Source organism: Peromyscus maniculatus, chromosome 1 (genome assembly GCF_049852395.1).
Source record: "Peromyscus maniculatus bairdii isolate BWxNUB_F1_BW_parent chromosome 1, HU_Pman_BW_mat_3.1, whole genome shotgun sequence".
NCBI lineage: Eukaryota > Metazoa > Chordata > Mammalia > Rodentia > Cricetidae > Peromyscus > Peromyscus maniculatus.
In genome coordinates this window covers 167,736,840-167,808,273 of record NC_134852.1, presented here as the reverse complement: position 1 = coordinate 167,808,273, position 71,434 = coordinate 167,736,840, and the positions used below count along the sequence as shown (strand labels likewise).

At 44.8% G+C, this 71,434-nt stretch overlaps 1 protein-coding gene, 1 non-coding gene and 1 pseudogene across 2 annotated transcripts; 1 reads left to right on the top strand and 2 right to left on the bottom strand.

The window, feature by feature from the left end:
• Window positions 1-20,961: 20,961 nt before the first annotated feature.
• Window positions 20,962-47,155, top strand: Psat1 (phosphoserine aminotransferase 1). The gene is made up of 9 exons (XM_006970135.3): window positions 20,962-21,113; window positions 25,023-25,083; window positions 25,866-25,935; window positions 28,388-28,593; window positions 29,592-29,764; window positions 33,198-33,367; window positions 41,635-41,763; window positions 45,131-45,268; window positions 46,095-47,155. Exons 1-9 carry the CDS (start codon window positions 21,054-21,056, stop codon window positions 46,198-46,200), a joined length of 1,113 nt encoding a protein of 370 aa, XP_006970197.1. The 5' UTR covers window positions 20,962-21,053; the 3' UTR covers window positions 46,201-47,155.
• LOC121826976 (U7 small nuclear RNA) lies at window positions 30,717-30,780 on the bottom strand. The gene has a single exon (XR_006069127.1). It is a non-coding gene; the product is annotated as a U7 small nuclear RNA (small nuclear RNA).
• A 9,834-nt stretch (window positions 47,156-56,989) lies between the features above and the next one.
• Window positions 56,990-62,445, bottom strand: LOC102907165 (zinc finger protein 131-like; annotated as a pseudogene).
• Window positions 62,446-71,434: the final 8,989 nt, after the last annotated feature.

The following is a 71,434-nucleotide window of genomic DNA, read 5'->3' as shown; positions in this document are numbered from 1 at the left end:
AGCACAAGCGTAAAAATGTTCCGGAACATGCTGAACCGACGGTACCATAATCAATCATATCATTCGCCTTGCGTTCATGTGGTTCAAGCCCGTTCACATCTATCTAATGTATACTCTTGTCTGTGTGCCCAGAAAACAGCAACAAAATATACAGGGCTTTCTCTGGCCAAAGGCAGCAGTGTTGAGAGGGTGGGAATGAAAGGTGACTTGACATTTGACTCTGCTTACTTCAGGGTTTGATTAAAAAAAAGCATGTTTTTATGTCTGACAAGTAAATTTATAATTTCCCCTCACAGAAAATTTGCAAAATGCAAATGTATAATCCGTTATTCTTTATTCCCATGTCCATCCTTTATGTTTCTCCTAGTTCCTTATCTACGTGAACGGAAATGAGTTTAGAACTTTAAGAACAGCCAGGTAGTGATGGCGCACACCTTTAATCCCAGCACTCAAGAGGCAGAGGCAGGGGGAATCACTGAGTTCAAGGCCAGTCTGGTCTACAGAGCAAGTTCCAGAACAGCCAGGACTACAGAGAAACCTCATCATAAAAAACAAACAAAACAACAACAAAAAAGCCCTTTAAGAACTTTGGGTCCACAGTGTTGATGTGTTTTCTTAAACTGTAGCCCACAGTAAAAAGTAAGGCTTTCTGCAGAATGGAAGGTAGCGAAGGCCAGGGCTGCAGCTCGGTCTAGTGCTTGCCTATGCATAAACCCCGCGTTTGATCCTGCTGCACCTCCCTGTGCGCACACGAATGGAAAATTCCATCAAGCAAGGCTGGGCATCCAGTGACTCACACAGACACGGGCTGTTCCAGCTCGTGTTTTTGGAGGAAATCTGTTCACGGCTTAGTGTTTCACGATCCACCGCAGGTCATACTCCGCTGTTTGAAAAGAGTTTCCCACATCTACTCTATGGACCCCGACAAAGCTGTTTCTCGTGCACAGGTTTGTTCCATTTTGTGGGCAAAAGGCGGTGCTGTGCTGCTGTCTTACCTCCAGAGCCGAGCTCTGTCCCTCCCAGCAGGTCATCTGCATTAAATTCTCTTGAAAAAATTCTTTTATGGACTAAAAGCTTTCAGAGTGACACATGTCTGAAAACTTTCAAATCCTGTTTGGGCAGAATGAAGAATAAGAATACTGTGACAGGAAGCGCTCACTGGGCATGCCCCACAGCCCAGCAGGCACTCAATGTACCTGGGACAGAAAGTCTCCAACGAGGGCCCATTTCTCAGTACAGAGTGTCAATTTAAACCAGTGTGAATTTACAAAAAAAGAAACTTTAGAAATAGATAAGAACACTCTCCCCCCGGATGACATAATCATTAACTTGGTTCAGGGAGGCCTTCGGAGAGGGATTGTTTGTTCAGTGTTTTAGAAAGATAGTCCTCACAATCTCTGACTTTCAAGGGAGGCCTTTAGCTCTTCAAAAAACAGACACCCTCCATAGCAGCTTAGTGACGGATAGGTCATCCTAGCTGGGGATCTTAAAAGATAAAATCTGAGTAAGGCCTGAAAATATTAAAATCACTTTGCCTACCAGTCAGCTCTGATTCCTCTGCCAAAGTTGTATGTTCCCAAGTCTCCCAGAGATGGGCTGCGTCACTGAACAGCATACAGAAGACACCTTCACAGTGTATGTCATGTCTCACTCACCTACGAGATAGAAGTGTTCTCTTTCTCTTTTGAAGAAAATGAAGGAGAACAGGGCTTTTAGGAGGCTTCAGGGAAGTAATGGAGGCAGAAGCAGGATTTCTTCTCCCCTCGTTTCTTCCCAGTGTGGCCTTTTGCACTCTGTCTTCGACAGTGTTTATTCTGCAGTGATGCACAACAGAGCTGTGGTCTGAGGCCAAGGCTGTGAGTGACACCCTAGCCAGCCTCAGCTGCTGCTTCTGATCAAGGGGCTAGAACAGCTGACCCAGAGAATCTATGGTTTAGTGGAGGGACACTTGGACTCTCTTTCTCTTTGTAGGACTTTTTAGGACTAACATTTAGACCTTTGATTTTATGTACAACTAGAACTTCAGGTCTAAGACCCTCCTCTGCCCATGATTTTTCTATGCCTCCCAAGTGACTGTTTTTGAAAAAAAAAAAAATGACCCAGTTAGTTCCTTCCACAAATCTGAGGTGAATCATTTCAAAAGATCATGATTTGCTGCCTTTTTATTCCCATGTCTGGTCAGCTTGAGAGCCATGATTTTTCTATAAAATAAAAATATTTTTCTCTAAGTTCTCCCTATGCCCCCCATGTAAGTAAGCCAGATCAAACCAAATTGAAAAAGTGTAACAACAGGTTTCCTTGAGCAAAGCAACTCCTGGGCAGGTTCACCAGTCCCAGAGATGAAGACCAGCATGCTGTGGAATTATCCTCTTGAACATTGTAAAGATTTGTTACTCAAATTGGTTTAATAAAACACTGATTGGCCAGTATCCAGGCAGGAAGTATAGACCGGGTGGCCAAACTAAGAATGATGGGAAGAAGAAGGACAGAGTCAAGAGTCACCATCCAGATGTAGAAGGAGCAGAAGATGAATGTGCCATGCTAATAAAGGTATCGCCACATGGCAGAGCATAAATAAGGAGTATGGGTTAACTTAAAATGTAAGAGCTAGTTGGTTATAAGCCTGAGCTATTGGCTGAGCATTTATAAATAATATTAAGCCTCCAAGTCAATTATTTGGAAAGCAGCAGCCAGGTATTTGGGAACAGGAGGGTGGGAGAGAAATATCCGATTACATATGGTGCCCAAATGTTTGGCAAGAATTTCCACATAAAACCTGAAAAAGCTTTAAAAAGGATTCTAAATACACAAACACAGAGTCAAATTCAGCTTCTTGGCAACTGCTTGTTTTGGGGTAGGCTCTGTTTGCTAGCAGCAAGCAGAGGAGTGACTCCTTTAAGAGACAGCTTCCTGACTCAGTGCTATAGGCAAAAACCATTCGGCTCTTTTAAGAGATCCTGCTACCAAACACTTAAATGGGGTTTATGAGCAGTAGGTAGCAGCATATACTCAGAAACTTCCAAGAGTTGGGGTGGTAAACATGGCTCCAGCTGGTACCTCCACCATGAAGCTAGGCACTCAGGGAATAAAGGAGTGGGGTGGAGCGAGCCACCAAAGCCACTGCTTTGGCTCTAGCCACACAGCTTAACAGTTTAAAGATTTATGGTCAAAAAAAGATAGAGCTCTGCAGTAAGACAGATTCAGACCAAAAACAAACAAACAATAAACAAAAAACAAAAACACCTCTAAAGGGGTTACAGTATGTTTAAATATATATAAGATTGGGAGAGAAAAGAAAAAGGGTAGAAAAAGTCCTTAAAAAAGGAATAGAGTGGCCGGGCGGTGGTGGCGCACGCCTATAATCCCAGCACTCGGGAGGCAGAGCCAGGCGGATCTCTGTGAGTTCGAGGCCAGCCTGGGCTACCAAGTGAGCTCCAGGAAGGGCGCAAAGCTACACAGAGAAACCCTGTCTCGAAAAACCAAAAAAAAAAAAAAAAAAAAAAAAAAAAAAAAAAAAAGGAATAGAGTAATAAAAAATATAATAAGTCACATAAAGGTGGAAAATACACAGTGAGTCTGGGTTATGTATGTTATTGTATTGTCTTTAAAATTTTTGGCTAAGAGACCTTCAATTATGAAAACTGATATATTAAACCAACTTATATATTTAAAATTTATCTTGACTTCAAATTTTAAGTCAAAAGATATGTTACTATTGGGGAGAGATTATGCTTTTGTTTCCACAGGAAATGAGAGGCTGTGGATTCGTTCTAGGTTAAGAAAGATCAGGTTTGATTGAGGAACACCCCCTGAAAAATCTCTGATGGGAACAAATGGCCCAGATGATCCAACATTTCAGAGTATCTTTGTTGCAATTTCCTCTGAATTCTGTATCCAGAAAGGCTTCAAGGCTGCTGGCTGAGATCATCCAGCCTCACAGAATTCTCCAGTCAGGACTTGACCTTAATCCTGAATTTTCTCAGGGTCTCCCAAAGATTACCAGCACTCGCAATCAGCAGGAAGTAGTCTAGAAACCTATGCCCACATTTTCCCCAAAATGGGTTGTGGATATTTATTATCATTTTAGGGGGGTTGGTTACAAGTTGTTATGGATAATGGTCAGGAAAAAAAGTTCAACAAAGGAGATTAGATTAAGGGATCCCATTGTAAAAAGAAAAGTGGGGAATAGAAATTATAGGACAAAAGGGTAGATTATTGGATCTACTTTAATTAAAAAAACTATTAATCTTACATTGGTATGGATTTTGGTTTATTGATACAAATTTAAAGTTAATTTTGTTGTACTGTATGTGTATTCCTGCTCTTGTTTAGGGTATTATGTTTATATAGCTCATTAAAAATGTAATAAATAATTAAGAAATTCAGATTAATAGTCATCTATAACAGCAAACTTATAGTCATGTTAGTTAGGTTTTCAAGGTCATACAGAAATATATTTCAGATAGATATGCAATCTTCAAACACTTCAAAGACTTACAGAATATGGCATTTTAAATGTTTTAAGACTTAGATTTTTCTCAACCGTGGGACACGTCTGTTCCTGGCAGCACCAATTAATGATGGGTATTGAAGAAACTCCATATGGACTTTGCTTTCTTTATGGTAATAGCTAGCCATATGGGCAAAGAAACTGCCCTTGCCTCAATTGTTGACAGTTACTGTCCAACTGAACCAGCAGGATGCAAGAAAGGCGACTACCAAACTTGGCCAAGACAAGGTAGGACAGTTCTTCAAAATTCCCTGCTTCACAGGAAAGTCTGTCAAACATTCTAGGACTGTAGACCAGAGTTGGATGCCCTGTAGCATGAATCTTAAAGAATCTTATTAATAAAATCAAACCTGAGCCAGGTATTGGGGTGAATGTTGGAAGATCAGAGAGACAGAACAAGCCACAGCTATCTCACCTTGCCAATTCCTCAGCTAATCCTGTTTCCTCAGACTGGATGCATCTGAGTCCTCATGCAGAATGAATCTCAGCTGAACTGCTGCTCCAAAGCCTGAAAGCTTAACCAGCCAAATGCTTAACCAGGCCAAATGCTTCTAGTTTCTGGTCCTCATGCCTTATATATCTTTCTGCTTTCTGCCCCACTCCCTGGGATTAAAGGTTGGCTTTCTGGGATTAGAGGCGTGAGTCACCATGCTTGGCTGTATCCTTGAACACATGAATTTCTGCCTCTGGAATGCTAGGATTAAAGGTGTGTGCTACCACTGCCTAACCTCTATGTTTAATATTGTGGCTGTTCTGTCTATGACGTCAGATAAGTTTATTAGAGTGCACAATAGATCGGGGAACACAATACCACCTGCTACATCTGGCACCCAATGTTCGTGGTATGAATTCATGAAAAAGTTGCTTGCCTGTGGCCTTGTGGGCCTCAGCTCAGGCCCGAGCTACACTCAGCCATTTGTGGTGGCACATGCTGGTTGGATTTGCTGAAGGAGGCAGAGGCAGGAGGATCCTGAGTTTGAGGGCAGCCTAGGAGGCTTGTTAAGGAGAAGCTTTGGCTAGGGCCCAGGCACAAACGGTGGCAGCGCGACCATGGAGGTAGTAACTGCTGCTCTGAGTTCCTGGCTTCTTCTCATCATGTTGATGACTGCAGTGATGCTGCTACCTGGGAAGAAAGGTTTACTGCTGCTTGTTCAGAGAAGAAGTGCCTGGACCATCGTGTTACAAGAAAACATCAACAAAGGTCAGATTGGAAAAGTTTGGCAAGACAAATGGTGGGGAGAAATTGCTGTGAAGATTTCCTCTTCTAGGGAAGAACATTTATGGTTCAGAGAGACAGACATTTATCAGATTGTGTTTGCTCCAAACCACTGAGGAGGCACAAGAAAAAAAAATCTGCAGGGAACCATGACCATGCCTAACAGCAACTTTGAAACCTTCAAAAGGAAGACAGGACCCCACAAAGATGATTCCACATGGACTATTGTAAAGCCATTAAGCTGATTAACACCACCAAAAGATTGACTTTGGACTACAAACTACTCAGGACAATTTTGAGATGGCTAGCTGAGATGATCCAGCCTGGCAGACTACTTGAACAAGGACTTGAAACAAGCCCTGCATTTTCTCATTATGCAGTGACTGGACAAATGATACAGGACTTGACAATTAACCCCAAAATTTTCTTTTCAGGATTCCCTAAAGATGTCTTCACCCCCAGAAAGCAGAAAGTAATTTTAAGAAAACAACACCCACATTCCCAAGAGGTGGGATGGGAGGTTTTTGGTTGTTTAATAAGTTATGGATATTGTAATTGTTTATGATGGTTGGTTACAGGTTGTTAATTGTTAATGGTCAGGAAAAAAGCTGAACAAGGAGATTAGATTCAGAGTTTTTGTTTAAAAAAAGATAAAGAAATGATAGGACAAATGGGTAGAACATTGAATCTACACTAAAAAGAAAAAGGGAAAGATATAAAAATGACAAAAGGTAGATTACTGAATCTATTATGAAAAGAAAATACTTTTAAAAAGGAACTACTTGTTTTAAATAGGATAAGTAATAAAAAAATTTTGTCTGAGTTTATCAAATGTTACCAAAGTGGACATTGTTAATGTATATAATGGAGTTTTTTGTCTGAATCTGTCAAATGTTAATGGACTAGACATTGTTAATGTAATTTTTTACTGTATATATTGTATATACTTATTGGATAGCTTTTCTTGTATTAGTTATAAGCTTTTTTTAATTTTAGAAAAAAGAGAAGAAATGTGGTGTTATTGTGTTCCCCAAAATATTGTGTACCCTAATAAACTTATTTGAGGTCAGAGAACAGAAAAGCCACTAGATACTTAGGATAGGCAGTGATAGAACACGCCTTTAATCCTAGCATTCCAGAGGCAGAAATCCATCTGTTCAAGGATACAGCCAAGCATGGTGACTCACGCCTTTAATCCCAGAAAGCCAACCTTTAATTCTAGGGAGCGATAGTAGAAAGTAGAAAGGTATATAAGGCGTGAGGACCAGAAACTAGAAGCATTTGGCCTGGTTAAGCATTTGGCTGGTTAAGCTTTCAGGCTTTGGAGCAGCAGTTCAGCTGAGATTCATTCTGCATGAGGACTCAGATGCATCCAGTCTGAGGAAACAAGACCAGCTGAGGAATTGGCAAGGTGAGGTAGCTGTGGCTTGTTCTGTCTCTCTGATCTTCCAGCATTCACCCCAATACCTGGCTTAGGTTTGATTTTATTAATAAGACTCCTTAAGATTCATGCTACAATGCCCCAATGTTGCAGAGGAACTTTGGGTGACTGTCCAGGAAGCCTGATGTCCCTGTCATTAGGTAACATTCCACCCTTCTGGGGTCTTTGATGGAGTTGAAGACTAGATAGTCATAGTTATAACTTTTCTTAGTTAGGATAAAAGGCTAAATTAGACATAAAACTTTGGACTCACCAAGATAGGATGGATAATTAAATGTTTTCTCTGATTTTTGTCAAATACAAATAGACTGGATATTGTAACTGTAATTCTTACTTGATATCTGTTTTTGTTGTATATAATCTTACTATGTTAAAGTTAAAACCTTCCAGCCGGGCGTTGGTGGCGCACGCCTTTAATCCCAGCACTCGGGAGGCAGAGCCAGGCGGATCTCTGTGAGTTCGAGGCCAGCCTGGGCTACCAAGTGAGCTCCAGGAAAGGCGCAAAGCTACACAGAGAAACCCTGTCTCGAAAAACCAAAAAAAAAAAAAAAAAAAAAAAAAAAAACCTTCCTTTTTAATTAGACAAAAAGGGGGAAATGCTGTGGAATAATCCTCTTGTACACTGTGAAGATTTGTCACTCGACTTGGTTTACTAAAACACTGATTGGCCAGTAGCCAAGCAGGAAGTATAGGTCAGGAGACTAAACTAAGAATGATAAGAAGGAGAAGGGTGGAGTCACCAGTCAGACACAGAGGGAAGAGCAGGAGATGAATGTGCCTTGCTAATAAAGGTACCACCACATGGCAGAGCATAAATAAGGAGTATGGGTTAACTTAAAATGTAAGAGCTAGTTGGTAATAAGCCTGAGCTATTGGCTGCACATTTATAAGTAATATTAAGCCCCTGAGTCAATTATTTGGACAGTGACTGCCAGGTATTTGGGAACAGGCCCTGATTACACCAGAGAAGTTGCACCCACAAATGGAAGCAGGGAGACGTTATAGGTTGTAGGCAAGGAATGATGATGTGTCTGACACAAGCTGGGTTTGTACCCAAGAATGGCCAAAAGCTGAGCATTTTAGGTGGGGACCTAGACAGCTGCAACTTCAGGGGAGGAAGCTGCAGTAGCTGCCAAGAGTGCGGAACGGGGCTTTCTAGTACCTTCCCTTTGTTCAGGGTCTCTCTGAGTGGGCAGGGTTTGGAGAGGGAGACAGGAATGGGGCTTTCCAGATCATGCAGGGGTGAGCTGGAGGTTCCAACTGAACACATATCTAAAGTCTTAGCTATGTGGGAAGCTGAGGCAGGATGGCCCAGTAATTCAAGGCCAGCCTGACAACATACTGAGACCATCTCACTATGGGGAAATGGCTCAGTGGGTAAGATTGCTTGTGGTGCAAGCAAGAGGACTTGAGTTCTGATTCCCAGGACTCACATAAAAACTGGGCAGGCTAGGCATGGTGGTGCATGCCTTCAATCCCAAGTACTTGGGAGGCAGAGGCAGGTGGATCTCTGTGAGTTCAAAGCCAACCTGTTCAACAGAGTGAGTTCCAGGATAGATAGGGCCACATAGCAAGACCCTGTCTCAAAAAAAAAAAAAAAAAAAAAAAAAAAAAAAAAAAAAAAAGACCCAACTCCCGCTCCCTGCAAAACTCCCCCCAAACCCAGAACAATTAACAACAACAAAACAAAAAACCTTTTTTTTTTTTTTTTTTTTTAAGTTGGGCATGGCTGCACATGCCTGCATTAGGGGATGGGGGCAAGTGAATCCTGGAAGTTCTCTGGTCAGCCAACCTAGTTTGTATGTCAGTGAGAGATCCTACCTCTAGGCAAGAAGAAGAAAAAACTCATTGTCCTCCTCTGACATTCACATGGGCATACATACCTGCACAGTCATGTGTGTATACACCCACACATACACCATACATCACATACACACACACAAATAATAAATAAAATGAATCAATTAATTAAAAGATGTAGTGGGTAGCCATTCCAGCTTTGATCTGGAAGTTCCTACCCCCATTGAGGCTTTGGTAACTGTCACGCCTACAAGGAGGGGCCAAGGGAGGACCTTGAAGACCTGAGATCCAGATGCGCTGGCTCTCTTGGTTCCTAGACCCTGGACGCTGGAGGTAGACCAAGCAGAGTTCTCCAGAGAACACTGCCAGACTGCACCACGCCTTTCACAGACTCTGTAAACTATCCATTCACTTGTAAGTTACCCCACAAAATAAACCTCCCTTTTAACTATGTGGAGTGGTCTTAATAATTTCACCAATAAAAAGATTCTTCTCCAGCTCACCATCCCATCTCCCCTGTCTCTCTAAGAGAGAAATCTTGTGCCTCTGGACTAGGTGGGAGACTATCAGCCTTGCTGGTGCTTGGCCTTCTGAATTATGTATGCAGTGGTTCTGCGGGCTTAGGCCTCATGTCGAGAGACACCCAGGCAACAGAGGACCTGCTTCATTTCTTCAGACACTTCACAATCTCATGTGGAAGGAAGACGGATGCTCACTAGAGCTGGCTAAAGTCTTACCTCTAGATAGATAGAGAGACGCCTCTGAGAGGGGCTTACTCTGGTTTTGAGAGGCCAGCAGCTTAGAAGAGAGCCAACCAGCAGGAGGACAGGCTCTAGCCAGAAGGAAACAACAGACTACTGACTGCTGCACAGCATTGGGTTGCTTCCAGCCACACCCACAAACGAGAACTCCAGACAGATGTCACACTCTGCCACCACTGCCAAGTGAGGCCTTTTGATGGGCAGGAAATTGCTTTAGACTTTAATTTCCTATATTATTATTTTTATTTGTATGGGTATTTTGCCTGCATGTAAATCTGTGCACAACATGTTTGCCCAGTACCTGCAGAAGCCTAAAGAGAGTATTGGATCCCTTGGAACTGGTATTAGATGTGGTTGTGAGGGGGCTAGGAATCGAACCTGGGCCCTCTGCAAGAACAGCCAGTGTTCTTAACTATCTCTCCAGATCCTAGATTTTACTCTCTTCACCTGAACCTCCAAGCTAAAGGGCATTTTAAAATAATTCCTGGAGAATGTAATAATGTGTGGCTTTTGCTCAAATAAGGGCAATGTGATATTGCTGGCATGTATTAGTTGGAGAAAATTTATGCCTTCATCTGAGTGGGTTGCATAATCTCTGGGGAGCCTGATGGACTGTCCTACTCAGGAAACTTTAGGGTGGAACACTGATCTGGGGGGAGAACTTTTAAATTAGAGCATGAATAGCCTCGAGTAAATTCAACTCATGCTCTCTTCAGACCCGCCTCAGAGCCCGCACAATCTGGTCACTGACCTCATGAGGATGCCTGAAGGGATGGGCGTGGGGAGCAGCCTCTCAGAGGACTCTCTCCTGCAGTCAGTACCTTTTCCAGTCAGGACAGCTGCACTATGCTGTTCAGAGCCTGTTCTTCAGATGCCAGCATAAGTCTGTAGGTGAGAGCCTGCTTCCTCAGAGATTTGGGGAGCTAAGTTTCCCTGCTTCTTTGCCGTCTCCTGTCTCCCTCCACTGCCACAGTGGAGTGATTCATTCAGTCTGGTGGTGGGAGAGGCAAAGGCCTTAAGCTCAGGGCCTCTCCACGTCCAGATCTTACCTGTCTCCGGGCAGCCTATAGTCTACCTGACTTTTGCCTTTTTTTCTCTAGCAAATTCACTAGTGTTTTTCCTGCCTCTGTTGCAAGGCAGGGTGTGGCAGGTCTGCCATTACCACCTAAGTCAACTCCATTTGTTGGGGAAGAAAGGGAAGACTATTTTGGATGTGGTTTGCAGTTTAGCTGATAGTCTACCTCCAAAGTGCTGAAGGATCTGGAATCCTGCTGAAATATAGGGCGACTCCAGACAACAATGTACTGTGTCCTCCAGTCAAAACTAATTCAAATATAAAAAATAAGTAAGGATAGGAAGAGCAGAGGCTAATATTCCATTTCTATAGGTGCTTATTATACTTCTGATAATAAATTTCATTTGTTTTCGAAACCTTGGAGGGAATAGAGTCGGTTTAATCAGTATTGTAAAAACCCAACACAGGTGATCTTCCTTAAATATTGAGGAACCCAGCAAGGAGCTTCAGGATTCCACCTCTCTACTGTTGCTTTGTCATAAGGGGATGGATGGACTTACACAGTTCCAGTTAAAAATCCCGAGGAAATGGCCTCACGTCCACCAAAACTTAGCTCCCATCAAAAGCAGCAAATCAAGCTGGCTCAGTAATGCAGGCCTGTAGTCCCAGCCTCTTAGGAAACTAAGGCAGGAGGAGAGCAAGTGGGAAGCTTGCCTGGGGTATGCAGTGAATTCAAAGCCAGCCTTGGTAACTCGGTGAGTCCTTGTCTCCAAGTACAGAGATTAAAAAGAGGCCTGGGGACGTAGTTCAGCAGTAGGGCACTTGTTTTGATAAGTTAGAAAGAGAACCATCATATGATCTATCCTACACCTCTGGATATCCAAAAGAATTTAAATCGAGGCCTTGGCGTGTTGGCACTCTCCTTTCTCTGTGTCCTGACCTGTGGAGGTGCAAGCACGCGGTCTCACATTCCCGCTACCATGGCCTTCTTTACCAGGATAGACTGCACCTCCAAACCTGGCAGCTACCTGGGAAGAGAGAGGCCACATGAGCTGTGGAGAGGGGCCAGGCTGTGTCTCAAGCTGCTAGTGTCACTAACACAGTGGCATGTGCATATCTGTAATCTAAGTACAAGAGTTTCAGAGGTTCCAAGTTATCCTTGGCTAATTAGTGAATCTGAGGCCTCTCAGATCACATTCGACCTTATTTCAAAAAGAAAAAAAAAAAACATATCCTCAAGATGCTAGTGTTTCAGGCATGCTATATGTAATAGTTAATAGAAGTTTGCTCCAAGATTCCAGAAAGCCACAAAGGCCAGGAAACATAACGCAGACATGGATTCCTTGCAAGGAGCCCCTGAGAGACCATTACTGCATGCAGCTGTGAAGGCGAAGCCTGAACTGCAGCAGAGATCCCAAGAACGTGGAACATGGAGCCTCTTCAAGGAAAGATCCAGGCGTTGAATGGCGCTGGCCAGTGAGAGGACTTCGTGGGCTGCAGACAACAGAAGTGGAGGGCTGGGGATGCCAGATCTTTTGGGAGGACAGATGATGCCGAGAGCCTCAGGCGCTGGACTCAGAACTGTGTAATCTGGTGTTTGCTCAGCTGAGCAGCGTTGCTTTGGTCCTGCCTTTCCTTGCCGTGCTCCCACGCCGCTGTGCTCCCACGCCGCCGTGCTCCCACGCCGCCGTGCTCCCACGCTGCCGTGCTCCCACGCCTCCGTGCTCCCACGCCGCTGTGCTCCCATTCTTCAGTGCACCCATGCCGCTGTGCTCCCATGCTGCCGTGCTCCCACGCCGCTGTGCTGCCATGCTGCCGTGCTCCCACGCCGCTGTGCTGCCATGCTGCCGTGCTCCCACGCCGCTGTGCTGCCATGCTGCCGTGCTCCCATGCCACCGTGCTCCCACGCCGCCGTACTCCCACGCCGCCGTGCTCCCACGCCGCTGTGCTCCCACGCCGCCGTGCTCCCACGCCGCTGTGCTCCCACGCCGCTATGCTCCCACGCCGCTATGCTCCCATTCTTCAGTGCACCCATGCCGCTGTGCTCCCACGCCGCTGTGCTCCCATGCTGCCGTGCTCCCACGCCTCCGTGCTCCCACGCCTCCGTGCTCCCACGCCTCCGTGCTCCCACGCCGCCGTGCTCCCACGCCGCCGTGCTCCCACGCCGCCGTGCTCCCACCCACGCCGCCGTGCTCCCACGCCGCTGTGCTCCCACGCTGCCGTGCTCCCATGCTGCTGTGCTCCCATGCCGCCGTGCTCCCACCCTTCTGTGCTCCCATGCCGCTGTGCTCCCACGCCGCTGTGCTCCCATGCCGCAGTGCTCCCATGCCGCAGTGCTCCCACGCTACTGTGCTCCCACGCCGCAGTGCTCCCATGCTCCCACTTTGGAACAAGCTTGCTCTTTGCTGTTGTATTTTGGAAATCTATAGCTTTTTTTTCTTACAGATTTATTTCTTTTCATTTTGAGTATGGGTGCTATGCCTACACGCAAGTCTGTGCACCACATGCATGCAGTGCCCCTGAAGACACAGGATCCTTTGGAACTGGAGTTACAGACAGTTGTTAGCCATGTGAGTGCTGGCAAACAGAACCATTTCTATGGTTTTCCTACAAAAGGAGAGGTGAGGTGTTCATTCTTTTTGTGTTTTACAAGCCAGAAAAATAAAACTAATAAACCTCAGATGTTCAATCGGAGGTGACAGAGTGGAAAGTGCAGAGATGCTTTTGAGAACTGATTTTTAAAACTTTTGTCTATTTAGCGTGTGTAGATGGTGACGGCTGGGTGCCACCGTGCTCACGTGGAGGTTGGAGAGCAACTTGCGTGAGCTGGTTCTCTCCTTCCACGTGCGGGTTCTAGAGACGGTGCTTAGGTTGCCAGGCTTTTGGGGCAAAGGCCTGTACCCTCTGGGACACCTCACCACCCCACTAATTACTTATTTCTATTTGAGACAGTGTCTCGTAGTTCCAGCAGGCCTGGCCTTGAATTTCTGGTCTTCCTCCATCTCCCAAGTGCTGGGATTAGAGGTGTGCACCAGCCCTCGTGGCAAAGATGCATTGTTTAAAGCACTCGAATAGATAGGAAGGTTCCTGCATGATTTGTGTTTTCCAGTAATGTATTGTACTCCAAATTCAGCCGTGCAAGGTTATATGCAATTTCGAGCCATAAATATTTAAAATAACGCCTTTTTGCTTGTGTAACATCACCTCACACCTCGGCTCAGTAAAACATGTTAAGTGCTGGTTTTCTGTGGGGACCTGTAACTCAGTTTAGGTAGCCTCTTCACATGGATAATGAATTTAAATGTCTGGGAGATGGTGCAAATCACTGAAAGTCCTCCGGATTCGGAGATGAGGTCTTGGCCAGAGCTGTGTAAAGGAGGAGGAAAAGCAAGGTGTGCACACGGTCTACGCCTTCCAGGCCTCAGGCTCCCTCCTGCAGACAGCACACCTCTTCCCCACCTCGTTCTGACACTGTGGTTCAGTGAGTGCTGCCTGCCCTGTCACTCTGCACTGCTGGGTGTGGAGTGGGCGCGTGGCCCGAAGGCACTGGAGTCCTTCCAAGATGACTTTCAATCCAGAAACAGGGACGCAGAGTCCCTGCTTAACGACATGGGTGGTGCAATCACTAGCACTGGTTGGCCCTCGGGGCAGCTGCCAGAGTGAGTGACTGAAACGCCATGAAGACAGAAATAAGAAGGACGGCGTTTATGGCTGTTTAGCTAGTCCCTAATGGGCAGCCTGACCTTAGTCCCGCTAGACTGAGGTTTGGTATTGCGACGGTCATTTTTCTTTTACTTAAGCTTGTTGGAGTTGTATTTCTATTACTTTCCATTAAAAGAATCTAGGAGTGCACCTCAAGACACCGAGCACAGGCCAGCCAGCGTGCTCAATGAATAAAGAAATGTAGAATAATAAGAAAATGAAGAGGGCGCTGGGTGGTGGTGGTGGTGGCGGTGGCGGCGGCGGCGGCGGCGGCGGCGGCGGCGCATGCCCTTAATCCCAGCACTCGGGAGGCAGAGGCAGGCAGATCTTTGTGAGTTCGAGGCCAGCCTGGACTACAGAGTGAGTTCCAGGACAGGCTCCAATGCTACACAGAGAAACCCTGTCTCAAAAAAACCAAAAAAGAAAATAAAGAGGATTAAGAAAGTGTCTGCCTCACCCCGTCTTTTGAAGGACAAGCATTTTATGTGCAGCAGGGAGGAGTTCTGAAAGTAGGTTTCCCAAGAAAATGGGTTGCTTGCCATACCCTTAGGGAGGTTAGCCGTCATCAGCAATTGCAGAAAGACTGGAGACCAGGACAATGCCAACATCCAACTTGGTGATAATCAGATGAACAGAAATGGGAATCAACATGGCATGTAAAGATGTCACAGACCTACAGAGAAACCTTAGCAAAGGCTGTGGAAGGCCCAGCAGATCAAATCCATGGCTGTTGAGACAGCAGCACTTTGTAGGGGACAGAGGGAGGCTTCAGGAACCCTCCGTTACAACCTGGATCCTGTTGGGAAGGATACACTGAGAGAATAGCCATGGCCAGGCAGACCATCGCCATATGCTGGTTCAACAGCTTCCACTGTTCATGCCCTTCATTTCCCAGCTCTTGTCTGATCATGCAGGTTCAGCTCTGTGTGCTGCTGAGCTGGCGTCCTTCCTGGGAGAAATGAAACAGCTTTACTAACAGCCTTAAACTACTTTTGAAAACAAGGCAGTGTGCATAGCAAGAGACTGTTTTTGCTAGAGCAGCAATACGGTGATTTGTTGTCCTCTTCTTGGTCCGATGACTGAGAGGCTGTGGAGCCTAGCCACATCCTCAGTTTGGGAATTAGGGTGTAGCTCTAATGGTGGCAGGGAGCTTGCCAAGCAAGCATGCATTCCTGGTTTAATCCTCAGCACTGGAACCAAACCCAAACAGAACAAAATGCACTTAATTTGAGTCCGCCTGTCCCCTCTGTGAAATGGGAAAACAGGTACCAGTAACAAGAGATATACTGCCAGGCTTGTCTAAGAGCTAGTTCCAGGGAAGCCAAAGCTACACAAAGAAATCCTGTCTCAACAAACAAACAAACAAACAAACAAGGAGCTAAAACCAAATCAAATGCATCATGGGAAAGGACTGTGCAATTAGGAAAAACAAATATATGACCAAATCTATCAATCAAAGCAGAGCACCACACAAACTGTACCTCTTTTTTTTTTTTTTTTTTTTTTTTGGTTTTTTCGAGACAGGGTTTCTCTGTGTAGCTTTGCGCCTTTCCTGGAACTCACTTGGTAGACCAGGCTGGCCTCGAACTCACAGAGATCCGCCTGCCTCTGCCTCCCGAGTGCTGGGATTAAAGGCGTGCGCCACCAACGCCCGGCTAACAAACTGTACCTCTTTTTAACTAGACCCTCATTTTCTTAAATCCCATAGAGTCCTTGAGTGCACTTTCTCCTATGATCTGCTGTTAGTTCTGACATGTCCCTCTGAAATCTGCACTGTCTCTTCTCTGAATAAAGTTATCTCAATTCTTTTCAATTCTGTTTGAGCCCTTATTTTCACTTTTTTAGCTAACAGACCAACTCAGACTGTTGGGAGCCTAGGAGATCCCCCCACTATCCTGGGGGGCCTGCCAGTCTACTGTCTTTGTAAAGGAAAATGAAAGCAAAGAGACATCCATTTCTTGATTGCATCGTTCTGAAAATGACAAACTTAGACATCTCATTGGCGGATTCCCCACCACATGGCTGCTTGGATACAAGGGGAACTGCAGCGTACCAGACAGTTCTGGCAGCCACTTCCTGATGATGACTCTATTCTATGCATGAAGAGTACAGATGTGTGATGGTCATTATGAATTCTGCCACAGATGGGCATGTGTGGTGGAATATTTAACCAGGCAAAGATGATGTAAGGATGTGTGCTTACTTACGAAAAGATGTGTTGCTGTTTCACCTTGCCTGCCTAAGGTTTATTAGATTGGTCTAATAAAAAGCTGAATGGAGCCGGGCAGTGGTGGCACACGCCTTTAATCCCAGCACTTGGGAGGCAGAGGCAGGTGGATCTCTGTGAGTTCGAGGCCAGCCTGGCCTACAAAGTGAGTTCCAGGAAAGGTGCAAAACTACACAGAGAAACCCCGTCTTGAAAAACCAAACCAAACCAAACAAAACCAAACCAAACAAAACCAAAAAAACAAAACAAAACAAAAAAAACCTGAATGATTGGAAATGTGGGGATGGGAGGTGGGTTGGGTGGGGGAAGGCTCGGGGCCGAGAAGAGGAGGGGATCTGTGGTTGGTATGCAAAGTGAATAGAAAGTTTTTTAATAACAAAAAGGAAAAAGAAAGTCTGAATGGTCAATAGCTAGGCCGGAGGAGGCTAGGTGAGGATGGTGGGCAGCAAGAATAATTAGGAGAATTCTAGGCTCGAGAAGAATGAGAGAGAAGAGAGGAGAGGATGAGGAGAAAGAGAGGGATGTGCCTAGGGCTAGAAGCCAGGCAGCCAGCCAGACACAGCAGGAAAGTAATATATACAGAAAGAAAAAAGGTAAAAAGCCCTGAGGCAAAATGTAAATGAAGAGAAACAGATTAAGTTATAAGAGCTAGTGAGAAATAAGCTAAGCTAAGGCCGATCATTCAAAACCATTAAGTGTCTGTGTGAGTCCAGCTCCTACCTTTTGAAGGGTTCTTAGGTGGAGCAGAGAGGAATGAGGAAATATCAGATAGAGAGAAACACAGGATAGCTTCGGGAGGGCCTGGATCAATACCCAACAGCTTTGTCCTTTATTGAAAAGGGCTTTTTATAATATGCCAAGGGGAGAGGCAAAAGACCTCCCCCTTGTAAGATCAAAGCACACTGTACCAGCCAAGTGTAGACCCTTCCAAACACCTGGTAACCATGCCACTGGTCAAACCATCCATTATGTAGCTCTGCTGGGGAAAGCATGCTCAGATTCTCTGACCCCTGAGTAAGAACTAGATAGCCTCTGTGGGCTCCTACATGTGTCGTGACTTGAGAGCTGGTTGGTGACCTAAAAGTAAGAGCCTGGTACAGGCTTATATTCTCAGTGTACCACAGTCCTTTTCTCATTCTTATTTCTGTGTAGTTCCTAGAGGCATGTATTTGTGGCTCTATGCCTCTACCCTAAGGGCGGTGGCTAGATCTTAAGGAAGTGTAGAAGGGGCCAGATTTTATTTACAACAATAAAGATATCCACGTTGTACAGGAAAATGTTTAAATTTTAAAATATGTATGTATTGGGAGACTGATGGAGATTTTCCTGGGTTTGAAGGAAGATGCACAGATCAGTGGCGGTCCAAAGCAGAGTGTATGTGTGATCAGCTTCCGTGAAATATGGTCCTGGAAACTAGGCCTCCAGGGAGGAATGGCTATATGGCATGTCTTAGCATATGGAATGTTAACCATCTGTGTTCCTTATGGGGCCCAGGAGTAGTCAGAAACTAAGAGACGAACAGGCAAATAAACCTGGACAGTAGAGATAACAGCCATATCCCCTTGGGACCGAGGGCAAATTGAATGTGTGGTCACTTTCCCCTGTGAGTGGGCAGGGAGACAAACCCAGCATTGCACCAGCAGCCTGAAGAGTCCCTTCTCCCTTAGTGACCTCTGCTCACATAAAGCCAGATCATTGACTGTGCAGCAGAAAACAATTCCAGGGCAAGTCAGAGTGAAGCGGTTAGTGAGTTTATTAAATATTTACACAGAGACACATCTGAGGAGGATAATGACATCTGAAGACAGATGTCACACTTAGGTGTCTTTGCAATGGCTGAATATATGATCCTGTGGTTTTAAATTACATGCCCACAGGCTGTCATTTACAAGAGTTTAAAGATTAAGCAAGGTTTAAAACTTTTAGTAAAAATTAAGTAAATATATGAACTGGTTTAGTTATTTCTCTTAAAGAATTTCCTTTTGATAATGGAATTGTAAAGTGCTTTTATGAGGTGTGTGGCTGAGATTTAGGGATGAGAGGTCACAAACATTCTGTTTTCACACATTTATTTACTTATTTTGTAGGGAGGCACACACATGCCATGGCTCAGGTCATCAGGCTTGGTGGCAAGCCCCTTTGCCCACTGAGCCCTCTCAGTGGCCCTGCTGACAAACATTCTGTCCCTAAGCAAGCTGGTGCTGAGAGCTGAACCTAGGGCTTCTCGAGCTGTCACTGGGCTGTATCTCCAGCCCGAGTTGTTTGTTTTTAACACCTTTATTGGGGGTGTCTTCAGGAGAACACGCATTCTCTCTGTTGTCAATTTTGGCTTTGTCAGTTGTATTGAATTTTTAAAAATTATTATTTTTTAAAATTTTATGCATATGGATGTTTTGTTTGCATGAAGGTCAGAAGTGGGTGTCAGGTCTTCTGGGACTGGAGTTAGAGATGGTTATGAGTTACCATGTGGTTGCTGGGAATTGAACCGAGGTCCACTGGAAGAGCAGTCGCGACCACTGAGCCATCTCTCCAGCTCTGTATTGAGTTTCTTGATCCTCATAGTGTTAGGGACTTTTAATTTTTCCTGTTCTTCTATCTTGTCTCATCCCTATTTTCTCTCTGGGACTTGTGTTTAGAGCTCTAAGAAGACTGAAGGCAAACACTGCTCTAACAGATTAATTGCAGCAGCATGTGTGTGTGTGTGTGTGTGTGTGTGTGTGTGTGTGTGTGTGTGTGTGTGTGTTTGTTGTCTAAAACCACTCTATTATATAAAACAGTGGGTATATTGCAAATCTTATCTGAGTTTAAGGGCTAGAATTGAAACTATTCAGCTATGTAATTTTCTTTTTGCTTTTGTTTGTTTGTTTCAAGACAGGGTTTCTCTGTGTAGCCTTGGCTGTTCTGGAACTTGCTCTGTAGATGAGGCTGGCCTTGAACTCAAGATCAGCCTGCCTCTACCTATGGAGCGCTAAGACACCATGCCCGGTTCCAGTTATGCAATTTTTCTAATTTAAGGTTCTGAAGAAGGCAGTGATATCTCTCTATTCAGCTTTTCCTAAAACTTTTGCTTTACTGTACCCAAAGTAGTGTTTCTGTTCTCGGCGACATCCCTTCTACAGGCTACAGAAAGCAAACAAGAGCCTAAATTCTCAAAGGATGGATTGCAAGCCTGTCAAATTGAGGTCGTAGATGCTGTGGTCGGTGCTAACGCTCAGTAGGCACTTTTGCCTACTCCTGGCATCCAATGCACTCAAGAACTTGGGAAAATGTTTTTATAGTAAAGGAATCTGGGTTAAACTGCAAAGTAGAAAAAAAATAAATTCGCTTTAAAAATGTTCTGAACTTCAAAGGAACTGCCCTTATATAGAAGGGACTTTCTTGTTCCAGAATCTCATGTGAGCCTCCAGAGCAACTCTTTTGAAAAGAGAACTTGTGTGGAGAAGTATAAACAGATTTGGCCATGTGCCCAGCTCGGCTCAGGGCCACGTTCCTCTGATCCGGACTGCATTCAGCTTGCTTATAATGCTCCTGTTAATACCTCCTCACAGCTAGAGGAGCTCCAGTGAGAGAGAGCCAAGGTTCAGGTTCACGAAAGAAATAATGAGAGAGAACGGAGAGTCAGCAACTTGAAAGAGGCTGTCCTGGATGAGGGTGGGGGTAGCTGCGGGAGGGGAGGCGTTCCTCCAAAGTTCTTAGCCACCTCTGTCCTTTCGTGGTGCAGTGAGTTAGAGGCCATGTGCAAGCACAAAGGCTTTCTGTTTTATTATTTTTGAGACTGGGTCCCTCTGTGTAACCAAACCCTGGCTGGCCTCCAAGTAGCTATCCTCCTGCCTCAGCCTCCGAAGTCCTGTGATTATCCGGTGCACCGGTCACAATCCCATGGTTCACCCTGCACGCTCTTCTTTGAGTGCCCTGTCTACACTGGAGTGTCTGTGTGCGTCTTAGAAAAGTCTGGTGAACTAATGGGGACTGGCCTCGGGAGCAAGTGCAGCAGAGCGCGGCCCAGCGCGGGATGGGCCAGGAAGAATGGGCTTGCGCACCATCTCGCAGTTGGCCGGAGGCCAGGGCCGGGGACTCTGGGCGCAAAGGCAGTAGGCGCCCCGCCACGCGGGCGGCTGGTGCAATCCCCTGCTCTCTTGCGTTGACAGCCAAGGCGGGTTGAAATTCTAAACTACAGGAGGAGCAATTGATCGTAGGCTGTGAGCGCGGCCAATGGGGATGCGAGCTTCTGGGTAAAAGCCAATCAGTACGTGGCCTGACACAGTGGACCAATGGGGCGCCGCCGCTGCGGGCGGGAGCCCGCCCCGCCCCAGCATCCGGAGACGCGGGCAGTTCGCGTGGTCTCTGCTCCTGCCACTTCCCCCGCTGTCGCCTCAGCACCATGGACGCCGCCAAGCAAGTGGTTAACTTTGGGCCCGGGCCTGCCAAGCTGCCGCACTCGGTAAGATGGCCGGGGTTCTGTCGGAGCGCGGGCATCGGGATGCAGGGCGTCGGGATGCGGCTGTCAAGAGACAGACATCGGTGTGCGGGGCTTCGGGATGCCGCCATCGAGATGCAGCTGCTGAGGCCGAAGTGCGCCCCTGTGCAGAGGCCGGCGTGGACTCGGCGGGCCCCTGCAGCCTCAGGCTGGGCCTCCCGGCGGCGTAGCCGCGCCGGCTCAGGCGTGCACGGGCGCGCGTGGGAGTGTGAATGAATGGGAGGTGGCGGGCGGCCCGGGGCGAGCATGTCTGTCTCCGGGGTGGCAAGGCTAAGCTCGGGCGCGCTGGGAACACAGTCCTCAGAATTCGGAAATGGAAAGTTGCCAGCTTCTCCCTCCTCACCCATACCGAACCCACTCAGCCCCTAAGCCTTTCTCCTGGAAACTTGCTGCTCCCTTCCGTGCACCCGGGCTTCTGACACTGAAAGGCTTTGGTCTGTTTGGCCAAGTTCCATTCGCTTGATCCGGGTGCCATCCCGTCCCGCGCGGGTTCCTCTCGCACCCCAGCTGTGCGGAATGAGATGCCTCTCATGGCTTGGAGCCCATGAACCAGCTGCCGAAACTGCTATCTGATAACCGGTTGCCACAACGCTCGGGCATGGCCAAGGATTGTACAATTATCTATTGTTGAACCCTGGCGATCTCCCTGGGACACCGCGGCCTCTGTGGGGTAGGAACAGGATCATGCTGTGTGAGACGGGGAAGGACGCCTTACTTTTGTGGGGACAACTGCACAAGCTGAGAACAGGGCTTATTCTGCGGTCATTGCAGTTCATCTTGCGTGGTGTTCTTTGCTAGAACCGTGGGAACTTCTGCAGGCACCTTCTCCCCTACTTTTGGAGTGAACTGTTTTGTTTTTTTGTTTTCTGGCCGAGTATGGTAAGGCAATGTCTCAGTACAAGCTAGCCCAGAATTTACCTTGTACTGCAGGCCGGTGGTCTTCCTGCCTCCACTTCCCAAGATAGGGTATGTTAGTTACGGTTACTATTGCTGTGATCAAACATCATGACCAAAAGCAAATTGTGGAGGAAAAGGTTTATTTCACTCACAGTTCCATATAACCGTTCATTATTAAAAGCAGTGAGGATCTCTGAGTTCAAGGCCAGCCTGGTCTACAGAGTGAGTTCTAGGACAGCCAGGGCTACACAGAGAAACCCTGTCTCGAAAAACAAAACTAAAACCAAAAAAGCAGTGAGGACAGGAACTGATGCAGGGGCCATGGAGGGGTGCTGCTTATTGGCTTGCCTTTTTTTTTATAGAACCCAGGACCACCAGCCCAGAGATGGCCCCACCCACAATGGGCTGGACCCTCCCTCCTCAATCACTGATTAAGAAAATGCTCTACAAGTTTGCCTACAGCCTGATCTTATAGAGGAAGTTTTTCAACTGAGGCTCCCTCTTTTCATTAACTCTTCTGGCTTGTGTCAGGTTGACATAAAACTAGCCAGCACATAGGGATTACAGGTGTGTGCTAGTAACTTCAATTTAGGAATCTTGATTTAGTTGAATTATAAAGATTAGAGAAGCTTTCAGAATTTTTTTTTGACTGTCACCCATAAAGAAAAATGAAATGTATAAAAATTCTATATGTGAGGCTGGAGAGATGGCTCAGCAGTCTAGCTTTTGGCTAGAAGTCTTTTTCAAAAAAGTGATTTTGGCTATAAAATAAAAAGTTCTATTTTTTTTTAAAATTATGTGTATACATGTGTGTCTGTGTGTGGGTATGTTCCTATGAGTTCAGGTGCCTGAGGAGGCCAGAAGAGTTAAAAGGTGGTTGTAAGTCAGCTGATTCGGGAACTGGAGATCAAACTCCAGGCTCCTGGAAGAGCAGTTTGTGCTCTTAACAGCTGAGCCATCTCTCCAGTTCTGGCTATAAACTTACAGATGTGTTTTTCAAGGAATGCACTTAGAAAAACACAGGGGGAAAAAAACCAGGGCTGGAGAGATGGCTCAGCAGTTAAGAGTGGAGGGACCTGACTTGGGTTCCTGGCACCCACTTGGCTGGTTCACAACCTCTTGTAACTCCAGCTTCCAAGTATTGGATGCCTTCTGGCTTCTGAGGGTAGACACACAAATAAATGAACAATAATGTAAATCTAGATCAATAAAAATCAGTGTAAGGATGATTTCAGGTGGTTAGTAAAGGGATCTGGTAGAGAGCTCCTGCTTCTCATTTGCAAAGGCAAATGTTTGCTTTGCCTTTTTGATCCTCCTGTTTGATCCAGGCACACACACAAATCAAGATTCTGTTGCAGGCCAGTGTTGCTTTTACTATGTGAATGTATTCACTAAACTTTACTCAATGTTTTTGATTGGTGTGATAGCTTTCTATCTATCTATCTATCATCTATCTATCTATCTATCTATCTATCTATCTATCTATTATCTGGCACAGTACAGTATTTCAACATATAATTTAATGATGTCTTGGTGTCTTTTGTTTTCTTTAAGCCAGATTGCCAGGTGGGGTTTAGACCTTCTTCAGTCTTCCACTAGTTAGGATTACAGAACTCCTAACAAGACCAATTCTTAGCTAGTATCTCTTTTTGTTTGTTTGAGACAAGGTCCCATTATAGAGCCCTGGCTGACCTGTAACTAATAATTTAGACCAGGCTGGCTTTGAACTCACAGAGATCTGCTTATTACCTCTGCTTTCCAAGTGCTGGGATTAAAGGCGTGTACCACCAGGGTCTCTATAGAGTTTTGGCTATCCTGGAACTCACTCTGTAGACCAGGTTGGCCTCAAACTTACAGAGATCCTCCTGCTTCTGCCTCTTGAGTGCTGAAATTAAAGGCGTGCATGAGCATGCCTGCTGAGCCTTTCTTTATTATGGCCATACTTTATTTACCTGCAAGGACCTATCTCGTCTCAGTAACAGTCAACATATGGACAATCTTATTTAAGCAAACTGAGATTCTCTCTCTCATAGTTTAATACTGATTTTTAATTTTCTGTTTTAGATCAGAAGAACATATATCTTATTTTCTGTTTCTCCCTCCATCCCCCCTTCCACCCCTTCTTCCTTTCCTTCCCCTCTCCTGATTTCCTTTCTTTTAGTGCTGGGATCGAATCAAGGGCCTCCATCGTACCCAACACGTATTATACCACTGAGCTGCATCCCTGGCTTCTGTTTCCCATTTCCTTATAGGGGAATTGATACTGCTTATCTGATTTAATGAGACATTTTTGTGAATGATGAGTTTCCCCATTAATGTCACATCAGTAAATCCCCATGGCCCTTCAAAGGCTGCCTTATCAGAATGGAATAATAGTAAGCAAAATCAAGATGTAGCCCACAACTGAGAGAAAATCTTCCTTTCAGCCTGGGCTGGATACATTTTCTCTTTCTGCCACCTTCTCCCTCTTCCCTTCCTCCACTTCCCCCCAGCTTTACTGCAGATTAATCCCAGGGCTTCCTATGTGCTAGGCAACTGCTCTGTCATTGAACTTGATGTAGTATAGCATGGCCCCAGCTCCTAGAGTTTAATTCATAGCATCTTCTTGCCCATGCCACCTATCAGAATCTACACTTTAGCCAGCACCCCCCTCCCCATGAGAAACTGACCTGCCTGTATGATTTGGACATAACTAGGTTTTGTTCCTGTTGGTTCCTGAACTGAGAACTTTACATGTTTAATAAATGAGCTTTAAGAGAGAGGTGAACGAGATTTGTAGGGGACACAGTCTCTTGAATCGATCATGTTGCCCAATTTCAGGCCCAGCCTGTGGAAGTTGTACTGGTGAGGCTCTGAGAAGCCCAGCTTCTGTTCCCATGCACTGCCAAGCCCCTTCCCTCAGCTTCTCAGAGCCTCACCGGTATATGTGAAGAAGGGAAGCTGTGCACAGCATGTTGAATTCTTTTCTTTTTCTAGGTGTTGTTAGAGATACAGAAACAGCTACTGGACTACAAAGGACTTGGCATCAGTGTGCTTGGTAAGATTTACTTTTGGATTCTGTTACTATCCCAGTTTAAGAAGGAACAGAAATGCCTCCAGCCCAGGCTTTACTCTGAGCGGTCTTCCTATAGACTGTTATAGGTACATTTAACTTCAGTGTCCTGGGTGCATGTTGCTGGAGTCAAGACTGAACACAGCCCAAGTGCTGGTGAGAAGTTTAGACAAAGCTCACTGCTTCCTAATTGGTTTTTACTGATCACCAGCTGTGGGATTAGCCGATATTATACATTTGCATAAGGGTGCCATCAAGGGTCTGTAATGTTGCTTCACCTTCAGTGTAAAGTTTTTATTATACTTAAATAAGAACTTATAGAAATTAAAAAGTTCACAAGCCTCTGAAAATCTTGCTCATTAATAATTTCTTTATTAGACTTTTGCTCCTGTGTTGTTTAGGAAGAGGACGTCCAAGCTCTTAAGTTTTATGTTTATATTATTTATTTATTTTTCTTGCATGTTCCACAGGTGGCACTGTGTGAAGGGACTTCAGGGTTAGCTGTCTGTGTCTCTAGTTTGGGAGAAAGAGAATGAGCAGGGTCCGATAAGAACCCAATGATCAGTTAATGTGGCACTTGAAAAATCACTGCACTGTGACTACAAGACCGATATGTTCACAGTTTCAATATTAGGGTGAATTGTCCTTTACATTAAGTGTGCATGTGTCCACCATCTGAACTCGGGGCTTTCTTATGAATTATTTTTTCGTAAATTTCACAAGCATTCTGTTCAGTATTATACTCTGTTGTTTCTTTGCTTCCACAGAAATGAGTCACAGGTCATCAGATTTTGCCAAGATTATTAACAACACGGAGAATCTTGTGAGGGAATTGCTGTAAGTTTTTACAAGTATTTTTTAAAAAAATACTGATTTTATTTTATGTGTATGTATGTCTGAGTGTATGTGTGTGCATCTCTTGGGAGCCTGCAGAGGTCAGACTAAGAGTTAGAGCCCCTGGAACTGTAAATATAGATGGCTGTGAGCCACCATGTGGCTGCTGGGAACCGAACCTGGGTTCTCTGCAAGAGCAGTAAGTACTCTCAACCACCGAGCCAGATCTCCAGCTCCTTATTGCTGAAGACTTTTTATTTTAGAAGACCAACTTGTTAGTTTTGTGCTGTATGCCATAAACCTAGGTATCTATTACATTATTTTCTGTATTATATACTTTGTTCAGAAAGTCCATAATAAAAAAAAAAAATCTCAAGTACTCTCAAATTCCTTATTAGCACATATTGCCTTTGACTTGTTACCATGGCTACATTTCTGTGGTTGCTTTTGTTTTATGTGACATTTCTAGAGATAGGAGATAATTGTATCTAGGAAAGGTTTCTCAGTACAGGGCATGAGGTGTTTGGCAGATTAATTGGTTTGAAGAGGATTTATTGACAAAGAGATGGTCACCATTGTCAACATAACTAATTTAGTAACAGTCCTGCCACTTGAAGTCACCTGGATGGGGTGGCTATTAAAATTGAAGGCCAGCTTAGGTTTACTGAATTAGACTGTCTGGAGAAACTTTCACAGGTGTTTCCAGGAATTTTAGGAACTGCTGGTCGTCTGCTGGGCTTGTCCCTCTCCTGTCTGCCTCGCTAGCTTCTGTGTCACAGTCACAGACCAGTGCTGTCCTTGATGGGGGGACATTTAGAACCTTAGCGTAGGCCACATGGCTAAGAGGCTCTTCTGAGGGAACCCTTGTTTGCTTTATAGTTCTCTCCTAAGTAAGTTTCTGTCCCATGCCCCTGCCTGTGGGTAACATAAACCTGGAGCCCTGGCTTCTGCCAGCCCTTCCTGGTGCTAAGACCCTCATGCTTGGCATGGCCTAACACCTCTGTCTTAGCGTTAATATCGATGGGATGAAACACCATGATCAAAACACAGCTCGGGGAGGAAAGGGTTTATTTGGCTTACACTTCCACATTGTAGTCCATCACTGAAGGAAGACAGGACTGGAACTCAAAGAGGGCAGGAGCTGATGCAGAGACCATGGAGGGGTGCTGCTTACTGGCTTGTTCTCCATGGTTTGCTCAGCCTGCTTTCTTACAGAACCCAGAACCACCAGCCCAGGGGTGGCTCTGCCCACAGTGGGCTGGGCCCTCCTACATCAATCACTAATTAAGAAAATGCCCTACAGGCTTGTCTACAGCCTGATCTTAAAGAGACATTTTCTCAGTTGAGGCTCCCTCCATTCTGATGACTCTAGCTTATGTCAACTTGGCTTGCCAGCTAATTGAGCTGACTGTAGGCCAAGTACAAGATGCGTTCATAACACCTGTCCTCCATGCTCCTGCCACCTTGCCAGCCCCTTCTGTTTTGTTCTGATGCTGGACGTCTGTCCTTTGTCCATTCATTCCTGAGCTCTGACTATTACAAAGCCTGGGGTCTCTGCATTCAGTCTGACCATCCTTTCCATCCTGAAGTCAGAGCACTTTTCACTTAGTCCTGACTTGTGTTTGGTTTTTGCTTACTCAGCTAGGTCTAGAGTTGTCAAAGATGGACACCTCTTAGTGATGCCTGGCTCAGTATGGTTACAGGTGATGGATCCGATTCACCAACTTAAGCAAAAGTAGGAATGTCTGCCTTGTGGTAGCCAAAGAAGGACATAGGAGCCCTGTTGGCACCAGGAGGATCTAAGGCCCTCTTTACCTGTGTGCCAGCTTTGCCAGGAGGCCACCGGTATTTGCAAGATTAGTACCTCTCTGTGATTTTGAGCAAAGATCTCAGCCAGATTCCAACAGCAGCTTTATACACTGCTCATCTCCTGGGTTGGGGCAGCCATAATTGAAATCTGAGTGTTGAGAAGCAGAAAAGTGTGATTCCCTAAAGGAAAGTAGGCCATTAGTAAGAAAAGGAAGAAGTCACTATAGGTTTCTACCATCGTCACCAATCAATGTCAAAGAAACCAGTAAATAAATGATTAAATTGGGTAAGAGAGAGTGATAGTGAGACTTCACTGTATTTCTTTTTCTTTTAAGGTACACACACACACACACACACACACACACACATATATATTTATTTGTGTGTGTGTGTGTGTTTGTGTGTTCATGGAGGCCAGAGGAGGACATCAGATACTCTGGAGCTGGAGTTAAGGGCAGTTGGGAGCTGCCGGATTTGGGTGCTGGGAACCGAACCCAAGTCCTCTTGCAGTACACGCACTTACCACTGAGCCCTCCCCCAGCCTCTGTAGAGTAAGACCAAAAGTATGCACTTGGTCCAGCACCCCTCATTCTCTGTCCTTGATGTGCGCGCTTCTGTATTTACTGTCCCTTGTTTTTATGTGCAGGGATGTTCCCAACAACTACAAGGTGATCTTTGTGCAAGGAGGTGGGTCTGGCCAGTTCAGTGCTGTCCCCTTAAATCTGATTGGCCTGAAAGCTGGAAGGTGTGCCGACTATGTGGTGACTGGAGCTTGGTCAGCCAAGGCTGCAGAAGAAGCCAAGAAGTTTGGGACTGTGAATGTCGTCCACCCGAAGCTTGGAAGTTACACAAGTGAGTTCGGGGAGGTGAATGGTCGGTGAGGTGGTGACTGGCCACGACCCCTGCTGTTCCCTTGTTGCTGTCCTCTCGTCAGCAGTTACTGATGTCACTTCGATTGTAGCTGTGCTCGCCTACTAACTACTGTAGAATGATGAGGGTCTGGCTTGACTAAAAGCCCAGGAGCCAGTTTGGTTCTTGGTATGGGGGCCTCAGAGGCCCCATGATGCTGCCCATGTCCTTGTCACCCCTTGTCTCTTTCACAGTAGACTGTAGTCCAGAAAACAGTCCCTTATCTAGGAAGATGGCTGCATTTGGGCTCATACTCTCCCAAGTTTCAGTGCTCTTGCTGGAACATCCCCATAACAGTACCACGTGCCCTGCTGTGAATTCGTCACTGACTCTGCCTGAGTCACAGTTTACCCCCAGGGATGTGGATTTGATGGGCTTTGCTGGAACCACATGGGCCCTGAGTGGGTAAGCACGGGGGTCCCGAGAAGAAGCCAACAGGTGTAGGGCAGATGGCTATTTGATGACAAGGAAACTTTCTGGTAACCTCCATCTTCTTTGCTGGTTCATTTGATTTGTGTTTTTGAGACAGGATCTTTCCATGTACTCCTGGATGACCCGGTAGTCTTATATTTTTGGTTGTGAGTCTAACCTTTTAAGGGCTGAGCCATCTCTCCAGTCCGACTTGGTAGACTCGATGGAGGACAGGCTGGCCTTGGACTCAGAGCAGCCCTTCTGCCTTAGCCTCCCAAGTGCGGGATCACACATGTGCACCAGTACACTTGGCCCCTCTGTGCTGCATTTGAATGTTATTTGTGCCCAGTAAATTCAGAGGGTGTGACGGATCATCTTTAGCTGTTTGTGGTGATGTTGGCAAGAGAAGGTGGACAGGTGCTTGAACTTGCCAAGTACTTTGGATTCAGTAACCTGTCTCCTGGGTGATGTTATCTACATATGGAAAAAGGAAGGAAATATGCAGAGCCTCAATTTGCCGTCTATGACAGAAATTCCAGACCCAAGTACCTGGAACCTCCACCCAGACGCCTCCTATGTGTACTTCTGTGCAAACGAGACTGTGCATGGAGTGGAGTTTGACTTCATACCTGACGTCAAGGGAGCAGTGCTGGTCTGTGACATGTCCTCAAACTTCTTATCAAGGCCAGTGGACGTTTCCAAGGTAGAGTATGAAAGGTTGGGTCAGGGAACCAGTGAAGTTTCTTTGAAGTGTCTTGATGTATATGCCCATAGGAAAGACCTGGGGGAGTCTGGGGCTGGCAGAGCCCCGCAAGCCAGGGTAGATATCGGCGAGCAGGCCAATAGCTGCTTATTTCATCACTAGCTGTCTGAACATCTAAGTCTGTGGTAATGGTTGCTCATGACCTACATGCCAGGCCTGGGGAACTTGCCTGCCTTTAAGAGTGGCTCTTGAGCTAGGTATGGTGGCACATGCCTTTAATCCCAGCACTCGGGAAACAGAGGCAGGTGAATCTCTGTGAGTTCAAGGTCATCCTGGTCTACAAAACAAGTTCCAGGACAGCTAGAGAAACTTTGACTCAAAAAGCCGGGGGACAAAAAAAGAGTGATTCTTGAAAACTTGTTAGCAAGGACACTGGGAGTGGCATGTTCACTCCAAAGACAGAAGTTACTAAGCCCTGGGGTCTATGAAGAACACCTCATGCCTTTTATCAACCTCAACTCGAAAGTCCACCAACAGCACATACAGACTCTAAGAGTGGTCTGCTAAGGCCAGGTGGGTAAGGGGTGAGGGGCATTGTACCAAGCACATGCAATAAGAGGGGTCTGTAAGGAATTTAAAAACAGCATCCAAGCTAGCCAAATGGTTGTCTGCCTTTAAAATGATTTTTAAAAATTTATTATTTGGTGTGTGTGTGTGTGTGTGTGTGTGTGTGTGTGTGTGTGTGTGTTGTGTGCAAGTTTATGCATGTGTGAGCATGTCAGAGGGTAACTTTATGGAGTCAGGAGTCCGTTCTCCTTGCTCACCTTTATATGATTCCAGGTGGAGCATTCAGGTTACCAGGTTTACATAGGAAGAACCCTTACCTGCTGAGCCATCTCCTCGTCCCTCCCTTTGTGTGTGTGTGTGTGTGTGTGTGTGTGTGTGTGTTGGTGATGGTGTTTTAGATGAAGGTCAGAAATCCTACTGGACAAATTCTAAAAAGAGCTATAACAGTTCTGCCCCCTCCCACTTCCCCTGCCTCTTGTTTTTGTTTTTGAGACAGGGTCTCTATATAGCCCTCGCTCTCCTGGAACTCTCTGTGTAGACCAGGATGGCCTTGAACTCAAAGAGTTCACCATTATGGTGGGCCACCATGCTCAGCTATGCCTCTTTTAAATGTGGTAAAATATACTTAAAGTAAAATTTATTATTTTAGTCATGTTTAAAAAAAATATTTAGGGCCGGGCGGTGGTGGCGCACGCCTTTAATCCCAGCACTCGGGAGGCAGAGCCAGGTGGATCTCTGTGAGTTCGAGGCCAGCCTGGGCTACCAAGTGAGTTCCAGGAAAGGCGCAAAGCTACACAGAGAAACCCTGTCTCGAAAAACCAAAAAAAAAAAAAAAAAAAAAAAAAAAAAATATTTAGGCCAGCCACATGGTGGCTTTAATCCCAGCACTCAGGAGGCTGAGGCAGGTGGATCTCTGAGTTCAAGGCCAACCTAGTCCACACATAGTGTGTTCTAGGACAGCTAGGGCTACACAGAGAAACCCTGTCTTGAAACAATAACAACAACAACAAAATTAAGTCTAAGTATGGTGGCACAAACCTTTAATCCCAGCATTTAGGAGGCAGAGGCAGATGAATCCCTTAGTTTAATGGTAACCTGATTTACATTTTGAATTCCAGGCCAGCCAAAGGTATACAGTGAGAGCTTGTGTTTTTGTTGTTGTTATATTTGTTAGACACACACACACACACACACACACACACACACATATAATTTACCTATTATTATTGTTTTTGTATGTGGATGTACACTTGCTGTGGTGTGCCTGTGGCTGGCAGGTTCTTTACCTGCTGAACTACCTTGCTGGCCCCATTTTGACCACTTTTAGACGTACAGCTCAGTGGTATTAAGCACATTAACATTGCTGTGCAGACTTCGCCTCTGTCCACCTCCAAGAACTTTCAGATTTTGTACTGGAACTTTGTTCCTGTTAAAATGCCACACCCCCAGTCTTTGCCAGCTGCTATCCAACTTTATGAATCCTGTAAATGGGATCATGATATTTGTTCTTTAATGCTTGGCTTACTTCACTAATGTCTTCAAGGTTCATGCTGTGGCATATATCGGAACTCCAGGTTTAGACTAAGATTCCATTATATAGGTCTATGGTATTTGGTTTATAGCCACACCTTATGTTTTTAAAGAAGGGTCTCACTGCATAGCTCATCCCAGCCTGACCTCGAACTTGAAATCCTCCTGTCTCCCTCCTTCTTGGCGGAATTCCACACATTTGTCCATTCCAAATCGTGTCAGTTGTGAACCGTACACCCTTACTTGATTTCCTGGAGCGATATAGAACCTGTATCTTGCACAACAAAATGTCCTCAAGAACCGTTAGCCATTGGCATGTTCTAGAGTTCTCCCTCAGGTGTCTCACCACTCAGGCTGTGTTGCCGAAGCCCCCTTCACGGCAGCTTCTGACTGTCTCTAAGTGGGCGTTTGTATGAATTACTTTTGACCTAATATTAATTTTTAGATTTATTAATTTTATTTTACATGTGTGGATGTTTGGCCTGCATGCATGTATGTGCACCACATGTGTGTCTGGTGCTGGCAGAGGTCAGAAGAGGTCAGTTGGATCTCCTGAAACTAAAGTTAGAGATGGTTGTAAGATCCTTCTGCTTCCATCTCCCAACTGCTGGGATTGCAGATATGCACCACCAAGCCTGGATATTTAGTTAAAACAATATTTTAAGATTTATTTATTTCTTATTATATTAATATTTTGCCTTCATTTATTATATATGTGTACCATGTGTGTGCCTGGAGCTCTCAGAATTGGGTGTTAGATCCCCTGGAACTGGAGTTACAGATGATTGTGAGTCACCATGTGGATGTTGGGAAACATCCAGGTCCACTGTAAGAGCAACAAGTGCTATTAACTGCTGAGCCGTCTCTCCAGTCCTGAGAGGGCCTGTCCTAGAGACTGGTTTGGAAGTAGAACAAGGATTGTGAGAGCATGAATGCCCTGGGACTTCACAGTGCTGTGCACGGGAGGCCTCTTCCTGGCAAAGGCCAGGCCTTGGGTCTCAGCACTCAAAGTGCTGACTTGTTTTGGGTAGAGATTCCTGAAAAATTCTTGCTTTAAAAAAATTGTGCTGCTGCCGGGCGTTGGTGGCGCATGCCTTTAATCCCAGCACTGGGGAGGCAGAGCCAGGCGGATCTCTGTGAGTTCGAGGCCAGCCTGGGCTACCAAGTGAGCTCCAGGAAAGGCGCAAAGCTACACAGAGAAACCCTGTCTCGAAAAACCAAAAAAAAAAAAAAATTGTGCTGAGAGAAGAACTAGACATCAGCACTGCATCTCTTAGGGGTGACCACAGATTCCCTCTAAAAAGCCGATGTTTCTTTCTTTCTTTCTTTTTTTAAGTTTGGTGTGATTTTTGCTGGTGCTCAAAAGAACGTTGGCTCTGCTGGGGTGACGGTGGTGATCGTCCGTGATGACCTGCTGGGGTTCGCCCTCAGAGAGTGCCCTTCAGTCCTTGAATACAAAGTGCAGGCTGGGAACAACTCTTTGTATAACACACCTCCGTGTTTCAGGTAACTGTCTGGGGTGCTGTGGTCTTCCATCAGAGTGGAGGAAAAGCAGAGTGTGCTTGATTAGCCCGTGACCCAAGAGCCTCAAACACAGCTTTGTCTTTGTCCAGCTCGCCTCCTGGCCTCTAGGTACTGTTTGGTCAGTTTTTCTTATTGCCCTTTCTGTGGAGATGCCAATCTTGGTTTTTGCTTGATCTTGATAGTCCAGGCACCAACTGTTGACCATTAACCCACAAGCTCTCTGTAGATAAAGTACCATGGCCTGTGTCTCAGACACACAGGGCAGCTTTCCAGAAGAACAGGGTCAGGCTAGGGTAAGGGTGCCAGAGTTCTCTTTTCTTCTTCCCTCCTGCAGAAAATGCCTCCCACACACACAAGAAAGAGAAGAGTGTGGACTTCACATTCGGTTGGAAGTTCCCCCTGTTGGTTCTCTGTCACTCACATGATACAGAACAGTCTCTGGTGTCCCCCCACTTTGCTTAGCAGTAGTGTTCTGGGGTTAACTCTTCTGGTCACCCTTAACCCTTACTCCTGGAGCTGGACTAAAGATGTTTCTAAGATGCAGGTTGGCCCAGGGGTGGCATGGGGCCCAGTTCTGTCCCACTTCCCTCTGGGGGTTCCAGGCAGTGGGGAAATACCAGTGAACACCAGTCAGGAAGGAGGCCGAAGACAAGGGTGTTACTGGGGACCCCACGGACAGGGTTCCTAGAGGAGCAGTTGAGGTGTCAGGCTTGTGGGGCCGGAGCTTAGAAGGTGGGGCTACATACCTGCCTTACAGCTCAGTCTTTGGGGGGGGGGGGAACACGACGACGGGGGGACACTCTTTAGAAGAGAGAAGGTTGAGACCCAATGTGATGGTATCACCTCCAATCTCAAGACGAGGAGGTAGAGTCAGGGAGATTGCAACTGGGCTGCATAGTGAGACTCTATCTCAAAATCTAAATAATGTGAGAAGGTAGGAGGAGATGGAGTGAAGACTATCCTGGAAATGTGTCCAGAGGCCAACTAAAGAGCCACGGTGAGCAGTACACTCTCGGGCATCTTTTCTGGGGGCTTTAAAGGAACGTGATGAGCGTGTTCATACGCGGTTTGTTAGTGTTTTCCTGAACACCCCTTTAGGAACAGTGGGAGAACAGGCCAGTTATCTGGTGGGAAGCAGAAAAGGCTGGACACGGGGAAAGTCCACATCTCAGCTCCTTGCTAAGCCTCAGCTGACCTTGACCTTCCTCTTTGGCCGTTCCCTGGGATGGAAACCCCCTCTCTAGGCCTTCCCTGCCTGAGGCTGCTGAGCCAGAAGCAGCAGAAAAGGAGCAGTTTCTTCCTCAGATTGGAATAGTCTCTCAGAGCAAGTCAGGGTGGTGAATACTTAGACTGAAACTGAGCCAATGCGTAGGAGGTAAAAGGTAGGGCTGGGTGGAGTCCCAACCCAATTGCTCCCCATCCCCCAGTTTCTTTTCTTTGTGGATGAGACAGAAGAAGAAAACTTTGTGTGCTTCGGTGTGACTTGAAGTACTCGAAGTTCACTGTAGTGCTTTGACATTCAGGGTTAGAAATGGCCCACTGAGAGCCATCTCCTCAGAGACGACTGTGTGCAGGGCAGGGGAGGCACCCAGAAGCATCTCCACTCTGTCCTGTAGGCAGATAAGGATGCAAGCGTGTCCTGATGATGTTCTTTGTTCTGTTTGTTTGGTCAGAGCCAAAAGATTGTGGGCCCTGAGAACTGTTTGACCATTCTGGATAAACTGGGCCATGAGTTGTTACTCAGCAGCCTTAGGCAGGAACTGGGCTGGAATAAAGGGCTATGATGACATTCTTTTTAACCCGTTAGTAACACTCAACCTTGTTAGTGGGTAGAGGAGAGGATAGTAAACAACCTTTCAAACTTCACAAAACACTATTTATACATATTGAGCTGCTAAGCATAGATTGTTTTTATCTCCAATATGAGAAAAAAAATGTCTTATCCAATTATCTTTTTTTTTTTTTTTTTTTTTTTTTTTTTTGGCTTTTCGAGACAGGGTTTCTCTGTGTAGTTTTGGTGCCTGTCCTGGATCTCGCTCTGTAGCCCAGGCTGGCCTCGAACTCACAGAGATCTGCCTGCCTCTGCCTCCCAAGTGCTGGGATTAAAGGCGTGTGCCACCACCACCTGGCTTATCCAATTATCTTAATTCAGTTGGTGAAAATATAAAATGTAGGCATGGAGACATATGTCTGTAGTCTCAGGACTTGAGACAGAAGAATCAGGAGTTCAAGGTCATCTTTGGCTACTTAGCAAATGCAGGGGTAGCATATGGCCTGTGCAGAGACCCTTGAGAGGAGAAGCTGGAACCCTGAGGGTGTGGGGGAATTGACCTCAGGGAGGGACAGCTGCATGACGACTTTCACAAGCTTCTGAGACAGCTACGACACCTGATCCCCAGCCCAGGAGCCCATCTGCAGCCTGGAGTCTTCTGCTGACCTCTTCTAAACTCTGACACGCAGGGTATAATTTATATTGTTTTAAAAATACATAAAAATAACACTCACTCTTAGCAAAAAGTGAACCATTACCAGGGAAACAGTGCCTGCCTATCCAGTCACCCCTCATTAATCATCAAAGACTCATTCCAGGACCCCCAAGGAGTCAAACCTCTTTTTAAACATGGCATAGTATATAGCTATATACATTCTCCTGCATGCTTTAAGTCATCTCTAGATTATTTATAATACCTAATATTATGTAAATGCTTCAAATAATTTATATACTGTATTGGGTAAGAAGTAACGACAAGGAAAAGATTTGTTTATATTCATTCCAGACACCAATTTTGAAATTTTGTCTGTACAAGGTTGGCTGAGTCCACAGTTGCTAAACTCATGAATTTGAGGGGTCAGCTGTATACTGTCATTTATTTGTTTGTGTCAGTGAACTGTGAACAGTGCTGTTCAGACTTGTGTGAATCCCTTTTCAACCCAGCAGTGTACCTTGGGCATTCTGTCACGTTAGGTTAAATGCCTGCCCCCTTTCCCCTTTCTCTTCAAAGCTGCACGCTATTCTAGAGAACAGTCTTGCCGTGGTTTAGTTAGTTCAGGTAGGCTTAAATGGTAAGCCTATTTGGTGTGTGTGTGTGTAGGTAGCCCATTTAGAACTGAAGGCATCAGTTAGTTAAAAGTGTGCACTTACGGTGGAAAGAATCGAGCCCGCATTGTGGATCCACATATTGTTGTACGGCTCCGAGGTTTCAAGAGGTTTGGCTTTGGAGGGTGGAGGTATGAGTTAGTAAGAAAGTGGAAATCCAGAAGACCTTGTGAGAAGCAGTCACAGGGGCCCAACATCAGTGTACACCTGGGAGCTGGGTGGGAAAGCAGGGAGAGCTTCTTCTCCTGGGACTGTCTTTCTGCTGTCTGCAGATCCACCTGCTGCTTACTGAGGCATTGGAGACCCAGGCTAAGGGGCTGCTACAGGTGGTCTGTGGATGTGTGTTCGCTTTCTGCTGTTTAGGCCTGCTCAGATCCTAAGAAATCAGCCAGAGAGTATGGGCAGCAAGCTCAAACACAGGCTCCTATGTTGGTCTTGAGGTCTGACTGAGACTGAGGCCCTTGGTGCTTTGGATTTCTTAGAGAATCCACAGTTTTGAATTACAGGGATAACAAAGTATCGGGTGAAAGTGACCGTGGTTTCCTGAAAGTAGTCAAGACTCTGCTTGGCTCCGGTAGTCTGGTGGGGTGTTGTGTGACTCGTGGGTTAGCAGGCTGTGGATGCTAGGGAGGAGCAGTTTGGGGTTGCATAGATTTTGAGAGCATCTTTAGCTACACAGGGGCACACACAACATGACACACATGCACAGGTGGCCGTTGGGACAGGTTTGGTGGCAGTCCTTCTGCCCCACAGGTAAGCAGGTGATTGAAGCCTATAGTTTCAGACAAAACAGCCCTGGTACTAGGGGAAAGCACTTTGTCTTTGAAGTCAGGCCGACACTAGGGGTAGAATCTTAGCTTTTAGAAGCTGCTTGGGATGGAGGGCTTTAGCCAAGTGAAGCTCTGAGTCTGTTTGTCTGTCTGTAAAATGGGAGAGTGGAGCCTCTGAATCAGGCTCTGTGGTCTGTTATGGACTGGGGCACTGTAGACTTCAGTAAGGCTCCACCCCTTCTTTTCCCCACTCATCCCTCTCCCTCTCCTCTGTCCAGCCACTCAAGGCTGTCTTCTGCATCCCCTTCCTGCCTCTCCTCCATCACCAGCCTGGAGTACTAGGCCCGGGAAGCCTCTGGAGAGGTTCTGGTGTGCTTTTGCATGCTGCCTACTTTTTGTAAAGTGCCCGTGTGTCTACTGTTGCTTTCTGTTGTGCTCTGGAACGAAACTCCTGGGTTCTTGACTTACCTGGTTGAGACAGTGAATGAGCAATCAAATGTCAGAGGTTTCTGAGTGACAGCCCCTTTGACTGTCAGAGCTCTGCAGACCTGGTGATCTTCTATCCTGGCCGAGGGTAACATGTTAGTGAACAGGAAGCAGCCTAGCTGGGGCATCTCCATCCCAGGTTTTTGCTCAGCATTCCTTCCCATGGATACCTTTATCTCACACCTGGAACCCAGCCACACTCTGAAGAGAATGGAGCTGGCAGCTGACCACTTGCAGATTCCAAGCTCAAGGAGTACAGGAGACCTGCTTCTGCTCTGTTTCAGTAAGGGATGTGTGGAACCTTCTTAAAGGCAGCCAGACTGATGGGGAAGCCACCTGCCACTCTCAAATTCTGTGTAATTTCAGTGTAGTTTGGGTAGCTACCAGCTACCATTTGTGTGGGCTACTCCTGCCAGGTCCTGTGCTAAGCATGGGTTTGGTGGGAGATAAGAAGTCTGAATACTTGGCCTAGAAAGGGATGATTCTGTGTTGTGGCTGGGCCTCCTAGAACCAGGAACACAAATCTTTTTTTTTTTTTTAATTTATTTAATTCAGTTAATTTAATTTATTTCCTCAGTTGATGGACATTTAGAGTATTTCTACTTTTTTTTGACATTTGAAGATTTTTTTTTTTATTTTTTAAATTACACTCATGATATTCATTAATTACACTCATGATATTAATCACATTTATGGTATTCATAGATTACATTCGCAGTATTCATTCAAATATATATATATTAATTTTAAATGCCGAATGTCACTTATTAAAGGAGGCAGGAGGTCTTAAATACAGGCTTTCAGCACAATGGGAGAACCCCGGAGGGCAGAAGTTCCAGAAGTTCGATACTGATGTTTTACAATCTTGCCTCTAAGCTGTTAACGCCCATTATTCAGGATACACAGACAAGGAACATCCCTTAAGCATTCAGGAGGGTGGAACCTGGCAGGGAATTAGCATAGGGAGGATATCAAGGTCAAGGTGTGCAAGCAAGGCAACAGTTACCCAAAACAGGGGCCAGGGACCTACAGGTCCCCCTTTTATTAAAAAATGAGCTTCTGACTTGGGTTGCGTGGGACATCAGCAGGTCACCTTATCCGTCATGGAGACGCCTGCCCAGGCCACACAGGTGCTCTGTCTTAGGTTGATGAGTGCCCCCCAGGCATTCCCCGTCTCTAAATACTCATCATACAGGCTCAATCGTGTGTGAGCTGCAGAGTTAACTGCTGCCAAAGATCTCAAAGTGGCGCTGGGCTTGCAGTCTGTGTGTTGGACACAGAAAAGACCAACAGAGGTTCTATCCCACCCAAAGCCAGTAGGCTAAAGGCAACTGAGCCATTCCCTTCCTTAACAAGCCATACTGTACGTTGGAGTCCTTGTAAGATAGTATCCTAAAAGCAACTGGAACTTAAGTTTATAAATTTATAATTTTCAAAGCTAATCGAGATGTATATAACTACTGAATTAAATTTATCATGCCCAATAGAATGAAAGATTAACTAACTGTGGTGGCTACTTTTGTTGCCAGGGTCTCCACTGTGCTAGCTGTAGTAAGCAATTATGGAATGGTAATCCCAGAAACAGTAGCAGTGGTGGCCGCAATTGCTATAACATCAACAGCAGCAGCAGCAGCAGCAGCAGCAGCAGCAGCAGCAGCAGCAGCAATATCAAATTCTCTTCTGGAGTGTGTGGACATCTACTGGCATAGATACAACTCCAGTAATACAAACCGCCAAGGCCCGTTTTTCTTGATCCCAGCACGACTTTAGCTGGCAGCTCTTCTGGAGAATCCAATCTCATGGCTACAGTTCCTAGGTTTACATTAATGCTTGCCAAAGCTGGCGATATTGGGCTCTCAATCTCCATTGGCATCAGAAGGGTAGATTTTTTTCATGAAGACCCATTAGGTCTCTGTCATGTTGGGCTTCAGCAGCAGCCACAGGGCGCGTTCAGTGCTCAGGAATCCAAAGAGGAACTTCATTGTCTTGGGGAAAGACATAAACCAAACTCTGGGGCCACATCAACACTAGATCAGGTCTCCTCCACATGCTAGTAGAAAGATCCTTCCATCGCTCCAGAGGGTAATTTGCAACAGGAGTTCTCCAGTGCTTATTTGCATCTGATACTCCAGCAGAATCCACCAATAAACTCCAGCAGAATCTACCGATAAAAAATTTTAACTATATAAAACAAGGGAAAGAATAGAATGTGGAGAGGAATGATGAGTCCCTAGTTCTCCCTTTTTTACTTTAGTAAAATGTTTGTTTATTTAATATTTCAAATTTTTCTTTTCTTTATTTTTTATTGTTTAAAATTAATTAATTTTTCTATTATCAGCTTGATACAGTATGTATTCTTATCTTAATAGTGAGATGTTTCATTGAGGCTTGCTCAGTAATTGAGTAAAACCGAAATTTATTATAAGCCAGTCGTCCTAGGGACCTCCATGCTATATATATAGCCTCCATAGTTCTGTGGGTTGTAGTCTGATTGTTCTTTATTTTATATCTAGAATCCACTTATGAGTGAGTACATACCATGACTGTCTTTCTGGGTTTGGGTTACCTCACTCAGGATGATTTTTTTTCTAGTTTCATCCATTTGCCTGCAAACCTCATGCTGTCATTGTTTTTCTCTGTTGAGTAGTACTATTCTCACCACCCATTCTCCACTTCTTTTTTTTTTTTTGAGAATAGGGGCTTGCTATGTAGTTCAGATTGGTTTGGAATTCTTATGTAGCCCAGGCTAAACCATCCTGCTGCCTCAGTCTCCCATGTGCTGAGGTTTACAGGTAGGTTGCTCTCCATTTCTGATCCTTGCTTCTCTAGCCAGGATGTTGGCTACTCTATTTAGCTAGGATCTGCTAGCATTCACCTTCCACTTGGAATGAGCGAGTCCAGTTCTGCCCTTTCCCACTGCCAGCTGAGGAAATCCCAGGGAAGTTGCTGGTTGGTCTAGTTAAGTCTCATGCCACCTCTTGTGACCAAGGGGGCAAATCTTGCTGCTGGATCTGCATGTTGGATGTGGGGGTAGAGCTGAGAAGAGCAAGAGAGGTGTCCGCCTCAGGTGTTCTCAGTGGTAAAGACAAGGCTTACATTTTCATAGTGACTAGTCCTGTGTGGAATCCGTGGTGTCTGCCACTGCCTCTGCCCAGTTGCGGGTGCTGACTTGGGGCTCTCGGAGGGAAAAGAAGAACAGTGGGGCTTCCAGCCTTCTAGCATGAGGATCTAAGACATAGACATGCTCACAGAAGTTTAAAATAAAGGAGTGAGTGGCAAGACAAAAGCGAAACCAACCCCCACGACCCTATATGGATCATATGAGCAAGGGACTCTGGGGATTCGGGAGGTGAAGAGTTAGCTTAGGGTGAGGTTGCGGGGGAACAGTCTAAAGCAGTGGTTTACTTACCTGATGCTGCGACCCTTTAATACAGTTCCTTGTGTTGTGAGGACCCCCCAACCATAAAGTTATTTTATTGCTACTTCATAACTCTAATTTTTCTACTATTATAAATCATAATGTAAATATCTGTGTTTTCTGATGGTCTTAGACAACCCCTGTGAAAGCGTTATTTAATGCCTCAGGGTCACCACCCACAGGTTGAGAACCACTGGTCTAAAGAGCTGGAGATGTGTGGTTGGGTGTCATGGAGCATATACAGCAGACCCTAGTGGGACGGTGTGGCATTACGAAGGTGCACTATGTTGCCTCTTTAGAATGCTGCATGAGCTATAATTGTGTTGGCCTAGTCCTTGGTGTGCTCTTCATGTGGTCTGCTTTTATCCATTTGTAATGATGCTAAAAGTGTCAGTGTGACTCCTAATGCCGGTTTGCTTACATGTCCTTTTGACTTTTACACAGGTGAACTTAATGGTGTGTTTTATCCCTGCTTTAGCATCTACGTCATGGGCATGGTCCTGGAATGGATCAAGAACAATGGTGGAGCCGCAGCCATGGAGAAGCTCAGCTCCATCAAATCCCAAATGATTTATGAGATCATTGATAATTCGCAAGGATTTTATGTGTAAGTCAATACATTATATCTCTTGTGAGTTATAAACATTGAGACTTACCTTTTCCCAGGACACTGACATACTGGTGAGTGATGGTCCTATGCCTCATGAGCTAGGGTTGGAGGTAGGGAAATTCCTTGCTCTTGGGAAATTTCAGTCTTTTGAGTCATATCAGCAAAGAGTCTGACCTGGGGAAGTATGCCTTGCAGTCTGGGGTAGGACCCCCTCTCTACACCCTCCCTTGTGACTCTGGAAAATGGTTATAGGAAGCTATCAGCTTTGCCTAAAGCTTTCTATTAGTCCCTCAGGCTGTAAATCCCTACTCCTGATTCCAATCCCTCCATGGGCTTGTGTGCAATACATGGACATTTTGTTTGTATAGGTCATAGGACAACCTCCTTGTCAGTCCTCACCTTCCATCTTGTTTGAAACCGGCTTTCTTTGTTTTTCATAGTTTCATTTACCAGGCTAACAGTCCCTTGAACTTCAGGGGTTCTCTTTCCATCTTACCTTAGAAGCACTGGGACTGCAGATGCATTCTACCCCAGCAGGCTTTATGTGGGCTCTGAGAATTTGAACTCAGGTCCTCATACACTATAAACAATTTGCCCGCTTAGCTACCTCCCTACCGTCCTTCCCCCTTTATCAAATTCACTGCCTCCCTTATTCTAGGACAGGTGTCCCCACCCCTGGCCTGCAGTCTGAATGAGTTTGGCTATGGCAGGGTTGACTTGTATCTAGTTACACACTTTCCTGACAAAGGAATGGGGAATCATGTGTTGATCACTGGCTGCGTTTGTGAGGTCTACAGATAATGCACAGATCTTGAAGGTGCTTCCTGGGGCCACTGTAATAAAGCACCCATGAACTTGGCAGCTTCAAACAATAGAAATTCTCAGTTTTAGAAGCCCAGAATTCAATATGAAGATATTCTTGATTTGATTCCCTCCAGAAACTCTAGGGCAGACTCTTTCTTCTCCTCCAGATTGTTCCTGGCTTAAGCTGCATCATCTTGGTCTTTAGTGGCCTTTTCCTTTCTTGTTTTTCTGTTTTGTGAGAGTGAGCCAGTGGATTTAGGTATCCCCAATACTTCAGGATGATTTTGCTATTGTATTGAGACATGTTTGCACTATGTATCCTGGGCTGGCCTTGAACTTTCTGTGTCGCTCAGACTGGCTTTGGATTTGCCCTGCTGCCTTTCCTTCCCAAGGGCTGGGCTTGTGGGCATGGGCTGACACCCACCTGTGCTGTATGGTAGCCTCATGTCAAGATCATCATCATCATTTTGTTGGCAAAAGACGAGTTTTCCAAATAGGTCAGATTCATGGGTTCCAGATGATGAGAGATGGACATGTGTCCACTGTCCAACCTGTCCCAACAGGCTTCTTGCCATAATGGCAGATGGGAGGCACCTACGGCAGTACCTGGGACTTAGAAGCATCATGGGTAATAATGACATTTGATCTTCCCTAGCCTTCAAGGTGGGCACAGATGTACACAGATATATCATGTGGTATGTGAATGTGTTGTTTCTATATCCAATTCTGTGTATATATATAAACATTTATATTCACTGAGCAAGCCAGGACCTCCTTTATTTTTTTATTTTTATTTTTTATTTTTTGTTTTTTTTTTTGAGACAGGGTTTCTCTGTGTAGTTTTGGTGCCTGTCCTGGATCTTGCTCTGTAGACCACGCTGGCCTTGAACTCACAGAGATTCGCCTGGCTCTGCCTCCTGAGTGCTGGGATTAAAGGTGTGCACCACCACCACCCAGCCAGGACCTCCATTTTTAATGATCATGATTCTTTGAGGCTTAATCTGTTGTAATAGATATATCTGCCTAAAGTAACTTGCACTCCCTGTGAGTATTTTGTGGGCCACACGCAATAGAAAAGAATGATGCTGCAATCCTAACTTAGACTTGTAATTTTTACCCAAGACTTTCTGAGTTTGTGTGGGTGGAGAGTATGGATGCGTTCTTGGATAACTGGGCTAATAAAACATGCTGCTATTCCCCTCCCCCTAAAGTGCCTGTGTCTGCTTGTGGGAGCTCTTGGCTTGCAGTGGCTGGGTAGCCACAAGCTGGGGTTAAGAGGGGTACCCCCTGCCTGGCTCTCCATGGTCGCTAGGTATCTGAATTCAAGTCTTCATGCTTGCATCGCAGGCCATTGGTTGACTGAGCCGTCTCCCTATCCCCCATAGCTATTTTTCTAAAACACAAATCGATTACTGGGCAAACTCACTGCTCCTCGTCATTCAGGGATCCAGTCAAATGCCAGAAGAGTGTCTGCAGGCTCTCCATGGGCCAGGCCTGTGTGCCTCCAGCCACTCCTGCCAGGACTCAACATGCTGACTCAGCCAGAGTGCGGCAGCCACCTTCTCCATACATGCTGTCTTCCCCTTCCCCTCTGCCCCCTCTGCTCCTCATTCCCTACTTCCACATGCCCCCTCTTTGACACCTCTCATCAAGATTACCTGTTTGGAACTCCGTCTCCGCGGCCCTCTCCAGCTAATTGCTCTCCTCACTCGGAAATAAAATTTCTCTCTACCATCTTTCTCTCGGTTGAAAACAACTGATCCCCTTCTTTTCTTCTCATTTGTGTGTGAGGGACTTGCCATTATGATGTATAATGTATTTGTTACCTGGTGATTTAATCTTCAGTTTTGAACTTTTATGATATGATTGTTTTGAGTTATTTTTTCCTTTCATGAAGGGGTGGATAATTTGGGGGCATGAGCTGCAAATCCAGATCTTTGAGTCTTTTAAGTCTTCGGCCACCTGTAGGCCCAGCTCATCTGCAGCCTTTCAGAAAGAGCTGCACACTTGTGCTGTGTGGCTGACACACGTTGGAAGCCATGTGAATGACCCACTGAATTGTCACAGATAGTGTGAAGCACAGATAGTGTGAAACAGAGACGTTGTTGTTGCTAATATTCAAGTGAAGGGCTGAGTCTGACAGGAATTAGGTAAAAGTCATACAAGTGAATGCTAACCTGTATGAGTGACTTCTTTTTTTCCTCTGGGTAAATTATAATGTTCTGAGGAAGAGTTTTTTTTTTTTCCATTTAATTTCCTGTTGTGGGTCTTTTTTAACTCATCCATTTGTTTTATTTTTGAGACAGGGTCTCATTTAGCCCCAGCTGGCCTTGAAATCACTATGTGGCTATGGATGGCCCTGAACACTGGTCCTCATGGTTCTGTTTCCTGATTGCTGTGATTATAGGCTTGTACCACCAAAACCTAGAACCTTCTACATGATATGTACTCTGTCAGCTGAATGACAGCCCCAGCCCTAGAGACTGTTTAAAAACTATAGATTTGTTTATGACATTATACCCGTGAGAAATACAGCTGGACTAATAACCATGCTTTTCAGATGTCCAGTGGAGCGCCAGAGTAGAAGCAGGATGAATATTCCATTTCGCATTGGCAATGCCAAGGGAGACGAGGCTTTAGAAAAGCGATTTCTTGATAAGGCAGTGGAACTCAACATGATCTCCTTGAAGGGACACAGGTAAGCGCACTGCATCTCCAGGCATGTTGGAGGCAGAATGAAACAAACCCAGGACCTTGCACAGCCTGGAGCCGTGGCTGCAGACTTGCTGGGGCATAGACCCACTTCAGGCTGGCTTGTGGTGCATCTTGCATAGGTTGCATCCACACTGAAAGTGCCTGTGGTAGGACTTGCCTGCTCCACTCTGGTGTTAGACCAGCACTGGGCTCAGCTGAACATCAGATACCCTGAGCAATAAATGTCCTCACACAGGAGACGTGCAGCAGCTGAGTGCTCAGTCTGTCTGGTTGGAATCGTTGCAAAGCCTAGCTAGTGGTATCACCCCAAACCCAGAGTCACCCTCTTCGTCTGGCTTTTTTTTTCTCCCCTTATTTAGTTTCTTCTTTATCAAAGGTAATAGTTTGGGTATGACCAAAGTCCAGTGTATGCATGTATGGAAATGTCAAAGTGAAACCCATTAATTTGTACAAATAATGTTAATAATTACTCTAAAAATGTGGCTAGTTTGAGGTAATCCAGTATGAGCATGGTGGATGACCTTCACTGCACAAGGGATTTCCTTAATGACTCAGAAGCCTCTTGCTACCTCCTGGGGATGGTTTGCAGGCGGGAAGCTGAGCATTCTGGCCTCAGAGTTGCAGCTCTTAGGAGGGGTAGTTAGTTGAAAGTGTGTTGTGCCGAAATAGATGTCTTTTAAATTTCACTTTTTTCTGTGTTGTTAAGAATCAAGCCTGAGTCTTCTGTATCGTAGGCAAGGGCTTTAACCCTGACATGCCTTCTCCTCATGATATTCTCAGTCTTCATGGTGGGGTCTCTGTTGTTCTAGGTCAGTGGGAGGCATCCGTGCCTCTCTGTATAATGCTGTCACAACTGAAGATGTGGAGAAGCTGGCTGCCTTCATGAAGAACTTTTTGGAGATGCATCAGCTGTGAACATGACTAGCTACACTCTGCCTGTGAGCAGCATGCAGAGTCCAGAGTAACTTGGGATTGATTGGCTACAGAAACTTAACAGACCTGGATTTTTTTTCCCAAATACATACTTATTACAGATTCTTCTTCCAAGAATAACAACTAAACATCCGGGGCTCTGCAGAACTGATGAGACTACCAGCTAACGGCCGCCTTCTTTCTGACTTGACCTGGAGGCAGCGTCAAAGCTTTCCTGTTGCTGTCCTAACAAAGTCAGCCTGGCATCTCTGCTGCTCCTGTCTCTAGGTGGATTGCAGTCCTTGCCTTGGACTTTGTTCTGACAGTTCTGATTAGTTATTTTTGGGTTCACAGGAGCATACCACAGGGAGGTTGGGGGCGCCGTGTGCTGGCTCTGACAGCAGGGGTTTGCTGGGTTCTGCAGCTGTTGGTTAAAGTCAACAGTGGCTCTTTGGAGCTTTTTGGATCTCAATACTGCTATTCTCAGAAAGAGATAAAAGTGACGTACTATAGGAGTGCTTATATAGTGAATGTGTGTTTTTAACACTGTATGGTTTGTATCTGTGCCTTTATATTTCTAATGAAACAGTTCTGAAGATGCTTTTAGAGTTTGTTCAACTTTGTGCATGACTGCCCTCTGCTATGGACAGTTGCACCCTCTCACCTACTCCTTTTTAAAGCTGCTTCATAAGAAAGACCTAGAAGTTCCCCAGTTTCACTTTTCCTATCCTTACCAGAAGTAGAAGAAATGGTTGGTTCTTTGCTTTTCGATTAGGCTGTTAAACAAAAACTCAGTTACCCTTTCACCCCTGTGAACTGTGTTCACATGGCTGTTTTTATGGTTTGACCAGGGCAATACTACACATTCCAGATCTTTGCCGAGGTCTTTCCCCATTGTTCATGTGTTGTTAGTGTTTTCTGTTGACTGTGTAAAGAATAAAGTCCTAAAGCAACTAAACCATTGCCTGTGAATTCTTCTGTTTGCCTTTTAGACATTCGGACAGGAAGCCCAGGACCTAAAGTAGCCTGTGATAGAGCAGTTTAGTCCAGACAAAGGTGTCAGGCTAGCTCTCATGCAACTCAGTGTGGTTGCTTACCTCTTCCTTTTGCAACAGGCACAATCAGCAGAGTCCCTTCCAGCACAGCTCCCAGTATGCACTTTTGTGAACTCTGTCCCTGTTAGTCCAGAAAAAAGCCAGCAGAACGGTTTTGAGCTCTTCCTGGTTCATGTGATTGCGCAAGGAGAAGACACTGATTGATTGGTCCTCCTGGTCAGGTTTGACCTTCTCATTTGTAGAAGGATGGAAACAATACACGGTATTGCAGGATGCCTGTAATTTGAAGTGCTTGAAAACAGGTCTTGTTTTGGGGTGTGACAAACCATCACAGTGTTCTGCAAATGCCAAGAGCCAGCCTGTGGAATCAACTAAGGGTCCACAAACAGCACTAGTGCTCAGAACTAACCCCCCTTTTTGTTGTCAACTCCCATTGTCTCAACCCTTCATGTCACAGCCAGCCCTGCTGTGACAGCCCTTGGATTATTTCAGCACCTGTCTCTGCCCCATCCACCCTCTCAGCACAGCCACTTGGACTGACTTTCTGCTGTGTTTGGCTGCATGAATGATCAAGGCTTTGTAGTGTAGCAGTCAGAGCTTCCTAACCTCTGCCTGGCTTCCTGTCTGCTGTGCTAATGGTTCTTTGAGCGTTTCTGTTACGTATTTGCCCAGGCCATGCTAAGCTTCGAGTTCCTGCCCAACTCAGTAAGACCAGTCTTTCTGCACAACATCTGCTGCCTCTACTTTTTTCTGTTATTTTCTTTGTTGTCATGGAGATGACCATTTTATCTACAGGCCCATTTCTTACCCCTTTGTGATGCTGAGGTGGCTGCTTGTCTGTCTTGCATGTAGATGTTTAGACTGCCTAATGAACGCAGAGCATAGTGCGCTGTTTCCTTAGTATTGCAAACAGCTTGGGGCAGTAAAGGCGGAATGCAATCTCAGCACATGGATTTTATAAAATAGCAAAAGCTTAGTGTACAATGCAATTTCTATTAACAGTTTGACTAGGATCCTATAGTCGAGTGGGGAAATTTAAAACTCCGAGAGGTTTCTAGAATTAGCTTTACCATTTGAAAGCTTTTGGAGGGAGCCAGTTGTCTGGCCCTGGTAGACTTTGGAGCACAGATCTTAGAAAATAACCAGAGCATAAAATGTGACCTTTGTGTGCCACAAGAGATGAGGTGATGCCAGTGTGCTGATCACATGGAGGGTGGTGGGAGGGGGTGCTGGGGATGCATCAGCTCTGGAGACTTTGGGATGGGAACCTGCTGGCCTGTCACTGAAGGTTAGGAACAAGGCAGTGGGGGAAACTTTGGGGTCCCCATGAAGCTGGGTGAAGGACTGACCCATGTTCTTTGGCATTTTCTAAACTGCTTCTGAAGTTTATTTTTCTCTTTCACAGTTCTTTAAAGCCAGTTTATTTATTTTCAGTTTATGGGCATCGGTGTTTTGCCTGCATGTATGTCTGTGTGAGGGTGTCAGATCTCCTGGAACTGGAGTTACAGTTTTGAGTTGCCATGTGGGAATTGAACCTGGGTCCTCTGGAAGAGCAGCCAGTGCTCTTAACCATGGAGCCATCTCTCCAGCACTCTTTCACAGTTCTTTATGACACATAACATGTCCTGATATCATCATCCCAGTGGGGAAAGACCTTTGTGTCTTCTGTTGAAGCAAAGTAAAATGAGTTTTCTATCAAATACTATAAAACCTGTGGTGATAGCAAGGAATTAAAAGACTTTTATGCAAATGTTTTAATCCCCCACTACAACCCAGCAAAACCTTTGTTTACACAAAGGCCCAGGTACACTCCCAGCTTAAAGTGGCTGGCCCCTTCCTCCTTCACTTCCAGTACACCAATTCTTTATAGACTGGCCAACTGAATAAGATTGAATAAGGTTCAGCCCCAGCCAATGAGGAAAAGACACAGTCACTGCCTGAGTTAAAATAAAAACAGGCTGGAGAAATGGTTCAGCCATTAAGAGCTTTGGCTGCTCTTCCAGAGGACCTGAGTTCAACTCCCAGCACCCACATGGCAGCTCACAATTGTCTGTAACTCCAGTTCCAGATGATCTGGCATCCTCACACAGACATACATGCAGGCAAAACACCAATGCACATAAAATAAAAATAAGTAAATCTTTAGAAAAAAATAAAAACCAAGTGCATGTCCTTTGTGTGCCTGCTCTCTGAGCACACCCTCTTGGAAAGTGTCACATTACACCTGATCCAGCTACTTCCGTTGGAATGGTGGTGACCCCAGACTGACTACACACTGCTATGTCTCCAATACTGTGGTTCTGATCTCTGAACAAGAAAGGATCACGATCTGCTTTTAACCCTTTATTCCCCTGCTAGATTCCTGTCTATTATTGGGAGACGTACCTAGCATGTTGTCATGGCTGTGGCTCCTGGGGCTATAAGGCTTGGCATGCTCTTGGGTGACCTATGTGAGCGAGTGATTTTTCTTCTTCCTCTCTTTAGTGCTGAAACCGCCACTAAGACCGTTAAAAATAGACAAGCACCATTGACAGATGACATGGTCACTTCTGCCACAGGCACTGCAGGGTCTGGCCCCATACCACTGGGATTAATGTTTGTTGTATCTTGTTCCTGGGAAGGAGAATAAAATGAAGTTCCTCACATTGGATTGGAATGAACATAATTAAAAAGTGCCATGCTACTCAGTTGCTAAGAAATCAATCACTTTAATTGGAAAGAAGATTCCTTAACTCTCTTATTGGGCTCTTGGTAATTTAAAATTGGGATCCCTGACAGTTTGTGATAAATTGCCTCCTTTTGGGCAGAACAGGTAAGAAATTCTAATTACCTCTGGATTATTCCAGAGTGGGTAGGAAATCTTAATCAAAGAGATGTTGGAGAGAGGGGGGCTGACAGTGGGCAAAGATTTGCTGAAGTCATTGTGAAGCTAAAAGACAAATTCACTTGATGTGACAGAAACAGGAGCTTGCGTATTTAAGATCCCAGAGATAAAAATCAAATTTCCTAAGAATATAGGGAACTAAGCATTTTGGAAAAAGTTTACACACAAGCAAGTTCTCTAGGCTAAGCGAAATTAGCCCTGTTTACTAACTAGTCTTGGGCCTCACTTGGGGAAGAATATGAAATTTATAGGCTGGCACAATGGACCAGTGAGTAAAGATGCTTGCCACCATGCCTGACGACCTGTGGTTGATACCTGGATCCAGGTGAAAGGAGAGAGCAGATTCCTGAAAGTTGTCCATATATGCACTCCCTTTCCTTCAGACAAATTAGTAAACATAAAAAAAATATTTTGGAATGTAAGGTTTATGATTTTAAGTAAGTACTCCATGCCAAGTTTAAGGAAATCTAAAATGTTTTATTCAAATAAAAAAAAAAAGTTACTGGAAATATAGACCGGCTATTGAATCCACTGGCCCCGTCTCCATCGCCCTCCTAGTCTTTATTTGTAACTTGCCTAAGAACACTTGAAGAATAGTCTGGTTTAGATTGATACATTCATTTTGAAATATATGTAGTTAATTTTTAAATTTGTTACCGGTAGTAACGTTTGCAAGTTACGTTTTGAAATGACGTTATATATAGTTACAGAGACAGCTTATAGAAAATTGACTAGATTGGGTGAAGAAGTGGGAATCACATGGCTGACAGCTTCAGGGATTTAGAAGTCTGCTTTCACGTTTTCACAGACATATGCTTTTCTGAACCAAGGCTGATGTTCTCCGTGGCTTTCTATTGCTGTGATAAAACATTTAACCACAAGCAATTTGGGGAGGAAAGGGTTGATTTCAGCTTTCATATCCTACTGTAGTCTACCATGAAGGAAAGTTAACATAGGCATTCAAGGCAGGAACCTGGAGGTGGGAGCAGGGGAGTGCTGCTCACTGGCTTGCTCTCCATGACTTGTTCAGCCTGCTTTCTTAAACCAGCCAGTACCTACGGTGGCCCATATCGGTCGTTAATCAAAAAAAAAAAAAAATGCTCCACAAGCTTTCCTACAGTCTAATCTGAGGGAGGCATCTTCTCAGTTGAGGATCCCTCTTCCCAGATGACCCTAGCTTGGATCAAGTTGTTGACAAAAACAAAACAAAACAAACAAACAAAACAACTAGTCAGAACTAGTGAGTGGGGGACATTGTGTCCCTTCATGTCTGTATGGTGTTTATTTGTAAGAATAAGGACATTATTATTTTTAGATCTATTTGGTGTGTGTGTGTGTGTGTGTGTGTGTGTGTGTGTGTGTGTGTGTGTGTACAACCTGAGGGAATGGGTCTCTCCTTTAGACACTGCAGCACAGTAGAATCAGACATTAACATATAAATGATCTATAGTTAATACTCAAGTTTTACCGCTCATCCTGCAACATCCCTTATGGGTATTTTTTTCGGTCTAATGTTTACATCCCCCTGTCTCACTTAATTGTCATCTAAATATGAACTAGTTCTTTAACCACTTATTTGTTATTGACAGGCTGGGAAAAATTTGAAGACTTGGTGTGGAGTAGAATTTGGCTTATTCACATTTGTCTCTGCGTGGCTTCTTTCTTTAAAATGTATTTGCTTTTATGTGTATGAGTGTTTGCTTGCATCAATGTATGTGCACCACACAAGTGTGCCTGATGCATGCAGAGGCCAGAAGAGAGTGCAGGACCACTTCTAACCAGACTTACACTTGTGATCTACCTTGAGGGTTCTGGGAACTCTAAGAACAGCAAGTGGGCTACTAACCACTGGGCTGCCATCCCTGTAGCCCCTCCATGGGGCTTCTTCAGGTTATATGTTTTGGCATGTTGGGCAGCTTGTCCTGACCTCCATACTACACAGATACACAAAACAAATAGATCTAAAAATAAGAAATGTGTCACAGAAGTGATACTGTGTCCTGCAAGCATCCTGGCAGGAGATTCATGATGCTGGTGTCTCAGACTTTCCTGATGTCAACTTACTACTTGGCCCTCTGTGAAAAGTTATTTGTAGGGAAATGTTTTAAGACTAAATTTCCTTTTCTTCATTGAATAAGTGACAAGTTCTATGGAAAGAAAATAAAATTTAAGGAGGCAAAGTGATATACTGTTTATGTTTATCTCCTTCCTGTTACAACACTCAAGAATGTAAGTTGAGATGTGTAAAAGTACATTTTAGAAGCCCCGTACCAGCAGTTAGAAGATTTATATTGCATAGGCCCTGAAAATAAACTTGAGAAGGTGGTAAAGTCTGTATGCTCTTGCTTAGATTGGGAAAGTGCCCCCGTCTCCATTCCCAATGCAGTGGTGGGAAATGGGACTCTGGGAAGTGACTGTGTCGTGAGGACAGTGATGCCAATGGCTGGTCCATGTCTGGATTGACTGCGTGGGCCCCTGTCTCCAGTGCCTGTCCAGTGCTCTGCCTCTCACATTGTTTCCACATGAGGTGAGTAGGTTTCTTCTCCACAGGTCTGTTTCACCACAGGCATAGCAACAATGGCACTGTGGTCACTGTAGAGGAGGCTTTTCTCTGTCCTGCTCCATCCTGCAGCCACTTCCAAATAATCATTCAGAGGCTTAATATTACTTATAAATGCTTGACGGATGGCTCAGGCTTATTACTAGCTAGCTCTTACAATTAAATTAATCCATTTTTATTCATCTATATATTGCCATGTGGCGGTGACTTTTACAGGTCTGCGGGCAGCTGTTCCTTGGGCAGCTATCTGGCATCTCCCAGACTCTGCCCTTCTTTTCCTGTATCTCTGCTTGGATTTCCTATCTGGCTCTATCCTGCCTTGCCATAGGTCAAAGCAGCTTTATTTATCAACCAATGGAAGCAACACACAGTCACAGCATACAGAAAGACATCCCACAAACTACAAACTCGGAAACCAAGGGTCCAATACACCAGAAGACTGAAGCCGTAAGACCCTTCTAAGATATGTTGTCACAGTGATGAACTACGTGTGGAAAGTGTGCTTTTGTTGAACCAGAAAAATAATTCTCTGCTCAAGATTGAGGATTCTATTTTCCTTTTATCTAGTCAAGCTTATTATGTCTCTATTTTTAGGAGTGCAGCCCTCCAGCAATATGGGGCTCTAATCTAATAGCCAGAGCATGAGCCATAAGCCTTGTTATGCTTTGAAAGATGTCATATAATAACCAAAAGTTAAAGTCAGTGCCAATAACTGTTGCTCAGCAGAATTGTCCCCAAGAGGAGGATAAAACCTTGGCCTTCATCGAGCCAGGTAAAAGGTTGAAGGCATCTTAAATGTCTGAGAAATAAGACTCAGTTGAAGTATAAGAAATGTAAAAGCAAGACTGGGGACGTAACTCAGTAGGTACAGTGCTAACACACAAGGCTTTGGGTTCGATTCCCAGTACCACATAAACCTGTGTGAGGTAGAGACAAAAGAATCCAAAGTTCTGGGTCATCCTCAGCTATATAGTGAGTTTGAGCCAGCCTGTGCTACATGAGACACTCTTTAAAAAAAAGTTGCAGTTTATCAGGAATGGGAATTATCTTGTCTGGGAGTATGAAAGGCAGCCAAAGGAGGAATCATTCCTTTCTGCTTCTTCTTCCTTGAGTGAAAGCCATAGTTTCTTGAGCATGAAAGTCCTTGATTGAAGCAGAAATCTTTAGGAATTATTGGGAGGTGACATGTGACCTAAGGATAGTTGACTTCCTGACTCACACTTGTTGCACTCATAACTTGTTTCATGATCCCCATATGGCAGCAGCAGTTCAGACATTGTTTTTGTATGAAGGCTGCTCAGGTGAGAACATGTCCACCTTGGCTTTTCCTCATGCACATTCTGACTGGGCTATCTTAGCTCAGGGTCTCACCCCTGAGTCAACTGGAGGAAAGAATAGGCCAATTGGTTAAATCAAGTCTAGCTTCTGGTGGAGTTGAAAAGCAAGGCCAATCTTAGCTGTGGTGGTTTGAATAAAAATGGCCCCCATAGGGAGGGGCACTATTTGGAGGTGTGGCCTTGTTGGAGTAGGTGTGGCTTTGTTGGAGGAAGTGTGTCACTAGGGGGTGATATTTGAAGTATTAGAAGCTCAAGCCTGCCTAGTGTATCACTTTTACTTCCTGCTGCCTGTGGATCCAGATAGAGAACTCTTCAGCTCCTTCTCCAGCACCATGTCTGTCTGCACGTCGCATGAAGATAATGGGCTAAACCTCTGAATTGTAATGATGGGGATGTTTTTCTGTATGCTGTGAATATGTGTTGCTCTAATTGCTTGATAAATAAAGCTGTTTGGCCAATGGTGAGACAGAATAAGTTAGGTGAGACATTCTAACTGGAAAGATAAGAGAAGAAAAGAAAGCAGAGAAGATGCTGCTAGCCACCACCAGGAGAAGCAAGATGTAAAGTACTGGTAAGCCACAAGCCACTTGGCAAAGTATAGATTTATAGAAATGGGTTAATTTAAGATGTAAGAGCTAGCTAGTGAAAAGCCTGCCATGGCCATAGTTTAAAAATAATATAAATCTCTGTGTGTTTATTTGGGTTTGAGAGGCTGTGGACCAGGTGGGACACAGGAAAACTTTCAGCTACACTGTAAGCCAGCCCCAATTAAATGTTTTCTTTTATAAACATTGCAATGGTCATGGTGTCTCTTCAGAGCAATAAAACCCAAACTAAGACACCAGCTAAGCCTTATGGAAACCTGGTCATTTGTCAAAATATCCTGCTTTTGAGTCAGATATGGTGGTGTACAACTTTAATCCTAGCACTCTGGAGGCTGAGGCAGGAGGATCTCAAGTTTGATGCTAGCCTGGAATACATGGTGAAATCCTGTCTCAAGCAACAACAACTAATTCTGACTTTTAAAAATATAGTTACTATATTTTATTTTATAAGTCATATTGATTACAAATATTCATGTATATACTTAAAAAGTATTTATTTTTATGTGTATGAAAGTTTGCTAATATGTATGTCTGTGTACTTGTACATGTCTGGTACCCATAGGGATCAGAACTGGGCATCAGATCCCCTGGAATCAGAGTTACAAATAGTTGTGAGCTGCCATGTGGGTGCTGGGAATCAAATCAGGGTCCTCTGGAAGAGCAGTCAGTGCTCTTAACCTCTGAGCCATCTCTAGCACTCTACCTACCTACTTTAAACCCACAATTTATCATTCTTGTTTGTATTGCTTTAAAAATTATAGCACAAAATTTTTATATTAAAGATGGGGCCAGGCATGGTGGTGCTCACTTTTTATCCCAACACTCAGGAGGCCAAGGCAGCCCGGTCTACATATGACCAGCCAATGCTACATGGTGAGAGCCTGTCTCACAGCACACAAAGAAACAAACACAGCTGGAGAAAAAGATTCACTTCAAAACCTGATATATTTATATACATCTATTCATCTGGGCTTTATTTTAAATATGTTCATTTAAAAATATACTTGTGTATTTTTTTAAATCTGTGATAAAAAAAAACTAGGGCAACATCTCTTCAAAATAAAGTTTATCACATATGCCAATTTCCAATTACAAATGGCCCCTCAGTTGCCGTTAAGTGAAAAAATTTCAACATAATTTAAATGGAAAAGAATTGGTAGTTGTCATTTAAAGCAAAAACAGCAATTACCAAAGTAGTTTACATTGCTCCTAAAAACAAAAACTTTGAAAAAAACCAGAAATGCTTTACAAAGGTTTAGTTGGTTTAGAAAAGGTACATGGGCAGGATTTTTTGGTTGTTTGTTTTTATTTTTTAAACATTCTAGAAATTTTGCTACCACCTCTATGTTTCTGTTGCAGAGATGGCAGAGTAACCACTGGATAGATGAGAATATTGTCCAAAAGCAAGCCAGCCAGACCCCAAAAGTTAACTGCACAGTAGCACTGCACATTTCTTCATGCAGCCTTGTGTTTCCTACACACTTATGTCTCTTACGTGCATTACAGTACATATTATGTATTCTCATGCTTTTTTGGTCGTATATGTTTTGAGGTAAGATCTCTCTATTAGTCCTGGCCTTCCTGGAACTAGGCTGGCCTGGAACTCACAGATGTTCACCTGCTTCTGCCTCTTGAGTGCTGGGATTAAAGGTATTTGCTGCCATGCTTGCCACTAATACTTTTCTGTATGATTTTATAGTATGCAAAGAATTTGAAAAAGGACATGATTTGAGAAAAATAAAAGAGAGACCCTTAGCACAATGATGAAACTAGATATATTTGTATTCAACTATATAATCAGGATATAATCTATTTAATTTACTAGAAATATACATCTCAAAGCTACCACTTAGGACAAATATCCCCATTCTGTGGCATTGACTGGAAGGACAGACATTGGTTTGTTTCCATAGAAACAGTTCAGTGCAGGCTGGAGAGATGGTTCAGTGGTTAAGAGCACTGGCTGCTCTTCCAGAGGTCCCAAGTTCAATTCCCAGTAAGCACATGGTGGCTCACAACCATCTGTAATGAGATATGGTGCTCTCTTCAGGCATCCAAGAATACATGCAGGTAGAACACTGTATACATAATAAATAAATAAATAAATCTTTTAAAAAAGAAACAGTGCAACAGGAAATAGTTTAACTTTGTTCCACCCATCTGCTAGCTTAAGGAGAGTCACACGGTCCATCAGTTCACCCTGCATGTAAATTTAAGAACATTTATTACTTCATTCTGAAACTGGCACAGCTGTTCTGTCATTCTCTGCTTGGGAATACACCCATGATTTGACCTGTATACATTCATTATCTTCCTGATTTTCCGTGGCAGCATCAGCAATGTCTGCATGGCTAAGGGTCTCTCTTTCTTCTTGGCTCACAGACCTGATGCAACAGTAATACATGCACTTTCCCAGCTTGCTCTGTAAGAATCATTGATGGTTCAGTCTGCACACATGCTTCTACTTCCCCTAAAGATGAAAGGGACATCTTTAGTTAGTTAATAGACCCTCTGAAATATGGTGAGCATCACTAAGATACCTCCGCAATTTATTTCCTTGCATAAACTACAAGTCATAGAGAACAATGGTTGGGCTTATCGCTAATGTATATTACCAAGTAGTCTTTGGACTGGCCTCAGTGTTAAGCACACTGTCACAGATCTGGCATTTATAAAGATTCTTCCTTTTTTTGTTTTTTGTTTTTTTTTGCCCCTACTCTAGTTTGATATGTAGTGAGGTGACATTTGAGAGTGCTATTTCTAGTAAATTCATGACAATTTGAACATTCAAAAGTTTTTTCGAAGGTGCTCTTTAAAATGTCCAGGCTGGTCTGACTTTCCCACAATATGGATCCATGTGAACTTCTCCCCCAGCTCTTGGCTTCTTATTGACATAACAATTTAGGCGTCATCTCCATGCACTCTCTCGAAGATGCCTTTATTGTATATTTCACACTTGGAACTCTCAGTGGCGTGAGATATCCTGTGTTCCTATTTGCTTATGGGGTCAGGTGCATGCATCACTAATTCATCTTTTCTCGGCTTAACGGTCCTGCACTCTATGTGGGCTTTACAGACTGCTGGGCAGACACCCTTCCACCACTGTCCCAGTGCCTTCATCTTCTCCTCCAACTGTGCAGTCAGCCATCTCCACCCCTGTTTCAGGAGGTTCTGATTCCCAGTTGACTATGATTCACTGAGAACATCTGACCTTTCTGGAATCTTTGTTTTTCTTGGCCTTGTTTTTTTGGTGGTATTTCCTACAATGAGTTTTTTGTTTCTCCTCCTTGTCCAAAACTCTGAGCAGGGCAGGCTGGTCACCAAGTTCATTTGTCCCCAAAAAGGGATCTCAGCTGTTTCCTGACTTCAAGGGCTTTAATAGCTTCTAACATTTGTAGAAACTGCTGCTTTCCATACACCATTGGTGACTGCTCCTTGCTATCATGAATTTTGATGTATATGTGGCTCAATTAAGTGACAAATTGTTATTTTATTAACAGTCTATCTCAAAGGTACTTTTTTAAAAAGAATATTTTTATTCATGTTTTATGTGTGTTTTGCCTGTATGCATGTATGTCTGTATCACAAGCTTATAGTGCTGACGAATCCATTAGAACTGGAGTTGTGATCCTCCATGTGGGTGCTGGGAATCAAACTGGGTCCTCTTCAAGAGCAGCCAGTGTGCTTCACTACTGAACATTTCTCCAGACCCTCAACTGAAGGTTCTTGACTAAACTCCTGAAGGAATTTGTAGAACTTACCAAAAGCAACTAAAACAGCCTACAGGCCTTAAAATGATATCTGTTGGCAATCCCAGTGATATCAGTAAACCGGTCCTGCTTCTGTTGTTCATTAGGTCCAGGATTTTTTTTTTTTTTTTTTTTTTTTTTTTTTTTTTCTGTCCAGGAAACTCTGGAAGGCATTCTATTTTTCTTTCAGCCTCCACTGATGGTGCATCCCTGGGCCAGGCACTAGATGATGTGGAGGAACGTACATGGCAGAGGGTAGAGTCAGCTGACTGACTATGTTGGGATTTAGAACCTCTAGCACCACATCCACTATGCATTCACTCCAACCTGGCCCAGGTGTTGTACTCCAGACCATGAAAACCAAGTCTCTGTTAATGTATTTTTAATTTTTAATTTGGTGACAGAGTCTTGCTATGGGTCCCAAGCTAGCCCAGAGCTCATGGTCTTCCTAACTTTGCCACCCCAAGTCCGGGATTATAGTTGTGTGCCAACTGTCTTCTGTTGCTCTTGTGGGCTATAGCCTAGCTCTGTGGTTGTCAACCTGTGGGTCATGATCCCTCTGGGGAGAGGGTCAAACGATCCTTTCTCAGGGGCCACATATCAGATATCCTGCACATCAGATTCACAACAGTAGCAAAATTACAATTATGAAATAACAACAAAATAATTTTATGACTGAGGCTCATCACAACATGAGGCACTGTATTAAAGGGTCACAGCCCTAGGAAGGTTGAGAACCATTGGCTCAGTTGGAGAGTTAGACAAAGAATGACTGAACAGGTGGTTGCAATACGTGAAAGAACACTCAGCTGTAAGGGTGTCCAGATTGAGAAGTGGGAGTTGACATTTAAGCCGAGATCTGAATGTACAACAGGAATTAATGAAGAGGAAGGACTGAGGCAGAAAAGGAGGGGAGGCCAAGAGTGGGAAAGGGGGGAAAGTGGACATCTTTTGGGGGACAGTTATCATTTGACTTTTTATTGGGAGACTTAGTGTTGAACTAACTCCTTTGGTACCCTGCAGGGACAGCAGGTTCTACAAGTGGCCACAGGAGGGCACCCAGGAAAGACTCAGCCAACAGTAGGTGCCCAGTGCATGAGGAAGTCAGATGAGCCCTGAGCGTTGACTGATTGGAGAACCTGAGATGCTCTTTCCTGTGGTGCTTGAGTCCATCATGGCCAGGGCTTGGACAATGATGACTGCCCAAGGAGAGTGGAAGTAGAGGAATCTGTAGACCATTAACACCAGCAAAAGACCTACTGGATATCCATCCAGTACACTATACTTTTCTTATCTTCTCATGGTCTAACACTGCCAACCTCTGTAAGTGACATTCGGTAAATGTTGACTGAATGTAGATCACAGTATTGATAGCCATGGAAAATGATGCATATTCATGCTTAATTAATAGGTATTTCCTTGGTGGGGATATAACTCAGTGGTAGAGCACTTACATAGTCTATATGAGGTATTTGGTTCAATACCTACCACTGTGGGGAAAAAAAAAAAAGATCTATCATAGCAAATTAGCCCGTGCCTCCTGGATCTCCCTGAGCTTCTAGGGTATTGTTTCTCTTGAGACTTGTGGAATTGAATGAACATCTAACTGAGGTGTTCAGGGTGAAGAAATCTCAGCCTGGAGCCATGTTCATTCCACTGTAGAATGACCTCCTGGTTGTGTTTGGTTGGGATGACTTGATACTTATTACTAAATAAATGGTGGCCATGGTGGGAAGCACTGTCACTTCAATGCCTGTCTTTCCTTGAAGGAGGAAGAAATTTGGGCCCCCAGAGTGGAAACAATTGTTTAAAACAATTCTCCTTCTCTCTGTCTCTATTAGTAGTTTAAATATCTTATATGTCACTGAGCTTATTAACACTACAAATAAAAATGTATGTGGTGGTTTGAATAAAAATGGCCCCCATAGGCTCATGTATTTGAATTCTTACTCACCAGGGAGTAGCACACTATTGATAAGATTAGAAGGTGTAGCCTTGTTGAGGAAGTGTGCCACTGGAGGTGGGCTTTGAGGTTTCAAAATCCCATGCCAGGCCCAGTATTTCTTTCTCTTGACCTATAGATCAGGATGTAGCTCTCAGCTACTGCTCCAGCACCATGTGTGCCAGCATGCTCTACACCATAATGACAATGGGCTAAACATCTGCAGGTGTAAGCGAGCTCCCAATTGAAAGCTTTCCTTTGTAAGAGTTGCCTTGGGCTGGACAGCAGTGGCACATGCCTTTAATCCCAGCACTCGGGATGCAAAGCCAAGCAGATCTCTGTGAGTTTGAGGACAGACTGGTCTACAGAGTGAGGTCCAGGACAGGCACCAAAACTACACAGAGAAGCCTTGTCTTGAAAAACAAAACAACAACAACAAAAAAAATGATGTCTCTTCACAACAATAGAACAGTGACTAAGACATTGTACAAAGAGCACTGTTTCAGTTTGTGGTCAGATTTAAGTCATAAATAAGGAATTTCCAAGACTGGAGAGATGGATCATCCATAAAGAGTGCTTACTACTTCTTCAGAGGACCTGAGTTCGAGTCGTAGCCCCCACATCAGTGGCTCACAGCTGCCTGTAAATCCTCCTCCAGAGGATCTGATATTTCTGGCTTCCATGAGAGCTGCACTTATGTGCACACACAGAGACATGTAGAATATTAGTTTAAGATGTGTTACATTCATTCATGCTGTGGAATATTTGTTTAATGATGCAAAGATGTGTTGAGTTCTTTCATGATGCATTTGTTTAACTCTGTAAAGCTGTGTTACTCTGCCTGTCTAAAACACCTGATTGGTCTAATAAAGAGCTGAATGGCCAATAGCTAGGCAGGGATAAGCAGGGCTGCCAGGCAGAGAGAATAAATAGAAGGAGAAATCTAGGTTCGAGGCAAGAACAAGGAGTGAGAAAAGGAGAAGAAGAGGATGCCGGGGCCAGCCACCCAGCCACATAGTCAGCCATGGAGTAAGAAGGAAAGAAAGATATATAGAATAAAGAAAGGTAAAAAGCCTAGAAGCAAAACATAGTTAAAGAGAAATGGGCTAATTTAAGTTTGAAAACTGGCTAGAAACAAGTCAAGCTAAGGCCAGGCATTCATAAGTAAGAATAAGTCTCACTGTATTTATTTGGGACCTGGGTGGCAGGCCCCCAAAGAGAAAAAAAAAAAAACAAGAAAAAAAAAAACCCAACAACTACAGAGACATACATGCATATATATAATGAAAAATAAATCTTTAAAAAAATAAGGACTTGTTCGAATGTAGATAATCCAGAAATTTCCTTAAGCTATCTGGTCAGAACAGATGTTTCCAAATACTGCCTTACTTTGGGAGGTATAGCCAGACATTTAAATTAAAAAGAATTTTTCAAAATAAGCCACAGACTTAGATGCTATTCTATATTTAAACTAAAGCAACTTTAAGTCCAATGCCGTAAACACTCAGCCATTGAATCCCTTTAAACTAAAACAATTTTAATATAACTTTCTTTTCTAGAGACAATAATGCAAGAAAGGAGACATTTTGTAAAATATGGTCCTGATAAAATACAAATGTATTGACTTACTCCTCCTTGAAACAGGCTACATTCTGAGGGAAATCTCTAAGCTGCTTTGAGCATGGAGTTGCCAAGTTCTAACATGTTTTGCCAAGGCTAAATAGGTATACCTTAGAAGAGTTTGGAGGGATCTCACCAAAGAATCAGGCTCTACTTTAAAACCGAAGCAAGGTGGCTAAGGATGTAGCTGTCGGTACAGGGCCTGCCTACCAGGCATGAATCCTTGGGTTATTCATAATCTGGGAGTGGTGGTACACGCTTGAAATCCTAGCACTTGGGAAGTGCAGACAGAAATATCAGAAGTTTAAGGTCATCCTCAGCTGCCTATAAGTTCTAGGCCAGCCTGGGAAATATGGCCTCCTGTCTCAAAAATAAAAACCAACCAAAAATGGGCACAAAGGCTGGGAATATAATCCAGTGGTTGAGTGCCTACCTTGCATGTCCCAACACAGGTGATGTGGCAGAGCTGCTGGGCCTGGTACAGCTCGTGTTCCATCCCCTTATGAAGCAGTGTCCTGCTCCAGGGGAGACCTCTTTCCTGCTGGAAATTCAGTATCCAGAGCTCTCTGTAGGAATGAGGTGAAACATCCTCCACAGATGGCTACTCTTGGTTGTCAACTTGACATACTTGGCAAGAGTGACCCTCAGTGGAGGAATTCCCTCCAGCAGATTGGCCTGTGCATATGTTGGAGGGCCATTTTCTTGTTTGCTAATCTATGTAGGAGGACTCAGCCTATTGTGAGTGGTGCCTTCCCAGGCAGGTGGGCCTGGGCTGTGTAAGAAAGGTAGTTGAACATGAGCCTGTAAGCAACTGAGTAAAGAGCATTGTTCCATGGTTTCTGCTTCAAGCTTCTGCCTTGGTTTCCCTCGATGATGGAAACCTGTCATCTAAAATCAGCCCTTTCTTCTAGCCAAGTGGCTTTTGGTCATGGTGTTTATCATAACAACAGAAACTAAACTAGAACCAGAGTATTTTAAAGGCTTAGAGTCAAATGTATCTTGAGAGTCAGAGAGATGGCCCAGTGAGTAAAGGGTGTGTCCTGTCAAGCATGATGAAAAACTTGAGCTTGATCCCAGGACCTACTCGGTGGAAGGAGGGGACCAACACCCGTAAGTCATTCTCTGACCTTCACCTGTACACCACAGAATGTGCTCTTGCTCGTACATATACAATAAATATAATAAGACTAATAAAATAAAAAATTTTAAACATGAATAGGTAGAATCCATGGGTTGATATTCTGGTTTCTCACCATGGCTTCTCATCTGGTTCCTTATCATTGTATTATAATTACATCTAATGGTCATCCTGACTTACATTCATATTCATTGCCTGGAAACAGTCACTGTATTTCACAGTAATAGCTCCATATAAACCAGGGCAGTGTTACAATTATATGCTCACAAAATATTAGTAATATTTGGCAGATTGGGCACATTCTCTTTTTATTTTTATTTTTAATTAGCACATAAAATATTGATGCTGCCATGGGGAGGTCATCCAGTATTGAAGGAATGGATCCTTTTTTTATGTTGATTTAAAGACTAAGAAGGCAGGAAAAACAAGATCTAGATACTCAGCCAAGTTTCTGTGAAAGCAGAAGCACACACAGCAAAGCACAAAGAGACAGACCCCTCCCCCCAGCCCCAGTGTGGGGACCCAAGATTGCGTCCAAGTCTGCCTGGTAGGGACAAGACTTACATGTTTGGGGGGTGGGATGAGTTCCCCTTTCCTGGGACATTTGCAGGGGATTGGATAATCTAGACAGAGAAAGGGCAACTGATCAGTTTTCACCCCTGGATCCCCAACCCATGTGTCCCTACCCCTCTCTGTGTTTGCACAGTGCCCTCCTCTACGAGCGCTTTCCACCACATTGACATAAGGAAAGTTTCTCCCCAAGGGAAACAACCTGTTACAGCTTGAATATGAAATGCCCCCCTCAGGCTTCTTTCACAGGGGGTTGAAAAAGCTAGAAGGCCACAGGATGGTGAGACAGCCAGGAAGTCACAACAGCCACTCACTGGCTGCAGGAGCAAGCGAGGAGGTAACACAGCCCCACAACAGCAGGTGCCGTTGCCTGCTCCCCAGCTAGGCCACGCTGAAGAGAAAGAAACACCCTGGCCTCTCCTTTCCTCCCCACTTCAAACCTCTTGATGATGCTTCTGACCCCCAGCTGGCAATGATCAATGGTGGAGTTTACAGAGGTAGCCCCAGCAAGAGAAGGCAGGGGCAGGGGCCCTCTGGGCCCCTATGTCCCCTAGCATCCCACCAGCTAGACAATACACATCTCTAACTGTACACCCTGACCCCTGGAGGTTGCCCTTGGACTCTTGGGAACAAGATTCCTTGGCTCATTTAACTTTTTTTTCCTCACATCTCGAGTGCACCTGAGCCATGTAATGTGAAGGTCAAGTTTTTGGTACATCAGGCCACAAAAACCCATCCATGGTGACAGATTTTCTCAAACAATTCCCTAGTCCAGTACCCTTGGATAACTACATGTTGTCTCTCAAAAAGCTGGCGTGTTTAGTTGGCTTTCTCGTCACTTTTATCAAACCTGAGAGAATACCCTAGGAGAGGAATGCTATGTTCATTCCTCAGCTCATGGTTGAATGGCCTTCCCCTGGGGCTTGAGCAAGGGCAGGAACGGGTTTGTTCACCTCATGGAAGAAGAAAGGCAGCAGGGAAAGGAGACAGGACGAGGTCCAGGCAGGACCTTTAAGGACATGCTCCTGTGATGATTTATGTTCACAGTAAACTTGATTGCATTTAGAATCACCGTGAAAATACACCTTAGGTGACCACAAGTATGTCTTAAGAAAAATTTTAGCTAAGGAGAGGAGACTGCACCCAGAAGGTGGGCAGCAGTATCCATGGGCTGGGTCCTGAACTGAATAAACAGGAAAGTGAGCTTCCTGATTGTGGATGCAGTGTGTGACCAGCCACCTCACGTTCCTTTGGCCCTGAATCCCCGGCGATGATGCACTGTCTTATCAGACTGTGAGCCCAAACTATACTCCCGGTGGCCCACTTACTCTAGCTAGGACCCAGGACCTGAAAGTCCCACAACTTCCCCCGAAAGCCCCAAATAGCTAGGGACCGAGTTTCAACACACAAGCTTGTGGGAGACATTTCACATGCATATCATAACAAAAGGTGACTAGTTTTCTTCCAACAGTGGGAGGGCTTGCTGTTTCATTGAGAAGCAACAAGGGATTGACTTGTCCTTCGGAAAGATGTTACTCTTGTAGGGCAGGTGAGGACTCAGACTGGGCCTGAGAATTCAATGGACATAAGCCAGGTTAGCAAGAGAAAAGCACCTCTAAGCAGTGTGTGACATGGGAACAGTTCACAAGGAAAGGCAGAGCAAAGGAGGATGAAGAGCAAAGGAATGGTGAAGCCCAAAGGCTGAGCACAGAGAGGCAGAAAGGCTAACTTAGTTACATGGGAGGCTGAGGAAGGTAGGAATTCAGGATCTGTTTGTGTAGAATCCTCTCAGCTATGGAGTCCGTGGAAGAGCGATTCTTTTCCCTGCTGTAGGGCAGACATCCTCTACATGGGACTTGTAGCCTTCCACTTTGAGGAAGAAGAGGGGAGATGGAACGTCTTTTATTTTTCTCTTGTTTATTTTTGTTTGATGCTTTTCAGTGCCATGGATGGACCCAAGGCCTTGCAGATGCCGGGCAAGTGCTCTGTGACCCAGGTGCACCTCCAGCCCTAGAATGCTCTCCCTGCAACTGCATCTTTAAAAGCTGTCTCTATAGTCCTGTCTTTGGTCTGGTGGCCTCTAGTAATGCTCAGTCCATTTAGAGCAGAGTTTTGGTGACAGCTTGTCCTCTAGGTGTGGGGACTCTGTGGCTGGGAACCCCTGGCTCCACGTCTAGCATTTTGTAAGGTCGGCTTGTTGGCCCACACACTACATTTCTGTGTATGTTTGGAGAAATCAATTGCATGGGTCTCTTTCCCTTCTCTCCCCTAGAGATGTTACAGGCAGTAAAAGTGTCCAAATTTGTGAGAAATTGGAATAATCAAGACTTACCTGGATGGAATGCTATTAACGACAGCGATTCACGCCAGAATGCCTTTCATCTGAGACACTCAGGGTCTGTTAACAGATTAAAAGTAGTAAAAGACACCGACCTAGAGATTTTCATTATCTTGTGCTCTGAAGACTCAGATTTCATTGGTTTGATGGGTCTGAAAACACATTTTTATTGCTAGGGGCATAGAAGCCTCGAGCAGTGTTGTTAATAAAGCAAGGGGAGTTATACGCACTTGTCTGATGGAGGGTAAATGTACCATACTCCGTTTTAAGAAAAATATAATATAAAAGTCTTACCATGGAAGAAAATCTTTATATGATCTTTTAAGAAAACTTTAAGAAAAATAAAGACATGACACTATATTAAATTTAAAGCCAGTGACTTATAAGCAGAGAAAAGCAAAGACAGTCTGATTAAGGCTGTCGCAGTGTTCTGACAGGCTTTTATGTCTTGCCTGTTCTCTGGTCTCCTTAGCTCATAAGCTTTTAGGACGCCCGGGAAACTCCATTCCGATGTAGTACAGAGAACACGCACCAAGAGGTTCTCAATAAACAGGCATTAAATCCTGAGTCCGGAAGGGACCTTGAGACGTCCTCCCTCCACTCCTCCTACCCGGCCCAGAAAAACAGAATTTTCCCTTTAAATCACTACAGTCCGAGACTTCAAAACATGAGTTAACTTCTCACATTTGCCTGGTGTTTCTCTTTCGTGTTTCTGTTTTTAAAATCATTTAGCTGTTTTAAGGCATGCAGGACAGTGGGCCAGCTGGATGCCCACGCTGCGCAGAGATCTCAGTACTTTTCCGTGTTGTTAAACTGACATTCTGCACCCACTTAGCAACTTCCACCCTCTCATTTTCTCCCTGTTCCGCTCTCCCCCCCCCCACTACCCCACCCCGTCGACTCTATTTGCTGTTTCGGAGTTTAGCTGCTTCAGATAAGTGGAATCGTGCAGGCTTGATTATTGTGTGACTGGCTCATTTCATTTACCTTGGTGTCCTTAAGTCTCATCCGTGTCTTAGCACGTGACATTTTTCTTCCTTTTTAAAGGGTGAGCAATGTTGCACTGTATGTGTAGCCCACATTCCTTCTGTTATCCTTTCACTCACCCAGAGATGTCCGGTCAAACCTATCTCTTTCCTCCTGAGAACAGAGCTGATACCAGCATGCCTCGTTGAGACTGCTTCCAATTCTTCTGATATACGCGGATGTGGGATTGTGCATATGGCAGATAATCACGTGGTTGTTACCTTGACTTACTCGGGAAGACCCCTGTCAGGTTGGCTTATGTGTACATCTGTGGGCCATTGTCTTGATTGGTAACTGATGCATGAAGGCCCAGCCCACTGTAAGCAGTACCATCCCTGGGCAGGTGAGCCTGGGCTGTATAAGAAATATATCCCATCGTGAGTCTGGAAGTAAGTTGGTAGCCAGTTCCTCTTTGGTCTGCACTTTGGTTTTCAGATCAGCTTCTCTCCCTGATGGAGTGTGACATGGAAGTGGAAGTCAGAGAATCCCTTTCCTCCCTGAGTTGCTTTTGGTCGTTTGTCGAAGTAACAGAAAGCGAGCTAGAACAGTAGGTCCGATGGGAAGTCTGTTTTTATTCTCTTGAGCCCACCATTTTGCTTTCCATAGTGACTATAGCACAGTTTTACGTTTTTTTTTTTTTTTTAATTTATTTTACAACACCACTCAGTTCAACATAATAGCCACAGATTCCCCCGTTCTCCCCCTCTCGCCCCCCCTCCCCCTTCCCCCAGCCCACCCCCCATCCTCACCTTCTCCAGATCAAGATCTCCCCCGAGGACCGGGGTCGACCTGGTAGACTCAGTCCTGGCAGGTCCAGTCCCCCTCTCCCAGACCGAGCCAAGCGTCCCTGTATAAGTCCCAGGATTCAAACAGCCAACTCATGCAACGAGCTCAGGACCCGGCACCAACGCACAGCTGCCTCCCAAACAGATCAAGCCAAAAGACTGTCTCACCCATTCAGGGGGCCTGATCCAGTGGGGGCCCCTCAGCCTTTGGTTCATAGATCCTGTGCTTCCATTCATTTGGTTATTTGTCCCTGTGCTTTATCCAACCGCAAAAGACTGCTGGCAATGGTCGAGAGACGGCAGGAACTGACCTACTCTGGTGATGGGATGGCCAGACACCCTGATAGTTGTGCCATAAACCCCATGCAAGGACTGAGGAATCTGGATGCAGACATCCACGGCTGGGCCCCTGGTGGAGCACTGGGAGTCTAATTAGTGAGAAAGAAGAGGGTTTATATGAGCGAGAATTACAGTTTTACGTTTTATTGCTTGTGCATGAGTATTCCAGGCTTCCCCCATCCACTCTAAATTGTGTTACTGCTTTGAATTTCCCTGGCTACGGATGGCACCGGACACCTTTTCATACATGGGTTATCTGTGTGTCTTCTCTGGGATGTCTCTTTGAGTTGTTTGCCAGCATGTTTTAGATGGGCTCTTGTGTTGCACAGGCTGGAGCTAAGTGCTGAACTCCTGGGGTTGAACCCAGCTCCATATAGGTTTATGTTGGCTTGTTGATTTGTTTGTTGAATTGTAGGCGTTCTCTGCTGACTGTTTCCTTCCACAGGTTGAAGCTGAGTTGTGGTAGTCTCACCTACCTGCTTTTTGCTTTTGTTGCTTGTGTTTTTTATTGTCACAGTAAACAACAATGTCCCAAAGTTCCTTCCTAAATACAGCTTTAGGGCTGTATTCCTGCCCCCCCCCCTTTATGAGACAGTTTCTCATTACATAGCCTGGCCTCAAACACATGATTCTCATGAGTGCCTGGACTACAGGTGTGCCACCAGACCCGGCTGTAATTGACTGAACTTTTGTATCTGGACTAGGGATAAATCTCCTTCCCTTGTGGGTTTCCACCACAGGGCTTGCTGGGTGCTCTTGTCCCTTGGAAGGCTCTTCTCCTTGTCTCAGTCCGTTGGTGAGGTGTGTCGGGTTTGGGTCTGGTATCTCTGTTCTGCCTTTTTGGCCTGTCTGTCTTCAGACCAATGCCAAACTCTTTGGATCCTTTTAGCTTTGTATTGACTGTGTGTGGCCTTTTGTCTAAACCCACGTGACTATTTCAGCTTTCTCATATGTTTTGAAATCGGAGAGTGAGAGGCTCCAGTTTTGTCTCCCTCAAGATTAGGGCTAGGCATTGTAATGCATGCCTGCAGTCACAGTGGAGAGAGGTAGGGGCATTGTGAGTTTGAGGCCAACCTGGGCAACAGAGAGCTCCAGTTCAGCCTGTGCTAAATGGAAGACTCAGACTCAGAAAAAACAAACAGATTTTTTTTTTTTTGAGTTATCTGAGATTACATGCACATTTTAGGATTTTCTTCCAATTTTTGTAAAAAAACACCATTGAGTTTTTGGTGGGGGTTACATTGGAGCTACAGATTGTTTTATATGGCCAGTTTAACAATCTTTTCTTAAGTTCTTGAACATGGGGCATTCAATGTAAAAGTCATTTGAGTCTTTGTTCAGTTAATTCTGGTATTTTGAGGTTGGTGTGGTTGCATATGTCTGTAATCCTAGCACTTGGGAGACTGAGGCAGGAGGATTGCAATTTCAAAGCCAGCCTAGCAGGCTCCTGTCTCAAAAAACTGTATATCTCTGTCTATATCTAAGTATGTTTGTGTAATTACATTTTTTCTTGATTTCTCCATTCAGAATGTTAATTGTTGCTGTGTACATATCTGACTAACTTTGTTTTTTGAGATAGGGTTTCTATATGTATCCCAGTCCGGCATGAACTAGCACCACCCCACCTCCTCTGCCCAGGGCTGTGGTACAGGTGAGCCACAGCACCAGCTGCTACTGTTTGTGGGTGCTGATTTTGTATCTTGCAACTTAGCTGAACTTTTTTGTTGTTATTTTGTTTGTGTGTGTATATATTTTGCTGAATTTGTATCAGTCCTAATAACATTATTTTGGGAGGACATCTCAGGTTTTTCTCTTACGAATATCCATTATCTGGGAATGGAGACCATTCCACTTCTCTTCTCTAGTGTGGCTGCCCTAAAACTTTTGTCAGGCCCAACTGCTTTGTCTAGGGCTTTGAGTACTGTGTTAACTGAGTGCTGTGTCATTAACTGAGCATTGTGTTAACTGAGTGAGTACTATGTTAACTGAGTGAGTACTTTGCTGAGTGCTGTTAATTGAGTGCTGTGTCATTAACTGAGTACTGTTAACTGAGTGAGTACTGTGTTAACTGAGTGAGTACTGTATTGAGTGCTGCACTAACTGGGTACTGGGTCAACTGGGTATTGTGCTAACCAGGTACTGTGCTAACTGGGTACTGTGCTAACAGTGCTGTGTTAACAGCTATGGGAAGACTGGGTGTCCCGGACTTGTTTCCGATCTTGATGGAAGCTTTCCACCGAGGCGCTGTTTGGTCATGGCGGCTCCCGTGTGTGTCCATGAGAAAATGAGCTGTTTGGAGACCCTGGTCCACACTGCTGGCCTGCAGCCTAGGCTGCAGTGCTTTGCACTTATGGCCTTCCTGGGAAATGCTCTGAGCTGGAATGCAACCTGTGGTGCTGTGCTATGGGAACTCAGTGCTTGGCCGTGCTGAAGTACTGTATTTGTCGGTCTGGTGAGGATCCAGTCATTGAGGGTAAGACAAGGCTTGTGCCCTATGAAATCCTGCTTCCTTTTCATGATTGACAAGAAGACTATGACCCTAGGGCTGAGGTTTTCACACCGGCTTAGCAGTTCTCAGATTTAATGCGGATATGGATTTTGATACAGAGACTTAGTAAAGTGTAGGTTCTAGCTAGTTTCTTCCTCTAGGAAGAGAATTAGGAAGGCGCCTCCATAAGAGAGGCCTGTTGGCAAGTCTATAGTACATTTTCTTAATTAGTGATTGATATGGGAAGGCCCAGTCCATTGTGGGTGCTGCTATCTCTGAGTGGGTGGCCCTGGGATATAGAAGAAAGCTAGCTGAGCAATCAAGTAAGCAGCACTCTTCCATAGCCTCCGTGTCAGTTTCTGCCTCCAGGTTCCTGCCTTGAGTTCCTGTCCTGACTTCCCTGGATGATGGACAGACTACAAGTTGTAAAAGGAAATTAACCTTTCCTCAAGTTTGTATTTTATTACAGCGATAGAAATCCTAACTAAGGCACACTGTATCCTGGGGCAAGGCCCTGGATGTTGCGTTTCTAACAACCTCCCTTCCAGGTCCTGTGGATACCATTGGGCAATGTATGATATCTTTAGCTTCTGTACTGTTGAGTCAGGGTGAGTCCAAAAGACCTATAGGCTGTGTGTCTTAGTTAGGGTTTCTTTTGTGTGAAGAGACACTATGACTATGACAACTCTTATAAAGGAAACATTTGAGGCTGGCTCCTGTTTCAGGGTTTTAGTCCGTTGTCATCATGGCAGGAAACATAGCAACATACAGGCAGACATGGTTCTAGAGAAGGAGCTAGAA

Bases quoted from the DNA above. Each gene is read 5' to 3' on its own strand.
- Psat1 (XM_006970135.3), top strand. From the start codon at position 21,054: ATGGACGCCGCCAAGCAAGTGGTTAACTTTGGGCCCGGGCCTGCCAAG. The intron at 29,765-33,197 runs GTAGAGTATGAA...TCTTTTTTTAAG, and splicing joins GGCCAGTGGACGTTTCCAAG to TTTGGTGTGATTTTTGCTGG. The intron at 41,764-45,130 runs GTAAGTCAATAC...CATGCTTTTCAG, and splicing joins AATTCGCAAGGATTTTATGT to ATGTCCAGTGGAGCGCCAGA.